At 42.6% G+C, this 72,089-nt stretch overlaps 2 protein-coding genes across 2 annotated transcripts in view; both read right to left on the bottom strand.

The window, feature by feature from the left end:
* The window catches only part of LOC111966570 (V-set and transmembrane domain-containing protein 2-like protein), a 33,270-nt gene extending 14,126 nt beyond the window's left edge, over positions 1-19,144 (bottom strand). The window contains exon 1 of the mRNA XM_023991323.2: positions 18,796-19,144. Coding sequence (XP_023847091.1) covers positions 18,796-18,913 — 118 coding nt within the window. The 5' untranslated portion in view covers positions 18,914-19,144. The remainder of the gene's footprint in view (positions 1-18,795) is intronic.
* Positions 19,145-22,228: 3,084 nt separating this feature from the next.
* LOC111966569 (beta-catenin-like protein 1) lies at positions 22,229-57,732 on the bottom strand. Its single transcript, XM_023991322.2, has 16 exons — positions 57,548-57,732; positions 56,805-56,987; positions 56,561-56,667; positions 56,240-56,379; positions 56,010-56,107; positions 55,506-55,599; positions 54,903-54,994; positions 54,623-54,695; positions 54,040-54,098; positions 49,793-49,941; positions 47,709-47,890; positions 35,450-35,547; positions 34,975-35,055; positions 26,911-27,048; positions 26,656-26,728; positions 22,229-22,400 (listed from the first exon to the last, which is right to left on the bottom strand). Exons 1-16 carry the CDS (start codon positions 57,575-57,577, stop codon positions 22,312-22,314), a joined length of 1,686 nt encoding a protein of 561 aa, XP_023847090.1. The 5' UTR covers positions 57,578-57,732; the 3' UTR covers positions 22,229-22,311.
* Positions 57,733-72,089: the final 14,357 nt, after the last annotated feature.

The raw sequence follows: 72,089 nt of genomic DNA, 5'->3' as shown, positions 1-72,089 counted from the left end.
ATTCCCTTTCTTCAAATTTCTATCTAACTTTCTTTGTAATCCACCGCTCCCAAGTCTTAGTTTAATAGCCTCTCTAAATATCTGGACTAAATGTGCACACCGAGAACACAATGTCTCCCACTCCGGAAAGCTACAAGCCCTCAGTCATATCTCACTTGTAAATTGATCAAACCCCTTTGTATTTTTCATTTGCCAGACACAAAACACACTTTGCATTGATTCAGCATTACATGGTGGGAAGTGGAGAAGCAGCAGGCGAAGGGCTCTATTCAATCAGATTGGCTTTAGTCAACATCTGCATAGCAGTTGTTTTGGAGGTGGAACTGTGTTAGAGTCCACAAGCGGCTACTGGTATTATACCTAAAGCGGACATTGCCATTAAGAGAAATCCCATGTAGCCTTGCTTACAAGTTCGAACACTGGAATGTGAGATGTAATCTACACTTCAATTAGGCTAATAGAAATCCTCATTGTTTAGTTTGATGATTTTCAATTTGAGGGTCATTATTTCTATATAGCCTACACTTTGTCATTGTGAACTTGTAACAGGAGTGGGACGGGTGTGGCTTTGTGACAATGATCAAGAGCAGCTGTTCACCGATTTGACAGCTCCAAAATAGTTACACCTCAAACACTGCAAAAACATTAAGCCATGTGGGTGTCGGCTATGGGCGGTTAACGCTTGATCTGATTCAATTTAGGCCTAAAGCTTTCTTGTATTCAAAGCAGTGATGTAAACTGTCATTAAATGGATAGGCTCTCTGTAGTGGTTGTTGATCACATTTCTGTATGAATCGGGATGACACATTTGTATGACATGCCACATATGGGTTTAGAGGGAAAATGTGTGAATGATTGACAATACAACAGTCTGTATATTTATTTGATCAAAGCCTACATGAATGACGACATTGATTTGGAAACAATGCTAATTCAAAGATGGCGTGTCTAATAATCAACACCCTATCTGCACATTTTAATTAGAGGCCTCAATGGACTTTAGAAGTTAGATCTGAAATGCCTGGAGTAATAGAATAAAAAATCACTTCAATAATTGCTGGAAAAACTGCAACAGAAAGACAGACATGACAGATGAAGGAGAGAAGGATAAGATAGAGAGGAATCTTTTAGGCTTGAGAAATCCTGGGAGGACTCCTGTCTTCATCTTCCTTTGAAATGTGGAGTTAGTTTATTGTACGTTGATCAAAGCTAGCTGGAGGTGGCTCATCGTGGTATTGTCTTAATGCAGAATACCTCAACACTTGAACTTTGTTTTGTAAGATATCACTAATGGGAGACACAAATAGAGATTCACCACTTTCTCACTGCATGTAACCTTTTCTTAAATCTTAGTATTTTCTTTGTGGTATCTTGAGAAAATGGCCTAAAGGAAGGGGATTGCAGCCCACACTGTACTGTAAGTGGAGAGATGGATATCTATTTGATTGGACAGTATGAAAAATGACTAAGCATGGCTGGGATGGGAAATAAACCATTTATATCATCTATTCCCTTGAGATCTAATGAGCGAGGCGAGCTGTGTGGTAACTTGCTTATTGGAATCTACAGCAGCAGCTTATTTGAACTCAGGTGGAGGAATTCCGCTCAAGGCTCCAAATAACAAATAATTCCAAGTTGCAGTCTGATAGTCACACTGCACAGCACAGCCCAAAATCAAGCCATTACACAACACAAACATCATTTGCATTTTCCTATTCTGATCCATATTCTGGGCTGGAAGTTGCTGTACCACAACAACTCATCCAAATTCCACTCTCACCCCCATGAAATTCCATCACAACAGTCTTCCCCTTTCACTCTCTTGCTTTTTAAATATCTCATAACACTGCAACCAGTCACTAGGTCCACCTCTGAATATAAATGCTTCTATTCTGTGACATGGTTATGAGTTTGAAAGTTTTGAAATGATCTTTCCCTTGTTTTGGTGGTTAGACAACAGTTGGTAGACAACAATTGATAGACAACATTTGCTGGGATGGTGGCCAGATGAGGACTGTGTGTTCGTTGTTGGTTCTCCCCAGTAGCAGAGAGCAAGAGAGAGAGTGAAAGAAGTCCCACTGGCTTTGAACAACCGATTATGGAGCAATAATTCTGATGCCAAAACTTCAGCGCCGTTTCTCATTACACCCAGCAGTACCATCCACATCCTTGACTTGGGCTTCTCCTAGATACAGTGCATTCGGAAAGTATTCAGAGCCCTTTACTTTTTTCACATTTTGTTACGTTACAGCCTTATTCTAAAATTGATTAAATAGTTTTTTCCCCCTCATTAATCTACACACAGTACCCCATAATGACAAAAAAAACATGTTTTTTAATACATTTTTGCAAATTTATTACAAATACAAAATGGAAATATCACATTAATACAAGTATTCAGACCCTTTACTCAGTACTTTGTTGAAGCATCTTTGGCAGCGATTACAGCCTTGAGTCTTCTTGGGTATATTGCTACAAGCTTGGCACACCTGTATTTGTGGAGTTTCTCTCATTCTTCACGCACCGCACATACACAGACAAGGGGAGTTATCCATTTTAGAATAAGGCTGTAACGTAAAAAAATGGGGTCTGAATACTTTCTGAATGCACTGTATGTACATATAACTAGGAATAAAAGTAACAGATAGTAAACAGTAGCAGGAGCGTATGTGAGGCTGCCAAAAAAGTTTGTGCAAAAAAGGGTCAATGCAGGTAGTCCGGGTAGCTATTTGGTTAACTATTGATCAGTCTTATGGCTTGGGGGTAGAAGTTGTTCAGGGTCTTGTTGGTTCCAGACTTGGTGCATCAGCACCTCTTGCCATGAGGTAGCAGAGAGAGCAGTCTATGACTTGGGTGGCTGGATTCTTTGACAATTTTTAGGGCCTTCCTCTGAAACCGCTTGGTATAGAGGTCCTTGATGTCAGGGAGCATCAATTGTACAGCTGTAGAACTTTTTGAGAATCTGAGGGCCTATGCCAAATCTTTTCAGCCTTCTCAGGGGAAGAGGACTTGTCGTGCCCTATTCAGGACTGTGTTGGTGTCTTTGGACCATGATAGAGCCTTAGTGGTGTGGACATCGAGGAACTTGAAGCTCTCGACCCACTCCACTACAGCCATGTCAATGTGAATGGGGGCGTTTCCTGTAGTCCACAATCAGCTCCTTTGTCTTGCTGACGTAGAGGGAGAGGTTGTCAGGCCTACCACCATCGTGCTGTCGGCAAACTTAATGATGGTGTTGGAGTTGTGAGCGGCCACACAGTCGTGGGTGAACAGGGAGTACAGGAAGGGACTAAGCACACACCCCTGAGGGGTCCCCGTGTTGAGGGTCAGAGTGGTGGATGTATTGTTGCCTACCCTCACCACCTGGGGGCGTCCTGTCAGGAAGAGCTTTGTACGTGGAGGTAATTTAGAGGTTTTTCCGTCTRTATTTGCACAGAGGAGCTGCTGGTAGCAATGAGGTGAAACGGATTTCAGTTTTCCTGCATTAAAATCACTGGCCACTAAGAGTGCCGCCTCTGGATGAGCTTTTCRTGTTTGRTTTTGGCRCTAWACAGCTCATTGAGTGRGYTCTACAAGTGCCAGCATCGGTTTGTGGTGGTAAATAGACAGCTATGAAAAATCTAGATGAAAAKTCTCTTGGTAAGTAGTATGTTCTACTTATCATGAAGTATTCTAACTCATCYGAGCAGAACCTCGAGACTTCCTTAAAAGCTGTTGTTAACAAAGACACACCCATCCACCTTGAGCATAACCGACGCTGCCGTTCTGTCCTGCCAATGCATATAGAAACCAGTTACATTATATATGTATTATCCATGTCCTTATTCAGCCAAGTTTCCGAGAAACATAGGATATTACAGTTCTTAATTTCGTCACCGGCGTAGCTTCATTAAGGTGCCTGCACGCCCGCCTCTATATCGCCGTCTCRTTCTCTTCCGAGTCTCGGGGATTAGGGCCTTGTCCGGGGTGAGCAGTGCTGTATGCCCTGTGCATTCGACTAGTTGAAGTAGAAATCTTCATCCAAATAGAGGTTAGTGATRGCTGTTCTGATGTCCAGAAGCTCTTTTCGGTCATAGGAAACGATGGCGGAAACATTATGTCCAAAAAAAGTTAGGATTAGCGAAAGAAAACACAAAATAGCAGGAGGCCGCAATACATTCCAACGCCATTCTATAACATTGGGCAATGGATTTTGCGTGTAGTAACCCTGTATTTCCAGTGTGCATCAGCAAGAGGCAGTTTTTTTGCAGTATTTTTGTAGCTAACATGTGATGATAAATACCCACTGGATTGATGTAAACAATCATGATATCATTCTGCCAGGTAAGCATAGGCTACTTTGTAATTAACATTTAATTGAGAAGGTTTTTGGGAATGCGTTTTCATCTACCAGAAGACTTTTCATTAGTATCATCGCTAACGTCTACACAAAGTGGTAGATGCACATACACAGACAATGGGAGTCCTCGTTGCCTCTTCAGAAAGTTGCAGGAAATACGAATCACTGATACATTCTGTTCAATATATTTAGTTGATTCCCTACTGTTCAATGTATTTTTTTATTTTGTTAAATTCCGATTTAATATCTGGATTTCGACCGCGTTCTTTGTATCGTAGATTTTATAGGGCCTTAAAATATCTGTTGTTTCAGCTATCATCCACAGGGCTGAGGATTGTTGAATGTTGTATCACTAACAGTGACAGGTACATGTAAAACCCCAGCTCTCAGAGCCGTGATGATCCATGCTGGGGGTCTGCCTCTACCACTTAGAGCTTCTGCTACTGTAAGATGAAGTATGATGATAGTGTTCCTTACAGCACAGCCTGTCTGGTATCTATAAAGCAATCGAGTGATGTGAGTCATGCCATCATCAGGCCTCCACATAAGATGTCAGTGTTCTACATTACACGGGGGGAGCTCTAATGAACTACACATTTCTACTGATCTGGAGCCAGAAACTCAGGGATTGTACATGACACTTTGGAAAATAGAATGTAGGTGCGGGGAACGGAAGCGAGGGTGAATAGAGAGAAGGTGTGTGYGATGACAGAGAGATCACAAAGGGAGCGAGAGACGGAGAGAAACACACCAGGGGTGAAGATGGTGTCAGGAGAGAGAAAGAGAAAAGTGAAAAGAAAAGGAACAGTTAAATGAAAAAAAGGATCTGGAGATGGTGGAGAACAGTGACATTTAAAAAGACGGCATTGCACTCAGGTACCACATTCAGGGCCCTGGGAATATAAATGAACTTACAAAGAATGCAGAACGCTCTGTACACACAAACTAGCACATTGCGTTTATAATCTTGATACTTTTAACTAAACAATACTCATCCAAATGACAGTATCTACACACAAAAATAACTAGGCAGTAAATTCAGCTTTAAACCCTGGATAAAAAAATAGCAGGAAAAACACGTTATGAGAGTGATGTGCTTTGATACTCTCTCCCTCCCTAGATGATAGCTGGCCTAGCAGATTCATTAACCTCTGTAGTTGCCCACACAGACCCAGGCAGAGAGAGGCTTGTCTCCGAGCTCAGCCTCTGCCTTTGATTTCTCACTTATCACCGGCAGGCCAGCTAGCCAGCTCCATCCACTCCACTAAAATAATTGCCTCTTCTAACGATGCTCTCTTAAAATAATGTAAATAGCAGTGTCCATGTTTCAAAGACACCTGTAAGCTTCTTGAAGACACAGTAAATAGACAGCGACTGACTATCCAAAGGTAATTTAATGTATATTCCCCATTCTGAAATTAATCTTTCCTGAATGTCTTTTGCTTTCATTCTTTTCAGCTGAAATGCTATGTAGATATTTCTGTTTTTAATAAATAGCCTACAAGTTTAGGCCTAGTCACTTTCCAGGGAAAAGGTATTGTACATCTTTTGGAGAACAGTGGAAACCGGGATAAGTAAAATCAAAATATGATTACATTTCCAATGAACAATTTTGACACAAGACAGAGTTTGGATTTATGCAACTGATTACAAAAAGTCAACCGTTATTGTACATAAACCAGCTTCATGAGGTAGTCACCTGGAATGCATTTCAATTAACAGGCGTGCCTTGTTCCTCCTTAATGTGTTTGAGCCAATCAGTTGTGTTGTGACAAGGTAGTATACAGAAGATAGCCCCATTTGGTAAAAGTCCATATTATGGCAAGAACAGCTCAAATAAGCAAAGAGAAATGACAGTCCATCATTACTTTAAGACATAAAGGTCAGTCAATACYGAATATATCAGAGTTACCAGCCTCAGAAACTGCAGCCCAAATAAATGCCTCACAGAGTTCAAGTAACAGGCACATCTCAACATCAACTGTTCAGAGGAGAATCAGGCCTTCGTGGTCAATTTGCTGCAAAGAAACCACTACTAAAGGACACCAATAAGAAGAATAAGATACTTTCTTGGGCCAAGAAACACAAGCAATGGACATTAGACCGGTGGAAATCTGTCCTTTGGTCTGGAGTCCAAATTGGATATTTTTGGTTACAACCGCCGTGTCTTTGTGAGATGTGGTGTGGGTAAACGGATGATCTCCACATGTGTATTTCCCACCGTAAAGCATGAAGGAGGAGGTGTTATGGTGTGGGGGTGCTTTGCTGGTGACACTGACTTATTTTGAATTCAATGCACACTTAATCAGCATGGCTACCACCACATTCTGCAGCGATATGCCATCCCATCTGTTTTGGGCTTAGTGGGACTATCATTTGTTTTTCAACAGGACAATGAATGACCCAACACACCTCCAGGCTGTGTATGGGCTATTTTACCAAGAAGGAGAGTGATGGAGTGCTGCATCAGATGACCTGGCCTCCACAATCCCCCAACCTCAACCCAATTGAGATGGTTTGGGATGAGTCAGACCGCAGAGTGAAGGAAAAGCAGCCAGCAAGTGTTCAGCATATGTGGGAACTCCATCAAGACAGTTGGAAAAGCATTCCCGGTGGAGCTGATTGAGAGAATGCCAAGAGTGTGCAAAGCTGTCTTCAAGGCAAAGGGAGGCTATTTGAAGAATCTCAAATATAAAATATATTTTGATTTGTTTAACACTTTTTTGGTTACTACATGATTCCATATGTGTTATTTCATAGTTTTGATGTCTTCACTAAAAATAAAGAAAAACCCTTTGAATGAGTAGGTGTTCTAAAACTTTTGACCGGTAGTGTAGGCCTATATAACACATGAGAGATGTGTAATATATTTTATAGACCTTTTTAAAGCATGGATTTGGGTCACAGCCAGTTACTATAACAAGCACAAGCAACTAAAATCTAAATGGTTATAAAACAGTGATTAATGGGCTGGGATGGTTAAAATGATCTAGTAAAAATGCCAATGCTTTATAATCCAGTCATTGATAGTAAAAATAGCTACTTACAACATATCTAACAGTCAAAATAGTGATATTCAGAATGATCACATGATAATTCCACGAGACTATTCACTTCAGTAATTTACTGTGAGGTGTTKATTGGTTATTGTTGTGCATACAAAGTACTTTTCTTGTTACAGCACTTGGGAGAAATTGGTTAAAATACCATCATACCTAAATGGATTAAAAACCAACACTGCTAAAATTATCCAATGGGAGAATATGTTAAATACTTTGTCACCGTTTCATGGAATGTCTGAGCTAAAAGGACAGAAAAATACAAAGCATTTTCAACTTGGCTAAACACAAATGAGTGGGATGAATATAGGTAGTATAAAAAAAATATTCACATGACAGACACACACTGAGCCCCATGCTGTGCTGCCTGCATAACAATAAGCAGTATGCTTTGAGACATGTAGGGCTCTGGGGGCTTTTGAGTCCATTGACATATGCAAGTCGTGTCTCCCCCATTGTACAGTTCCAACTGTGTTTCAGCCGTCACGGAGGAGAGCAATTAAATAGCCTCCCCACAACAATCAATGAATTCAGAGGCAAATACCTCACCTCAGAGATAGGACAATCAATAATCACAACAGTAGTGCCTAGGGAAGGCATCCAGAAGCTCTATCAGGACTCATTAAACATGGATTCAAAAAGCATGTATAACAATACATCCACACACAACAGCCTACACAGCTAGTTAAAGTTGTGAAATCCACTGACATCTTATGAAAACTAAAAATGAAAACCAAAATGAACATCCTCTTTAAATCTCCCCAGCCAGCTAGCGAGCCAGCAGCCAGCCAAGCCAGGTCTCTGGGGCCAGATACAAATGGTGTGATGCAGCGCTACGAGAGATATCAGCGTTTGGTATCTAATCTCCTCGCCCTCCTAATGCACCCAGGAGTCTCTCTCTCCAGCAGCTGAGACAGAGAGGGGAGCTGACAGTTCAGAGAGCCAGCCAGGGCCAGGAGAGGAGAGGAGCTGAATGTGTACCCGACAGTGATGCTGAAATTCACCTCCACCTAAATCTGCTTCTCCTCCGTTCCCAAAGGGATTCTCATTGGGCGGCCTGACACCAAAAATAAGAAATAAACGGCCTTCTTGGATAACATGTAGTCAAGGGGAATCAACAAAACAGCTCTCTCTTTTTCTTCTCCATCCATTTGTGGTGACTTTGATGAATGATGTAGCTCACTGCTTATGTTTAGAGCTCATCTGAAATGAATGGAATCAGACAGGAGCAAGCTGGCGCACTGCAGATACCGAGTCAGAAGTCCTATATAGACAGGAAAGTCTTGTTGGAACATTCCAGGTTATCTAATACAATAGCAAACAGTGTGATTTGCTGTTTCCGAAAGGTAAAAACAAGATAGGGAGAGATTTTGTTAAATGTGTACTTTTGTTACACATTTTCAACATGATTATAAATATGACTTAAAAGTACAGTTAATACCTGGATTTTCTTTTTACATTTCACTGTTATTCTTATACTCAGTCCTAGCATACTATGAGCTCCATCCTTGATGAGCTAGCCTGTTTAATGACTGCAGAATACCAGTCAATATCCTTCACAAGAAGAGAAAGACAGATAAATAAAAGACACCTGTCCTACTTTTTCATTCCATCTATTTAAAATAAAACACTTCTGCGAACTCTGAGACAGAGACTTTCTCTCTGTCCTTGAAAAGCACAGAACACCATCAGGCTTTTCAAGAGTCTCTCTCGATGCCACATCAGTGGAGCCTTTGACAGTGTGGCTGTAGAGAGAGCGCAGCGATGAGTTTGACGTGCCATATTAAAAAGAATAACAGCCATGAAAAGTGTCACATTTGATAGGCCGAAAGACATCAACCGTCTGCAGAAAAGTCCCCAGACAGCCTGAGAGGGTGAATATGACGTCCTGATAATAATTTATCTGCAGCAGGATGTATACTATCTGCAGCAGGATGTATACTATCTTGTAGCTAAATGTATTTTCCTTCTAAACATTGTCCTCCAGTGATGAAAAAGCCTGGCCAGCTAAAGTGATGACAAGTTCAATCACATCTAACAACTGGGGGGATAAGCTAGCTATTAACTGTTCATCACAGCAGTGCACTGCACTCCAAATAAGCCTACATGAATCTAAACTTGTGTGTCACTGCACCGAGTAACCCTATGGTCATTATCTTTTAATATCACACCAACATCTCTCTCTCCCCTCCCTCCCACTCTCCCTCCGCTCCAGCTTATTCATTTGAGGAGCTGTCAGGTTGTTTTCCAGTCTGACAGTTCAAGACGAGCGTGAACTTTACCACTGACACAGGACAGCTTTGCACCTGTCACAGCTTGTCTTGTTGAGGGGGAGCAGGTGCCTCTACTGGTTATGGCAGACACAGAGATCTCTATGGAGTCTACTTTAAAAACCCTATAAAACCTCTTAGCACCTCCCCAAGACCCCACAGCTAGTCAGACGGGGGTTTATGGATCTCACAGACTAGAGATGCATAGGGAAATGTTGATTTGTTTCAGATGATAGATGCTCATGTTTCCCTGGTTTAGAATGACAAATACCCCACAAGCATAAAATATGCCTTAATGTCATGGTATTGTATAATTGTGTATGATATGATAGCCAGATGGCGATCTAATTACATGTAGCAAAATCCCTATTTGGTGTAATGAACATATCATTATGATACGGTCTGTCCTTGGCTAAAGCACCCATCTAATAACAAAGTAACTGGATAGAGACAGCACCCCTGCCGAAGGGAGATGTGAGGCAGGCATTAGCTCTGAGCTGCAGGAGGTGTGTGCAGTCAAGCAATACAAAACCACCCAAAAATGTAATTTACCATTCTACATTACTGATAGGTGCAAGCCATCCAGCCCAGCAGCCTTTTGAAATACCAAGTAGCCCCTCAAAGGTTTCTGACAGCAATTAGAGGGACTGGTGAAAGACAGACACACTGAATATGAAAGACAGGAGCACTGCATCGCTGGCAGGCAGCAGAAATAACACTACTGATTGGTATTCAAATGATGCTGTGAATAACATGCAACATGCGTGCATATATCAATTCCCTGTATTAATGCTTAGTCGTCAAATAGCCTGTCCTACTAAACTGCTTCACAGTTATTCCAACGTTTCTACACGTTTATCTGCTCTTGTTGTGTAAAATACAGCCTTGTAGATCATTAAAACTATGAAAATATGATAACACCATGAGACACATTGTAAATACACAGAGAAACAGAAACAGAGTGAGTCTCCTATGTATTCCCATCTCCCCCTCTGGGTGAGTCAGTCCACTCCCAGAATGAGATGATTGAACAGCATTGCTGGCTCTCCATTCACCCACTGTGCATGAACTAGCCGCTCCACAGCAGCACAATTAGGGCTGGTCACTTCACAGAAATAGAGACATTATAATGGATGTCCCTGTCTCAACATGGCCCCAGGCCAGCCTTCTAATTGAGCCAGGCCTCTGATATGATGTATGGGAACATGGTGAATGGTTAACGTTGTATTTCCACCATGATAACATCGTTTTTTTTAACACCACTGTGTAGGCTACCAGACTGAATAATACTGGAAACTAGCGTACATACTTGCAATAGCTACATACTGTAAGCCTATTGCAAAGCAGTTACATGAATATGGATCTATATTGTTTGTACTGATGTGACCCAAATCCATCTCAATGTGTTTTTCTTCAAACCCTTGAATGTTGTCTAATGCTGATAATGGGAGTAATAATTTGTTGGTGCCCATCAGTCATGTGATACTGATGTCAAAACCTATGAATCATCAAGAGTGGGCAAAGTAGTTTCCATGATGGTGAAGTGTCCAACTCAGTGCATATGACTGTTATTTAATGATGACTTCAGACCTAATACTGACAAAAAAGGAAGAGCTTGTGACCTTATAAAAGCTATTTATCACACTCAAAAAACATTTTATGTGTGGCTTGTCCTTATAAACAAAAGAGATATTATACTTAAAAAGGAGGAGCTTCAGACCTCACAAAAGCTATTTATCACACTCAAAAAACATACACATATGTATATATATATATATATATACATATACAGTTCAAGTCGTAAGTTTACATACACCTTTGCCAAATAGATTTAAACTCAGTTTTTCCCAATTCCTGACAATTAATCCTAGTAAACATTCCCTGTCTTAGGTCAGTTAGGATCCCCAATTTATTTTAAGAATGTGAAATGTCAGAATAATAGTAGAGAGAATTATTTATTTCAGCTTATATTTCTTTCATCACACTCCCAGTGGGTCAGAAGTTTACATACACTCAATTAGTATATGGTAGCATTGCCTTTAAATTGTTTAACTTGGGTCAAATGTTTCGGGCAGCCTTCCACAAGCTTCCCACAATAAGTTGGGTGAATTTTGGCCCATTCCTCCTGACAGAGCTGGTGTAACTGAGTCAGGTTTGTAGGCCTTCTTGCTCACACACGCTTTTTCAGTTCTGCCCACAAATTTTCAATAGGATTGAGGTCAGGGCTTTGTGATGGCCACTCCAATACCTTGACTTTATTGTCCTTAAGCCATTTTGCCACAACTTTGGAAGTATGCTTGAGGTCATTGTCCATTTGAAACCCATTTGCGACCAAGCTTTAACTTTCTGACTGATGTCTTGAGATGTTGCTTCATATATCCACATAATTTTCCATCCTCATGATGCATCTATTTTGTGAAGTGCACCAGTCCTTCCGCAGCAAAGCACACCCCAACATGATGCTGCACCCCCTGCTTCACGGTTGGGATGGTGTTCTTCGGCTTGCAAGCATCCCCCTTTTTCCTCCAAACATAAGGATGGTCATTATGGCCAAACAGTTCTATTTTTGTTTCATCAGACCAGAGGACATTTGTACGATTTTTGTCCCCATGTGCAACTGCAAACCGTAGTCTGGCTTTTTTTATGGCGGTTTTAGAGCAGTGGCTTTTTCCTTGCTGAGCAGCCTTTCAGGTTATGTCGATATAGGACTCGTTTACCTGTGGATATAGATACTTTTGTACCTGTTTCCTCCAGCATCTTCACATGGTCCTTTGCTGTTGTTCTGGGATTGATTTGCACTTTTCGCACCAAAGTACATAATCTCTAGGAGACAGAAGGCGTCTCCTTACTGAGAGGTATGACGCTGCGGGGTACCATGGTGTTTATACTTGCGTACTATTGTTTGTACAGAACGCGGTACCTTCAGGCATTTGGAAATTGCTTCCAAGGATGAACCAGACTTGTGGAGATCTACAATTTGTTTCTGAGGTCTTGGTTGATTTCTTTTGATTTCCTCATGATGTCAAGCAAAGAGGCACTGAGTTTGAAGGTAGGCCTTGAAATACATCCACAGGTACATCTCCAATTGACTCAAATTATGTCAATTAGCCTATCAGAAACTTCTAAAGCCATGACATCATTTTCGGAATTTTCCAAGCTGTTAAAGCACAGTCAACTTAGTGTATGTAAACTTCGACCCACTGGAATTGTGATACAGTGAATTATAAGTGAAATAACTTGTCTGTAAACAATTGTTGGAAAAATTACTTGTGTCATGCACAAAGTAGATATCCTAACCAACTTGCCAAAAGTATAGTTGTTAACAAGCATTTGTGGAGTGGTGAGAAAATGAGTTTTAATGACTCCAACCTAAGTAAACTTCCGACTTCAACTGTATAATATACAGTGGGAGAACAAGTATTTGATACACTGCCGATTTTGCAGGTTTTCCTACTTACAAAGCATGTAGAGGTCTGTAATTTTATCTAGGTACACTCAACTGTGAGAGACGGAATCTAAACAAAAATCCAGAAAATCACATTGTATGATTTTTAAGTAATTAATTTGCATTTTATTGCATGACATAAGTATTTGATCACCTACCAACCAGTAAGAATTCCGGCTCTCACAGACCTGTTAGTTTTTCTTTAAGAAGCCCTCCTGTTCTCCACTCATTACCTGTATTAACTGCACCTGTTTGAACTCGTTACCTGTATAAAAGACACCTGTCCACACGTCAATCAAACAGACTCCAACCTCTCCACAATGGCCAAGACCAGAGAGCTGTGTAAGGACATCAGGGATAAAATTGTAGACCTGCACAAGGCTGGGACGAGCTACAGGACAATAGGCAAGCAGCTTGGTGAGGCAACAACTGTTGGCGCAATTATTAGAAAATGGAAGAAGTTCAAGATGACGGTCAATCACCCTCGGACTGGGCTCCATGCAAGATATCACCCGTGGGCATCAATGATCATGAGGAAGGTGAGGGATCAGCCCAGAACTACACGGCAGGACCTGGTCAATGACCTGAGAGAGCTGGGACCACAGTCTCAAAGAAAACCATTAGTAACACACTACGCCGTCATGGATTAAAATCCTGCAGCGCACGCAAGGTCCCCCTGCTCAAGCCAGCGCATGTCCAGGCCCGTCTGAAGTTTGCCAATGACCATCTGGATGATCCAGAGGAGGAATGGGAGAAGGTCATGTGGTCTGATGAGACAAAAATAAACTTTTGGTCTAAACTCCACTCGCTGTGTTTGGAGGAAGAAGAAGGATGAGTACAACCCCAAGCCATCCCAACGTGAAGCATGGGAGTGGAAACATCATTCTTTGGGGCTGCTTTTCTGCAAAGGGGACAGGACGACTGCACCGTATTGAGGGGGGATGGATGGGGCCATGTATCGCGAGATCTTGGCCAAAAACCTCCTTCCCTCAGTAAGAGCATTGAAGATGGGCGGGCTGGGTCTTCCAGCATGACAATGACCCGAAACACACAGCAGGGCAACTAAGGAGTGGCTCCGTAAGAAGCATCTCAAGGTCCTGGAGTGTCTAGCCAGTCTCCAGACCTGAACCCAATAGAAAATCTTGAGGGAGCTGAAATTCCGTATTGCCCAGCGACAGCCCGAAACCTGAAGGATCTGGAGAAGGTCTGTATGGAGGAGTGGGGCCAAAATCCCTGCTGCAGTGTGTGCAAACCTGGTCAAGAACTACAGGAAATGTATGATCTCTGTAATTGCAAACAAAGGTTTCTGTACCAAATATTAAGTTCTGCTTTCTGATGTATCAAATACTATGTCATGCAATAAAATGCAAAGGAATTACTTAAAAATCACACAATGTGATTTTCTGGATTTTTGTTTTAGATTCCGTCTCTCACAGTTGAAGTGTACCTATGATAAAAATGACAGACCTCTACATGCTTTGTAAGTAGGAAAACCTGCAAAATCGGCAGTGTATCAAATACTTGTTCTCCCCACTGTATATATATATATATTATATATATAAAATAAAATAAGTCAAGCTGCTGTCTTCATCGGTTTGTTTTGGGACACCCATAGGTGTAAGCAAGCTATTTGGAGAAGCAAATATCAGCTGGACTCCACTAAAGCAAATCAACACYACTCCACTCCTCATGCTGACGGCCAACAGATGAGCACAGCCAAGCCCTCCCCAGGAGGTCTGCAATGGCCACCGCAGCAGTCATGTGTTTAATGTGAGACAAGATTGCTCACTCTTCCAACCAGAGCCCAGAAAGTTCCCTCTATCCACTCATCTTATTATCAAGGCTGGAGGAAATATGGTTCTGCTCCCTGTGGGGAGAGCCAGGGAGTCGGTGACTCCCAGAGACACTGGCATGAAAGGGACATAAGAGAGACTCTCTGACTCCGTATCGCCAGTTGAAAGGCAAATAGTTTCTTCTCCAAGGTGCTTTGGGGATATGTTTGGCCAGAGACATAAGGACATGAAAGGGAAATGACGGGGAAAATATCTGTTCACTTTGAGGCGCTTACAATCCACAATAACCATCAGAACTGAATACTCAGAGAGAAAACACATTGAATGACTGTTGGCTGTCCCTACAGTTTGTACTGGGCTGTGTTTGAAGTGGGCAATCTGGAGAGAGAGGAAAGGAAAAAGAAGAAAGAGAGAAATGGTTGTATCAGGAAGACTGTAATAGGGGCCCTGCTCATTCAAGTACTTTGTGCTCCTTATGCTGCTGGACATTATGGTCAACCCACTGCTACTGTAGGATAAATGGTGGTAGGCTATATAGAACCAAAAAGAGTTCAATGGTTCGCTTCATATAAGGCCCTCAAAATACACACACAAAGCAGTTGTTGTTTTTTTGTTGTGTAATTACTTTACATCTAAACGTCTAATATATATCCTCCCACTCAAATAACAGAGTGGATAGGAGGTGTGTCATTCGGAGCAGCTTATACAGACTGGTCTCAGGGTAACCTGGTCAGGCTGTGGCCTCCGTCCCCTTCCCAGCAGAGGGACATCTGTCCCAGGAGGATTCGTCCTAGCTGGGCCTGGCAGGGAGAGGAGAAGTGTTGATGCCAGCCCAGCCCAGTCCAGCCAGGGCCCCACCGCTGAGAGCAGGTCAGAGACCAGCCTGTCAGCCTCTCCTTCTCAGCGTGAGCCTGGCTAATGAATAGTCAACACAAACTGCTGAGACTAAAGCAGAAGTTAGTTGAGGGCTAGAGCAAAGAGCAAAGAGAGGACATAGACGTTTGGTGGCTGTTTGTTTGTTTTATAGCAGCCCTAACTATTGTTGAAGAGGACATTCCATTTATTCAGTGGCCTATTGGGTTGAAATAATGTTACTGTTATATTCCTGATCTGTATACACTGTTGGCTCTCAGTATCTCAGTCTCTACGTGGTTGTTTTCTTTCCTCTTTAGCACTTCATTGATTAATGTCATTGATTGGCTAGATAAAACCCACTCTGGATATTCCTGGCCTAAATTAGGATTTAATTGAAAAGTAACAACCAAAACAGTTGTTGATGCAGACTGCATAATTCAGAAAATCTGTAGTGAATGACAAATATTTTTACTTTCACTATCTGATTTTCGGCTTTGGGAAATGCTAACCGACTCTCTATCAACAGCAGGGGCACTATAATACTTAACCCACCTTGGAGCCCTCCAGGTCTAGTGTGCCCCACCCCTGCTTTATGCTAAGTCCCTGTCACCTTTAGGTAAGAGGCAGTGGGAGAGTCATGCACCTGTAGAGGTGTTGGCAAGCTGTGGATGGACACAGCTGGCTGTCTAACAGCGTGACCTGTCAGCCTGGTTTGTCTGGGTCCAGCCCACTGGCCAGAGGTTGACCCACACACCCTGGAGGAGCAGGTAATGAGCTTCTCACACCCTGATGAGGGGCTGAACTTTTTTTCTACACATTCATTTTGGACACCAAGATGCTTCCCGTTTTTAAACTGGTTTACCCAATGATGAGTTTTACCAGGGCAACATATTCCATGGTGGAAAAACATCAGGCAGTTTTCCTCCCTCTGCTTTTCCTTAGATTAAAAGTTAATGAATCACAGGGGGATCTAACTTCTGTCACTGATCACACAACCCAATCAGAGAAATGATACCATGCATGTTATCATACTAGTATCTGCTAGTAATACCAGTGGGCACAATGGTGATGGTAGAAGAAGATTTGGCAGAAGTAAGCCTCTGATGTTCACTTTGTTATAGGGGATCATCAGTATCTTGCTCAAGGGCATGGAGGCACTTAGCCCCACACGCAATCTTCTCTTCTCGACAGTCCATTTTTCTACCCATGCCAAACGTCTGCCCGACATCTGCTGAGCTGACAGCCAAGCAGTTGGGATCCCAAACACAAGATGATGAAGCCAGACAATACACATTTAGCTGAATGATGCAATTGTAAAATAGACAAGAGGAAGCCAGATACAGTGTTGGTGCATCATCAGAGTATGAGTCTCCAGCACAGATGTTTTTGCCCTCCAGCTAAGTAAGTCTTTTGACCATTGTAGCTTATTATTGGATTACCCAATGTTCAAATGTCCCTTGTTATCCACTCAATTGTGAAAAGTTGAGTATTGTGCCAGAATATAGGCTTGATGTATTATTAAAACTACCACCTGCAGCGGTTCTTTCAACAGTTAGGCTAATTTTCATAAGCTGATAATTATATTGTTGTAGCTATTTAATTATGAGGCCAAGATCAAAGTAACAAAACTGACATAGTTTAGTTGAAACAAATAGAAAACTTTCACAACCATTTTTTTTATAGACTTAATACAGTTGTTTCATATGAATATTATGATATTCCTTAAAAAAATGATTTATTGAATGTAGCCATGCATTTCTTTATAAAATTAATTGTTTATGTATTGGATACATTTTATTTAATGCACAATATAGAGAGTTACTGCACCAGCAGTATATTCATCATAATACACTACATGACTAAAAGTATGTGGACACCTGCTCGTCAAACATTCCAAAATCATGGTTATTAATATGGAGTTGGTCCCCCCTTTGCTGCTATAACACTCTTCTGGGAAGGCTTTCCACTAGATGTTGGAACATTGTTGCGGGGATTTGCTTCCATTCAGCCACAAGAGCATTTGTGAGGTCGGGCACTGATGTTGGGCGATTAGGCCTGGCTCGCAGTTGGCGTTCTAATTCATCCAAAAGGTGTTCGATGGGGTTGAGGTCAGGTCTCTGTGCAGGCCAGTTAAGTTCTTCTACATCGATCTCGACAAACCATTTCTTTATGGACCTCGCTTTGTGCACGGGGGCATTGTCATGATGAAACAGGAAAGGGCCTTCCCCAAACCGTTGCCACAAAGTTGGAAGCACAGAATTGTCTAGAATGTCATTGTACGCTGTAGCGTTAAGATTACCCTTCACTGGAACGAACGAAGGGGCCTCCTCCACCAAACTTAAGTTGGCACTATGCATTCGGGCAGGTAGCGTTCTCCTGGCATCCGCCAAACCCAGATTCTGTCAGACTGCCAGATGGCGAAGCGTGATTCATCACTCCAGAGAAAGTGTTTCCACTGCTCCAGAGTCCAAAGGCGGCAAGCTTTACACCACTCCAGCCGACACTTGACATTTTGCATGGTGACCTTAGGCTTGGGTGCGGCTGTTTGTCTATGGAGATTGCATGGCTGTGTGCTCGATTTTATGCACGTCAGCAACGGGTGTGGCTGAAATAGCCGAATCGACTAATTTGGGGTGTCCACATACTTTTGTAGATACAGTGTATTTCTGCTTCCACTCTTGTACTGCCATGAGCATTGTCAGTGTACTAAGTATGAACTATTATTTGACAGAAAACGGTAGGCTATGTAGATTTGACCATAACAAAATGTAGTTCAATAACTGTGCATATATAGAACATGAATTAACCCAAGGCGCTTAACTGATATTAATGTACAAAATACATAGCTCATCCTTCTACCTCAGGTGTTCCCTTATAAAGAAAAACACCTTCGCATCAGTTGCCTCCACTCTGAACCCACTCACTCCCTCTATACCAGCAGCATCTTCCTAGTGTTTACGGTTTGCTTTGTGAATTTTGCTCACTCATATCATTACAATTGAACCAAATAAAACATTAGAGCGTAGAAACATACCGTTCCCGGAGATGTGGTTCACTAACTCTGCGTGTCCACCTTGCCTTGTGGAGGCAGTAAGTTGGATGTAGAGTCCCATGTAATGTAAAGTCCCTACTATCACCCCAAAGGCACCCATCTCTTTTGTCTGAGATTCCAGTATTCTTTGCCACTCTCTCACATTAGGTGTAGTAAGTTTACAAAATGAAATCCAGTTAACGTGTTGTAACGGTTTGAGACTAAAGCACAGGTCGCTGATATGAAGCTGTGTGATGGTGCAGCCGCCCGCTAGTTCAAGTCGCTGATATGTCTCTTCAGCTTGGTCGGCTTTGGATGCGACTGAGGGAGATTTTCCTTCACACAAAAAGGGGAGTGCCTCGGCTTGCATTGGGGAATATCAATTAGACGGAATGATCTGAGCGAGTGATTTATTGAATAAACTTTTACAAGACTGTAATTCTTAGAGCTGTAGAACCATCCATCATTGACAAACTATCCGTCTGAACTGCATAAGCATAAAGACACACGATGCAAAGCGAAAAAACAAATTATGACAATTGATGCAACAAAAGTACTTGGTCAATTAACCCTGTTGGATATCAACAGGTGGACGATTAATTAATGTRWTTGCCTTCATCAGCGACATGTTGCTAATCTCAATTCGAAGGCAAGTTTTAATGCGATTCAAAAATAATGTTATGACTGGTGTATTTAGGTTTTGCAGGTCTGACTGCATGCTGTGTGGTATTGCGCTCATATTATCCCCTAAAGCGAGTGACAGAAACATCCTATCACTGCTTTGCTATCATCAAACATGCCATGCGCCGCAAAACTCAAGCAGAGTTAATGTAGGCAGCTCCGCATGACAGTTAATATGGAATTTGAGAAAGAGCTATACTGAGGGCAATTTATAGTTTTGGGAGGAAATATTTTCCTGATCGTCAAGCCTAACATAGGCTATTGTCTCCGGTTTGGTCGTAAAAGCACACAAAGGCATCAATGCCATTTCAGCACCATGGACAGCACCAAATGAACAGGATGAGCCCTGCACCCCGAATGCAGCTGCACACAGCACATACAGTGAACAGACTATGGGATAGCATAGCACCATTGGGAATGGAATTGCTTCAATTATCTTCTCCATAGAAGTAACACACTATGTAAATATTCTATGTTGCAGCCAGGAACATTGAACATGTATTCCTTCTCATTAACTTTGTCTTATCACGTTCAGAGATAGTGTTATATATTTTGTTTTAATAGCCATTCAAGGCAAACGGTCTAGAATAAGAATCTGTAAACCAGGATTGAAGAACACTGCTACAGAATTTAACTAAAGATCATTTGGTTAATAATGGTAATTCAGTATCCATTCCATGAGATAGCTCCTTTACCATGAAAAGTGTAATGATTTAAGGGTCTTACATTGAATCTTCCACCAGAACCCAATATATTAAATAACATTCAAGATACAGTTTGTCTTCCCACCATGTACACTAAGGAAGCAGGGACAAAATCACAGCACAGTTATATTCAATCACTTGTAAAACACAATTATTCTACCTCCTSTCAGCTGTGAAACTGCTGTACAGCAACTGTTAACACGGTGGCGTCATAATCACTGATAAGAGATACATAGGATGTGTTCCTGACAATACAATATGCAAATGACCATTCTCTCGTTATAAGCAATATTAGAGCGTAGGTTGCAGAGCAGCTGTTACGCTGTTGGAGAATGGCCTCCTCCCCGTCGTGACGACGCCACAGCAACCCGAGACATGAGTGATTGGCATGGCAAGATTGCTCCCACATGCTCTTGACAAACATCACTATGGTGATGTCCTTGAGTCTCTGCGTGAGCCTGGGCCGGTGGCTCGCTCTCATTTGCATGTAAAGTTCGATGCTATGGCAAAGAGAGCATCAATAAAAATACACTCCCTCGTATGACACCCCTGATCACATATGGCCTCTTCTAACGCATCACACACACAAACAGGATTTATTAAAACTACTTTAAGATTCTAGTTACCAGGGAGACGGCAGTAATTGAGTGTGAAAAGTGTTGGGAGATCTTGGAAATCCATGACCTATTGCACCAGCAGAGCATTAGACTGAACAGCTGTGAGCAATATGAAGCATTCCATTTCTAAAACGGAATGTTTTATGTAAACATCTATGCTGAGGAAAGTGGCATTAGGGGTGCATGGGGCATAAGCACTGAAAAGTAAACAAAGACATGGGACAGAAAGCTGTACTATTGAAGAATATGCATAATAATGTTCTGCATCACATTAGCCAAGAGGGAGATGTTTTGTATGAAAATGCTCTGCAGGCCTGGAGTTTGAGAGAATGGTCTGTGCCCAATGTAGCTGTGTGTGCTTAGCTATTCTGCTTCCTTCAATAACGTCAGAATTGCATGAAATCCCTCGTTACTCTCCCAAGGACAGTGCAGACAAGGTAGTGTGGGTTGACAAGGATTTTCACACATTTGCACATGATCAAACCACAGAGCCCACATATAGGAATGTTTTCCAAGCACATTTCATTTCTATTTTAAACCAAAAATGTTACTTTTGTTTTCTTTTAATAAGATGTGCGAACAAAGCCAACCCGGCCTATTCCACTGGGATTCACTGGGAAATAATATGAAAAGACATGGTGCAGTATGATACCGGGGCATTTATGCCATCATGGGAATCCCAGGCATCAGACCACATTACCACTCTATGTGCAGGATATATCCCCCTGTGACTTCACAATCCAACTGCGGCAGTCCTTCTGTGTAGAAGAGGCATATATTCAGACATCATTCTCCCTTGAAGTGGAGATACAGCAAATGCCATGTTTAAAAACATTACATGTGTATACTTGAAATAATACCATTCTAGTCTTACCAGTTGATGGCAGAAGGCCTGAGAGTGGATGGATAATAATACCATTCTAGTCTTACCAGTTGATGGCAGAAGGCCTGAGAGTGGATGGATAATAATACCATTCTAGTCTTACCAGTTGATGGCAAAAGGCCTGAGAGTGGATGGCTAGGCATCTTCTCAGGTTGTATGTCATCATGCCCCTGGCCTACACTGGTCTTTCCTCAACCTCACTTACTGCAAACACAACCCTGCCAATAGTAACAAAAGTTGCCATGCCATGTAAACAGAAATCTTTCTACCTTATAACTTAAGTCTTTATCTCAAAATAATAACTGAAATGAGGTGTAAATGAGGGTTTTGTTTTCACACAAAAAAACATCTTATCCAGATAGGATTTTATTACCAAATGTTTATTATAAAATACACAAATCAAAACGCCACAAACACGTGAGTCTGAAATAGTTGCAGCTTAAGACTGTGTATCTTTGTTAATATATTTTTAGTCACTATGGTCCATCACATGTTCCAGCACAGAGAGAGCAATCAATACACCTTCTCTGCACTTGCTGGACCCTGGTATCTTCTGTCTGAGTGTGTGGAGACCCCCGTCCATATCGAAGCTCTGACCACTGGTCAGGTCACTCCCCCCAGTGGTTGATTAGGGTTAGAAGTTCTCCAGCAGGTCCATGATCCTCTTCTGCTCGCTCTCTTTGAACTCCTCACTCTTCCCGTCACCAATGTTTTCAGCATACTCTGGAAAAAGACACACCCCCAAGTTGAGTTTGGCTGACTATGAGCTCTTCATGCAGTCTTCTTTTTAATCAAACCTCTCCATGGGCATGGATCCTGTAATCCACACACATCAAGGGAACTCAACCCTAGGAGGATGTTCCTGAATTACAATGACACAACTCCCACTCTTTTCCTATCTCTCACATCCAACCCCAGCATTCGTGCGTGAACACAGAGCACACACCCAGTTCTCCATACGTGACTAAAATAACCCAGGGTACCAAGACCAGACTACAAAAAGGACAGATTTGGAAAAGGCTGCAGTCTGGAAACCTAGAGAAATAATTGGTGGTATACCTTTTTTTATTTACTGAAACTGTATCTCCAACCCGATGCTCTAGCCTGTCGATCCAGTGTTATCAGTGCAGTATACTGAATGTTTATTGCTATATCCCCGGACTTACACCTCGTCTCTCAGGGGTACATAACTTCAGCCTATATCCCCTGACTTACACCTTGTCTCTCAGGGGTACATAACTTCAGCCTATATCCCCTGACTTACACCTCGTCTCTCAGGGGTACATAACTTCAGCCTATATCCCCTGACTTACNGTCTCTCAGGGGTACATAACTTCAGCCTATATCCCCTGACTTACACCTCGTCTCTCAGGGGTACATAACTTCAGCCTATATCCCCTGACTTACTCCTCGTCTCTCAGGGGTACATAACTTCAGCCTATATCCCCTGACTTACACCTCGTCTCTCAGGGGTACATAACTTCAGCCTAAGTTCCCTGCCAACTCACACTACACTAGACACTTCTCTGACTGAGGCAAACTCACTGTGGAAATCCCGTCACACAGGCGTAGCCTCAAAGCAGCAGTCTATTTGTGAGTAATGTGAAGGAGAGTTTGCAGAGGCCAAGAGTAGGTAGCTCCCACTTGCAAGATTACCAGTTAAGCCCTGGGACCTTGAGAGAGGATTGCCCCCAAAAACTTTATTTTAAAATGCCAGAAAATAAAGAATAAATTCATTTTTCTGACAATGGCCTGGGGCAAGAGGAAAAACATGCCTCCAATAAAAMTCTGGGGTGAATCACAAAAAGTCTGCACACAGAGAAGACTAATCTCCTCATGAGTTTCACTGTCCACAGCCACGACCATGAGCAGAAATTCAACACCATACACAGTGGTATCAAGCAGTAACAAAAAAAAGGATTTCAAATTGTTTCTTGAAGTCCAACAGTCTACATCGTACCTTGCTCATTCAGCCCAAATYTGTGTGTGAGTCAGCAGGGTTCCTTAAGTCACCCACACAATCSCAACATCCCCTGGAATTAGCCTCAAGAAGACAGACTCACTCTCCAGAACCACTGGCTGGCATTCTGAGGCACTCCTCCTGTCACCGCGGCAACCAGGCTGAGGGGAATATGGCGTGACAAACGCTGCCATTTGCCGGGTCACCAACTAGGGCTTCCTGCTCGGTCGCAAATGTCGCACTTCATTTTCGTGCAAGTCTCACTGTCGACAAGTAGGTTAATCATCCAAGGATCTCTTGCAGAATGGAGAAAACTTTGAAAATGAATGACTGACAATTTCATCTGACTTCTGACACTTTCAACTGTCACCTCTGATGTGTCACTGATGAGGTTACAAGCTGAAGAGGGAGTGCAGACTGTGCAGTGCTTGTCAAGACACTGAAGAACTGCAATGTTACATTTCCACCAAGAACAACACGTTTAAATCTGTAGTTAGTAGTCTGGAAGACAGAGGACATGACAGTCACACACAACATGACCATGGGATCATTAAGATTCTGGATGGCACCGTCCACCACACAGACTTCACAGGTTGGGCCCTTTTACTGAGCAGCTGTCGATCTGAGCTAGTCTATGAGGCCACAGCTGGTGCTGGGTAACTTGAGAAAGCTACATTCTTAATTCCCCAACACAGTTTCATTGATACCTTGCTTTCACAGAACCTCCCACACTGAGCTGAGGGCCAAAAAGCCACATCCGGTGGGAGCGAGTCAGACAACAAGGTAATTTGACCCGGCATGGCCACTGGGGCTGTTGGACAATAGAGGCCTGGACATGCAGTGCCTTCGGAAAGTATTCAGACCCATTGACCCCCCCCCCCCCCAAAAAAAAATAACATTACAGCCTAATCTAAAATTGATTTACATTGTTTTTTATCCTCAGAAATTTACACACAATACTCCACAATGAGAAAGCAAACAGGTTTTTAGACATTTTTTGAAAATGCAAAAACCAAGCCATGGTGTTGAAGGAATTGTTTTTAGAGCTCTGAGACAGAATTGTGTTGAGACACAGATTTGGGGAAGGGTACCAAAAAAAATGTCTGCTGCATTGAAGGTCCCCAAAAACACCATCATTCTTAAATGGAAGAAGTTTGGAACCACCAAGACCCTTCCTAGAGCTGGCTGCCCGGCCAAATTGAGCAATCGGGGGAGAAGGGCCTTGGTCAGGGATGTGACCAAGAACCCGATGGTCACTCTGACAGAGCTCTAGAGTTCCTCTGTGGAGTTCATCTGTGGAGAACATTCCAGAAGGACAACCATCTCTGCAGAACTCCACTAATCAGGCCTTTATGGTAGAGTGGCCCGACGGAAGCCTCTCCTCAGTAAAAGGCACGACAGCCGCTCGGGAGTTTGCCAAAAGGCCCTTAAAGTCTCTCAGACCATGAGAAACAAGATTCTCTGGTCTGATGAAAGCCAGATTGAACTATTTGGCCTGAATGCCAAGCATCACGTCTGGAGGAAACTTGGCACCAGCCCTACAGTGAAGCATGGTGGTGGCAGCATCATGCTGTGGGGATGTTTTTCAGCGGCAGGGACTGGGAGACTAGTCTGGATCAAGGCAAAGATGAATGGAGCAAAGTACAGAGATCCTTGATGAAAACCTGCTCCAGAGTGCTCAGGACCTCAGACTGGGGCGAAGCTTCACCTTCCAACAGGACAACAACCCTAAGCACACAGCCAAGACAACGCAGGAGTCTCAATGTCCTTGACTGGCCAAGCCAGAGCCCGGACTAAATGTAATATTGTAAATGTGATATTTCACTTATTTTTTTTATATATTAGCACCAAAAAATATATATACTGTTTTTGCTTTGTCATTATGGGGCATTGTGTGTAGATTTATGAGGGAAAATAACTATTATTTCAATTTTAAAATAAGGCTGTAACCTAACAAAATGTGGAAAAGTCAAGGGGTCTGAATACTTTCCGAAGGCACTGTATATCCTGCATCATCTGGAGCAGACAGAATGTAATATGCCTAGGGTTTCCCAAACTTGGTCCCCGGGACCCCAATGGGTGCATGTTTTGTTTTTTCCCCAAGCACTACACAGCAGATTCAAATAATCAACTAATCCTAAAGCTTTGAACATTTGAATCAGCTGTGCAGTGTTAGGACAAAAACCAAAACGTGCACCTCTTGGGATCCTGAGGACCGAGTTTGGCAAACGCTGGCCTAGTGTATAATTGAATAAAAGTGATTACATAAGTATTAATTAATAGAATCGGTGTGAGATATTAGGCAGCAATAAAAACATATATTTGGTCATCATGAGCGGTCATCATCACGGGCCACTCCACCAAAAAGCTATTTTCTTTTCATTACAAAAGATCAGGGTTAAATTCAGAGCCATTGACGTCCTCGCTGCATCTATTTAACCTTTTCATGCTGCCATTTCCAATGCAGGAGTCAGCCTTTTAATTGTGGAGGTCAGGGATGAGCATCCCACTCTGTGGGCGCACACACACACACACACACACACACACACACACACACACACACACACACACACACACACACACACACACACACACACACANACACACACACACACACACATCTGAGCATGAATATAAAGTGTCTCTCGAGGGACAGGAGACCGGGGATGAGGGGCTAGTGCTGCAGATCAACATGACATTCGCTACCCTGTCCAAACTGTGACACATGACGGATGGCTCCATTTACACTACTACATGTCACCAGGGCTGAAAGAGCCATGCAGTCCACAGCTTCCTGGTATTAGTTAGTTGACAATGACATACAAGTCAATAAATAACTGAAAATACAATAACATGAATATATCAACTAAAACCAGAGAGGACAGATGTATTTATGACCTTTAGGTGAAGAAGGAAGGAGTGAGGCTGGTAAATAGGCTAGGTGTTGTATGGCTTTGGAGTAAATCCATGTCAGTGCTAGTCTCTCTGCCTCTAGCAGGGTGGGGCGTGGACTCTCACCTCTCATGATGTGCCGCACCACTTTGACAGAGCCTCCCCTCAGATTGAGGATCTGATGCACCCTCTGCTGCAGCTGAGAGGAAAAAAGGAAAGACAGGGTCATGACTTTCACTGAATCCCTGATAACGGTAGCGGACTGTACACTGTGACGTACAGTTACACTATTTCACTCAGAGGTTTAGCTAAGAAGATACCTAGAAGGTACCAGAAGAAGGAGCTGAARCTCCATATACATTGTGCATACAGACATCCTACCTGGGATATCCCAGAGTTGCTGATCTCCACCATGATATAACAGAGCAGCTGGAGGACAAATAGTCCAGCATCCAGCCTCCGTAGGTAGAACTCATCCTCCATCACATCATCCAGAATCTCACCACGTTTAACCATGTCCTGTCACACACACACACACAAACACACACACAAAAGGGAGGGATAAAAAATGGAAGGAATGATTAATTCAAGTGTTGTTTCTCAACCTTTGCACATCCAATTTCTTTATTGATCATGTCAACCTGCAAATCAATTGATTAAAGAGTTAAGTGGCTAGAGGGTCTGCTCTGTTGGCATGCACACCTACACAGTTATCAATCTTAACAAATCGGTCCATATGCCAATAATGTATGGCTGTCAATGCACAACGGCCACATGAATCATCATTCTGAGCCATTGAAACAGACTGAGGAGAAGGGGCTTCTAACATGTGGTGCCTAACTCCTAACCATGACGACTTGACAGTGAAGAACTTCAACAGAACTCTGATGTGCATGTTAGCCCTTACCCTGCTTCCAGCCCAGGTGGGGAACTTGACAGTTGGCATTCTTTAATGGATATAATCACACTGCTGGACATTGGCCTCCTCCCTCAGGACTAAATCTCCTTTCAAGGGATATTCTGGCATCAGAACCCCTTGGAGAGGGAGTCATATTTCTGGCATGCACACAGCAGCAAAAGTGTGCTTTAGCAGACGAACAAAGGGCATCTAACAGGAAAATGAAATCGACGCTCTATATATGCGCAAACAAATAGAGGATCCTTTAAAGAGGTTTGTGTTTGTGATGAAAACAAATTGCTCTTCAAATGAGGAGCCAAAGGGTAATACTGTGTGCTTGACATTTAGATTCAAATACTGAAGCCGGTCTGTCTGTTGGTTTGAATTTGAAAGCATTACAACTTTTAAGGGCTTCATCTCTTCAAATAAATCATATCAAGACACATTCAAGCTAGGAAAATGTATAACGTTAATCTTAAAATATCTCTAGTCTGTTTTACAGTATAAATCCAGATAACTATTTTGGGAACTTGCAAGAATTTGCAACTGTAGCCTGTTTAGACGTAAAACAATAGGCCTGCCCATGATTTAAAAAACTATCCTTAAAAAAAACATTGAAATGGAGGAAAACTTTTCCTCTGGGGAGAAGGCTGGTGCAGCTTTCAGAACAAAACGCCTGCTTGTTACAAGGCGGTCCTCTCATGCAGGCTTGCTACTGCATCAGACCCAGTGGATAAAAATGGCTGTATATGCTAATGTATAGCAAACCCTTGGGACAAGGGGACTAGCAAACATACCAGTTAGTCCGTCCTCATTACACAGAAAAACATTTTCAAAGGAAGCCTGGATGACTCAATTAAAGGCATAAAGTTCTGACAACCAACTGCCAAGGAGAAAGTAATAAGGACAGATTCTTATTCTTTTCCCTTTCCACATCCTATTCCAGCACAGGTGTTAATATGACAACAGCAAAATGGAACGAACGCTGGCTCTATGCTTTTCCTCTGGTGGGATGCAAAGACTGAATTAATGTGACTTCCTTGTCAGCACCTTCTTTGAGCTTACTGTAGCCGTCTGTACTCTGTAGGGCTTACTGAATCCTTTCACTTGTGTTGTGTAAGAGTAGCTGAGGTAAAGGGAGAGAACTTGCTAAGAAGGAGAGAGATGCTGATTTTCCCTTTTGATAATCGCACAGATGACCATTTAAGTCAGGGATCATCAACTAGATTTCTTTCTGGAGTGGATGGTCAGGAGGCCGGAACATAATTACAAATCATTTGTAGACTGCAAATTGACCGCAAGAAGCCCAAACAGATATCATATTTGACTAAAACAATCATTTTAAATCTTGCTTAGATTTGTATACAATAACATATTATGCAGGGGAATACTTTGGAACACATTTCCAAAATTAAAATCTCTTGGAGCTGATTTGATGGTATTTTTACAGTCTTTAATGCCCAACAAATCAAATAAAAACATTGGGGGCCAAATAAAGTCAACGGCCTGCATCGCCAGTTGGGAATCCCTGATTTAGGCCTTTCACAAATCAAATGGCATTTTCCTCTAATTTGATCTAACCTAGGTAATAGAGTCCCAGAAATACAGGCAACCACCCACAAACAAACATAGCTGTCTACACACACACACACACTTTAAGCAATCACAAAGCTCAATAAGACTCTAGCAGTTGGCTGGGAGATGAGTCAGCGCTATAGGACCTTTCCAGGCCTGATCCCTACCCAGCTCCCATCAATCCCTCAGCACACAGCCAAAGCCCTCCTGCACACAGAGGCTGAGGTAATGGATGTCTGAGCTACAGCTCCATTCCCTTAATGAGGCAGGAGCAGGTCAGGAAGACAGGAAGCAGGGAGAGAGAAGAGCAAAAATAGCCAATGCATTGAAAACCAACCACGTACACTAAAAATTGGAAGAAAGGTATGGTAGGCTATAGGCAAGGTGGGGGAAGGCGAAAGCAAGTTGCATTTCTGGATCCTTTGAAATCCTTTCTCCTTTGAAATCCTTTCAGCATTGAAACACCCAGTTATGAATGTAGTTTGCAAGCCGAATGTGCATGTCTACATCTATAGCATGATCATTAGGATAGTGTGGCTGACTACTAGAGGAGCTAGTGGTAGTTACGACTACTCCTAGGTCCCTGCCTGCAGTCAGCAGAGACCTGACTAACCCGACAGTGGCTGCAGCAGGGTTTCTGTTAGGAAAATGTGTCGCCAGACATTTGACCGGCAGCATTTTATTTTACTGGACATTTGAGAAATTTAACAGACCTATAACATTGCGTGTGTAACCTAATTAGGCCGTTCACCCACGGTGCTCAGAATGACAGAAACCACATTTAGGTTATTTTAATTCATATTAATATGCAAGTCGAGGATGCAACAATGTGCGGTCCTTCTTGTTTACTTTAAAGATGTTAGAACAACTGACCACATTTACTTTTCCTCAGCCAACAAGACGAGTAACGAACAGCAACATCACTATCCTATTTCAATCTACTATCCCCCATAGTTGAACATTTGACCTATTCTATTGGTCAGTTTGTCAAGAAAGAAATAGCCTATTCCAAACAGACACTTGGACAGATTATACACTAAGTATACAAAACATTAGGGACACCTTCCTAATATTGAGGTGCACCCCCACCTTTTTGCCCTCAGAACAGTCTCAATTCGTCGAGGCATGGACTCTACAAGGTGTCGAAAGCATTCCACAGGGATGCTGGCCKATGTTGACTCCAATGCTTRCCACAGTTGTGTCAAGTTGGCTGGATGTCCTTTGGATGGGAGACCATTCTTGATACACACAGGAAAATGTTGAGCGTTAAAAACCCTGAAGTGTTGCTTTTCTTGACACACTCAAACCGATACACCTGGCACCTACTACCAGACCCCGTTCACAGGCACTTCAATCTTTTGCCTTGCACATTCACCCTCTGAACGGCACACATACACAATCCATGTTTCAATTGGCTCAAGGATTAAAAATCCTTCTTTAACCTGTCTCCTCCCCTTCATCTACACTGACTGAAGTGGATTTAATTTAACAATTGACACCAATAAGGGATCATAYCTTTCACCTGGTCAGTCTATGTCATGGAAACAGCAGGTGTCCTAACGCAGTAGGCTACGCATGAAAGTTTGTTCCATAATGCAATTAGCTGGGAAACCACATTGTCAAAAGCACACCGCACACAGGAGAGGTTTCATGTGACAGGGATGAAAATATCCATTAGATATTTAGAAAGAGGGGAGCTCTAATATGCAACAACTAACCTGAGCTGCTAATATGACTAGGATTGTGCCTTTGGCTACTGGACAATGAAAAAAAGTTGATATAAAATAATTCCACGGATAAGGTATGATTTTGGCTAGGCTACTTTAAAGCAAGGTAAGATATGCATCATAATATGTAGTAAAGCGTTCAGGTTTCAAACATATATATGTTTTCAAAATGCATACGGCCTCCAGCTCATTGCGGAGTGGTGTGTGACGCGCTGATGAAGCCTGCCTTGTGGTGCCTACGCTGTGTGACGCGCTGATGAAGCCTGCCTTGTGTTGCCTACGCTGTGTGACGCGCTGATGAAGCCTGCCTTGTGGTGCCTACGCTGTGTGACGCGCTGATGAAGCCTGCCTTTGTGGTGCCTGTGGTGCCTACGCTGTGTGACGCGCTGATGAAGCCTGCCTTGTGGTTGCCTACGCTGTGTACGCGCTGATGAAGCCTGCCTTGTGGTGCCTACGCTGTGTGACGCGCTGATGAAGCCTGCCTTGTGTTGCCTACGCTGTGTGACGCTGCTGATGAAGCCTGCCTTGTTGGCCTACACGTGTGTGACGCGCTGATGAAGCCTGCCTTGTGTTGCCTACGCTGTGTGACGCGCTGATGAAGCCTGCCTTGTGGTGCCTACGCTGTGTGACGCGCTGATGAAGCATGCCTTGTGTTGCCTACGCTGATGAAGCCTGCCTTGTGTTGCCTACGCTGTGTGACACGCTGATGAAGCCTGCCTTGTGTTGCCTACGCTGTGTGACGCGCTAATGAAGCCTGCCTTGTGTTGCCTACGCTGTGTGAGGCGCTNATGAAGCCTGCCTTGTGTTGCCTACGCTGTGTGACGCGCTGATGAAGCCTGCCTTGTGTTGCCTACGCTGTGTAACGCGCTGATGAAGCCTGCCTTGTGTTGCCTACGCTGTGTGACGTGCTGATGAAGCCTGCCTTGTGTTGCCTACGCATGCTGTTTGAGATGCTGTAGCAGCAGCTCCCGCGCTGTCTGACAGATTTTACACTCAAAAGGTTCCGTATCTTTATGTTGTACGTGTGTGATTAAGATACTGAACAAAATATACTGTATACACACGCCAATTAAATTCCACTAAATTAACCTATAGACCGATAAGCATAACCAGTCAAATGTATTTCCATCGACTGGTATTTCCACCAATGAAACAGGATTTTTTCTTCCTCTCCCGGACAATTGGCCTGGGCCTATTTTATTTATTGGCTTTTCTAATAAATAAAAAACTGCCAAAAGCTAGCTATTACTGGCTAACAGAAACCCTGGGCTGCAGCAGTAATTACTTGTCAGCGCCAATCAATTTCACAGCAACTTAGCACTTTCTGTCTGCCTCCCTCTGCCTACCTGCCTTGCAATAAGACATGAGAGAGAGGGGGGCGGACGACAACGTGGGGACTAATTCCAATTCACAGTGCCTTTCTTAACACAACCATTAAATAGAAGATGAGATGAGTTTAATTTAATGCAAACAACAGACCTTTCTGGGTTCTCAATACCGCACWAAGGAATTTTGCTCTTTCCYTGACAGATTGACRAGGTAAATCCAGGTGAAAGCTATGATCCCTTATTGACGTCACTTGTTAAATCCACTTCAAATCAGTGTAGATAAAAGGGGAGGAGACTCAATAGTAGGAAGGTGTTCCCAATGTTTTGTACACTCAGAGTTTACCAATTGATTCTTGAAGAATAGAACTTTAAGTGCCTCATGAGCTTAGTTCAACTGCCATACCCCATCAGAACCCAAAATATAAGCTTGTTCTTACAGCAATGTTAAAAACAATGTTAATGTAAACAAACGCTGTATAGCTTCAAAACATGGTTAAAACTATAATTTTGATAGCATGGACGGTCAGCCATTGCATCCATAGCTCGGTCTATACATTTGAGAGTGGTCACATTTCTCCAGATTCCATCCTTCAGGTTTTTGCCAAAACAGAGGCGGGGTGTCAACTTTGTTATTGTTTGAATTAGGGACTCTAGTTTTAAATCGCTCTCAAAGAGCATCCTTACTGTTACCACCACCAAGAAAAAGCGAGCCTGGCGGAATAAGGAGCTTATTAAATCCAGTCCTCAGATGCTGAGAAGTATACTCCTGTGGAATATCTGCTCATAATATGTTGCAGAGAGGAAAATATTTAGCTTACCACCCCAAAATAACATCCTAACGAAAGTGGAGTGATAAAAACAGAACTGCTGATGGCAGCCAGTTGTACAAAACAAAGGAAGTGGAGGAGGGAGATCAGGACACAGCAGGAAATGTCATCTTTATAGATACACCATATATACAAATGTATGTGGACACCCCTTCAAATTAGTGGATTGGGTTATTGCAGCCACACCCGTAGCTGACAGGTGTATACATCGAGCACACAGTCATGCAATCTCCATAGACTAACATTGGCAGTAGAATGGCCWTACTGAAGAGCTCAGAGACTTTCAAAGTGGCACCGTCATAGGATGCCACTTTTCCAACAAGTCAGTTCATCAAATTTCGGCCCTGCTAAAGCTGCCCCGGTCAACTGTAAGTGCTGTTATTGTGGAGTGGAAACGTCTAGGAGCAACAATGGCTCAGCCACAAAGTGGTAGGCCACAAAAGCTCACAGAACGGGACAGCCGAGTGGTGAAGCAACAGCTCACTACGAGTTCCAAACTGCATCTGAAAGCAGCGTCAGAACAATAACTGTTCGTCGGGAGCTTCATGAAACAGGTTTCCATGGACGAGCAGCCTCACACAAGCCTAAGATCACCATGCACAATGCCAAGCGTCGGCTGGAGTGGTGTAAAGCTCGCCGCCATTGGACTCTGGAAGAGTGGAAAGACGTTCTCTGGAGTGATGAATCACGCTTCACCATCTGGCAGTCCGATGGACGAATCTGGGTTTGGCGGATGCCAGGAGAACGTACCTGCCCCAATAAATAGTGCAAACTGTAAAGTCTGGTGGAGGAGGAATAACAGTCTGGGGCTGTTTTTCATGGTTCGGGCTAGGCCCCTTCGTTCCAGTTAAGGGAAATATTAACAGTACAGCATACAATGACATTTTAGACGATTCTGTGCTTCCAACTTTGTGGCAACAGTTTTGGGAAGGCCCTTTCCTGTTTCAGCATGACAATGCCCCCATGCACAAAGCGAGGTCCATACAGAAATAGTTTGTCGAGATCGGTGTGGYAGAACTTYACTGGCCTMCACAGAGCCCTGACCTCAACCCCATCGAACACCTTGGGGATGAATTAGAATGCCGACTGCGAGCCAGGCCTAAATCGGCCAACATCAGTGCCCGACCTCACTAATGCTCGTGGCTGAATGGAAGCAAGTCCCCGCAAAAATGTTCCAACCTCTATTGGAAAGCCTTCCCAGAAGAGTGGAGGCTGTTATAGCAGCAAAGGCGAGACCAACTCCATATTAATGCCAATGATTTTGGAATGAGATGTTTGACAAGCAGGTGTCCACATACTTTTAGCCATGTAGCGTACAAGACAACATCCTAGCCAGGACTGAAACAAGATACTCAAAGAAATTGTTACTAGTTTCTTCAACCTATAACTAAACATTTGTACAATGAAATAGGGGTATCCATGCGCATCAAGATAGTGAAGACAGAAAATCGTCTCTTTGGTTATTACTTGTTTATACTTGCACTCAAATGAATGTCAAGCCGTGTCAAGCTGTCCCGCTTTTTTTTGCAAAGAATTAATCTCTCATCAGATATGAATCTGAAAGCCATCTCCCTCTTAAAACTCTACTACCTTCTCCTGCCCTCTCTCTCCTGCTGGAGAAGAGACTCCTCATCTCTTATCTCGCTCCTTTCACCTGTCTGAGTGAGCACAGCCTACAGACTAATCTGGACCTCACACATTCTCTGGGACCACAGGGCATCAAACTGAAACACTGCCTTGTTTAGCTGAGGCTGATCGGATCTTATTGGCAATCTCTGTCTAACAATGGAGAGGGATTCTAGCGACAACAAAGAGACATCACCCACTCACACCGCAGCATATTCTGAGTGGGTCCATGCAGTAAGAGGTGAAGAGCTTCTTAATGTAGACAATGACTTAAGGCACTGGATTTGAACCAAGGATTCCAGCCCCTCTCCAAGCTAGCCTCTAGTCCTGAAGTTGTGACAATTACAAGCCTCTCTAAAAGGACTTCTTATCTAGACACTTGGAGCTGCTCTTATTTCAGAGATATTGCCAGTCAAGGTTAGAATGCAAGCTGTTGARAGCAGGGGGAGGGGTAGGACTCCTACGTGTTTCTCTCCTTCGATCCTCTTGTCAGCCAACTGAACAGCTTCCAGGTACTTAAAATGCAGCTCCATCAGTCTATCAACCTGTAGGACAGAGGGAGAAGACATCAGACACCAATGCAAGGCGCTATGCATACAAAATCCCCATGGAGGGAGAAAATAGGATTCAGACAGCCAGAGGCTAGCATGTAGTATGTCTATGACCATGTATGTGTGTGTCTGTAGCACCATTCAAGTAGCAGAGGGACTGTTGTCTCTATCACTGGTGGTGAAGTTAATAACTCTTTCCACCACAGGATCAATATTTTAGTCATTAACAGTGACCAGTCACAGGCTGATCAATACATACTCACACCTGTACAAGGGGATCTCAGTCAGGGAAGTGAATATGTAAAACCTGATTTTTCCTGATTTGCTTTTTAAGAAATATTGCTGTGAAAATGTTCTGCAAACAGTGGTGGATCAGTGAAGATCTCACCTTCTCACAYTCGTTCTCAGTGAACTTGCTAAGGAGCCTCGTCCTCTGCTGGGCTTTCAGGTTCCGCAGGCAGGAAGCTATGATGGAACACACGTGTTCTGCAAGGGAGGAGAACAAAATCAGTGCCACTGAGGCTTCATCAAGGTAGCTCAGCTTCATCTTCATGAGGGGTTAGAAGTAGCCTAGTGTTACTGAACCCACAGTGATGGGAGCTAATATTATACTGTATGTGAAAATATTATGCATTTTCAGAATTCATAGGAGTAATAGACTATTGTAAAATGTATATGCCAAGATCAGGTTATCATCTGACAGTGGCAGGAATGGAAAAATATAATGATTACAACTGATGATAATTTGCTAATACTTTGCAGAGAAAAGCATGGAGAATATTAACAGGGGGATTTTTTTTTAAAGAAATTATGACATGTAAAAATCTATTTTCATTAAAGGCTGTAATGCTCCAAAACTGTTATTCTTGTCATCGAATTGAATTTCTGGTGATAAAAAAGCCTTCTGTAGAGGATGTGTGGCCATTTAATGAGCTCGGGCTCCAAAACCTCTGGTTAACTGACAAAATTACTAACAAAGAGGCAGTTGGTCCTAGAAGTACTCTTGTTAACCTAATACACGCAACACAGAACATTTACTCTACCCCAGAGACACATCCATGTTGTTATAGCTTACACTTGCATCTGACATTTAGGGCCAAATCTGACTAAATAATAAATAAAGAAAATATGGAGTAATAACAGTCACATGTTGGTATTAATTAGAGGTCAATTTTTAAGTTCAACTCATCTTGGAAGTTGCTAAGCAACAAGCAAAAGACTTGATTCTTGATTTTAAAACTTGTCTTCACCAAGGTGCTCAATACTGCTCTTCCATGTGCCTTTCATTAAAACACACACAAAGCAAGCTCACACCTCTATTCATTAGTGTTATCATTTACTGTTTGTGTTCATTATGAGAGTTAACTACCATTGTAATGTCACCATGTGGACAGCCCCTCTACTGTGTGCACATAATGAGAGGAATGCAACTTCCAGGGACACTAATTTGTCAACATAACCCGAGTGGCAATTGTAGTCAGCACCTTGACACCACTGTGGGAAGTTACTGATTGCTACAGGGCACCCTCCACATACAGAACACGGTTTCCAGAAAATTTGGGGCTGTCTGACGTTTGTTGCTCAAGATCGATGCTGATTAAGACACTCTTGTCATCTGGTGAGGGTGGAGTTAGACWACCGATGGCATGAGAGGAGCTGCCGTCACCTCTCAAGCTTTAGGAGCTCAACTATGCTGACAAGAAATGAGAAGAAACAAATAGCCTTTCTATGAAAACGAACAGCCAAATAATTAAGCAAGACAAGTATACAGGACCAAACAAATATATTTCAAAGGAAACATATCAGCCATCCTCTTACTAATTATAAACCCATCTTTTGGCAGTCACAGTGATAAGCCTGTACAATCAGAGGGATTTCTAATTCAGGAAGTACACAAACAGAGCAACAGCATGTTCATCAAACAGCACCACAGAGAGGAAGTGCCGTCTCAGCTCTTGCTCTCCTGCCCTCCAGAGGACCAGTGTCACATGGGCACAGTGGGGGTGTGGTGGCGGGCCGTCTGGATAATTTAGGAAATTATTAGAGGCTGAATAAATAGTGTTTCTGCTGAAGGATTGGGACCGCTGCTAAAACTCTCCCTGGGCTGGAGCATGCTGTGGGAGACGAGCTGGACCGGAGAGTGGCAGCTCATCTCTGAGATAGTCTACTACTGTATGTAAGACTCAGGGCAGAGTCTATGCCCTGGGCTTCACTGTAGGCCAGGCCTGCTCCTCTCTGTTACGAGGGTAAAAGGATAGGGTGTGTGAATGAGTTAGCTCACTAAAGTGCCACCAGACCACGGCACGCTCCAGAGCCCCTCAATGAGAAAAGCCATTAGCAACAGGGTCATGGTTGCAGTGTGACTTTCCACAGCCTGATGACATCCCAAGTGTGATAGAAGGCTTCAGCTTCAACACCTAGTGCAGTAATCATGGCTCCATTACATACATGTATGTATGTATGTATGTATGTTTCTAACTCAGTCACAATATTATGAATTGCTGCCTGTTGCAGGTTGTTGGCCTACATACCACATTTAATACTATGTGTGACCTGTTTGGTTTGAAGGGTTGAGGTTGAGACATGTTCCTGTTAAAGTCATTTCTATACCCAAACTTGGTTGGTTCAACATGTTTGGTCCAACTTTGAGGGGTTATGTTAGGCTAAATGTGGTCACAAAGATGATAAAGCTCCAATGTAATTATTGTAGGAATAGGTGAATGTGCTAAATTAGTGAAATATGGTTGATTAAATGTATCGTCAATGATTTATCCAATTCTCTCCTTATCACAAATCTATAAAACATCAGGCAGATCAATGCCATTTCAATCAGTGAGTCAAATACAGCTCCCTGTGCTCACTAACAAACCGGTAGGCAAACAAAATGGCTGTCAGTTCACTTAAATACAGATTAATTTGTGTTAATGGAATCATGCAACTGGTAAAGAAAATGGCTGACAAAGATTGATGGCACCAGCGCAGGAGATGTAAGTAAATTACCCCATTACCCTCGCTTTTACTCAACCAACAACAAGCAAACCACCAAGAACAATAAGCAGCAAAAACAGAATGGTATATCAAATACAGGCACGGTGCATACCTAAGGCACACATAATAACGACGGTTTAACCCCATTCGCTCAATACAGGAAGGCTGCATTGGCCAACTGTTCATTAGATGTGACCTAGAAAAATGATGCAGTTCTATTACCCTTATCAAAGGCACATCACAATTAGATATAGCATAGACTGCAATATTAGTCTTAGGTCTCCCAACTGATAGAGGACCAGCATGGTTGATGCTGCTGGTTTCTCAGAGAGTAGCTCAATGCTGCAGTGTGCTTTTACAAGCTCTAACGGCATCCTCTCCTCCCTGGTGAATGATAGGAGGATATGCATGTAGCACATTGCTGGTAGAACTCATCATGAGCTCAGAKAACACATAGGCTACGCCACCACCCTGCTCCCTCTACCACAATCCCTATTTCCCCTCTTCCATAAGTCAGCAGCAGCAGAGACTGAGAAAACAATGCTTTCCGTATCACAGCCACTGCAGCACAGAGTGAGGGACAAGTGAAAAACATTAAATGAGGAAATAATACCAGTCTCTGGGAGAGCTAGGGTAGCGCCTGTGGTGAATAGTCTCTCTTAAATATCTAGATAACCAAAAGAGAGAAAAAAAACTTAACCTGACCAAACCATTCTCCTCCTGCTGGCTTTCGCAGATTCTGCCATTACTCTCCTGAAGTTGCCAGTAATAGGCTACATGAGTCAACAACCTTTCTCATGTGGAATGCCAATTTATCTTACCATTTCTACCGATCAGCGTGCCAATTACAGTTTTCATATGCACATTTTCGTGAAACAGTTTAATTTAATTTATAATAACGTCTCCATATCTCAAACTCATTGTCATGTGGTTAATGAAAATTCTATCCAAATCTAAATGAAAATGATACCAACCTAAAAAGTAACTTCTATTGCCAACTACGTGAAAATAGCCCACAAAGCCAACAAATAAAAACATTGCAGCCAGCAGGTAGAAAATATCCTAATAAAAACAGATTTCCTATGAATCACATTGCCTACACATGGCCTGTCTGCAATGAACTTGAAACATTGTATCAACTATTAACTTGGGTCAGGCCAGAAGCTAGTGCTACCGAACTTGCAACATTGTATAAAATATTCTAGGCCCTCAGAGTTTCGTGCACCAGTGAGCTCGGGACAGACACAGCTGTAGGCTATTTGCGAAAGGGATAAAAAGCTGTGCTTGACTTGGGCAGGAGTTCACCAGAACTGAGTACCTGCACCTCAAATGTTCTACTGCTTGAGCTCCTGTTCCACTTGTAGAATATTAGCTCAAAAGTATTGTGGCGCTCCTGCACCTAAATATAAAACAGTACGAGCACCCAAATTGAGTACCGGACCCTATTTAAATCCTAGTCGAGCACTGATAAAAAGCCTATTTTATGGTGTTTTCACTGGATCAGAGCATGACATTTTTCTCTTTCACACTGAGTGATTATCGAAAGTGAGAGTGCTGGAAAGGTTTTTCAAATACATTGAGGAACTATTGTAATTCTCAATGGATGTAAAAAAAATACTCATATTTGCTTGCTGTTTGAGATGAAGAAAACATTACTTTGATAAGCTTGACAGGTGGTGGTGCGTTAAGCCAATCAGAAATAATATCAGAGACCTTCTAGAGCAGCAGCGCCCCCTCAAGATTCTGAGCCTGCCTGGCAGGGTTGGCCCTGCAAAGCCAGAGCCCCCTGATGGGAGAGCATAATATACAAGGAAATTCTCAAAGCTGCTAATGAGATCCTTGACGACCTTGTACCTAGCCGGTGGGGATTCCGGTGGGGTGCCCCAACCCAGGCAGTGGCAGAGCTGGCAACACTAGCTGCAGTAACCCATGGGGGGGGGGTCACACTCGGACATTCACAGTGGTACAAAATCAAAGGTCTGACTGCTTGGGAATACGGTCACTACGGGGGACCATGTTGTAGGTGTTTCAGGGGTATATTTGACCTCCATCAAGAAAGTGAAAATGGTTAATAAAAATCTCCCCATTTCTGGCTCAGTTTTGCAGGCCTTCTCATACAGCTGCAACTGTAWATGCATTCGTAAATCAAGACCTTTATTGAGTTGGGCTCTGGGATGGTGCAACAGCTGAGAATCTGAGTATATGGTTGTTGTGGGGGAAAGGGGTTGAGTGTGTGTATCCCACAACTGTTGCGAGGGAGTAAAAGATGTTAGGGACAATATAGGATGAATCACAATAATTGTTTGCTAACATAATAATTGCTTGCATTAATGTAATTTTGTTAATGGCGAGAGGTAAAAATACTTTGCATAAACTGCCTACATTACTACAAATATGAATTGCTAATTATGGGGGGAAAAAAGATAAACAGGATTTAAAAAAATATATATATATATACAGTTGGGGAGACAAGTATTTGATACACTGCCGATTTTGCAGGTTTTCCTACTTACAAAGCATGTAGAGGTCTGTAATTTTTATCATAGGTACACTTCAACTGCTGGAGAGACGGAATCTAAAACAAAAATCCCGAAAATCACATTGATGATTTTTAAGTATTAATTAGCATTTTATTGCATGACATAAGTATTTGATACATCAGAAAAGCAGAACTTAATATTTGGTACTGAATCCTTTGTTTGCAATTACAGAGATCATACGTTTCCTGTAGTTCTTGACCAGGTTGCACACACTGCAGCAGGGATTTTGGCCCACTCCTCCATACAGACCTTCTCCAGATCCTTCAGGTTTCGGGGCTGTCGCTGGGCAATACGGACTTTCAGCTCCCTCCAAAGATTTTTTATTGGGTTCAGGTCTGGAGACTGGCTAGGCCACTCCAGGACCTTGAGATACTTCTTACGAGGCCACTCCTTAGTTGCCCTGGCTGTGTGTTTCGGGTCGTTGTCATGCTGGAAGACCCAGCCACGACCCATCTTCAATGCTCTTACTGAGGGAAGGAGGTTGTTGGCTAAGATCTCGCAATACATGGCCCCATCCATCCTCCCCTCATACGTGCAGTGCGTCCTGTCCCCTTTGCAGAAAAGCATCCCCAAAGAATGAATTTCCACCTCCATCTGCTTCACGGTTGGGATGGTGTTCTTGGGGTTGTACTCATCCTTCTTCTTCCTCCAAACACGGCGAGTGGAGTTTAGACCAAAAAGCTCTATTTTTGAATCATCAGACCACATGAACTTCTCCCATTCCTCCTCTGGATCATCCAGATGGTCATTGGCAAACTTCAGACAGGCCTGGACATGCGCCTGCTTGAGCAGGGGGACCTTGTGTGCGCTGCAGGATTTTAATCCATGACGGCGTAGTTGTGTACTAATGGTTTTCTTTGAGACTGTGGTCCCAGCTCTCTTCAGGTCATTACCAGTCCTGCCGTGTAGTTCTGGGCTGATCCCTCACCTTCCTCGTGATCATTGATGCCCCACGAGGTGAGATCTTGCATGGAGCCCCAGACCGAGGGTGATTGACCACATCTTGAACTTCTTCTATTTTCTTCTATTTTCTAATAATTGCGCCAACAGTTGTTGCCTTCTCACCAAGCTGCTTGCCTATGTCCTGTAGCCCATCCCAGCCTTGTGCAGGTCTACAATTGTATCCTTGATGTCCTTACACAGCTCTCTGGTCTTGGCCATTGTGGAGAGGTTGGAGTCTGTTTGATTGAGTGTGGGACAGGTGTCTTTATACAGGTAACGAGTTCAAACAGTGCAGTTATACAGGTAATGAGTGGAGAACAGGAGGGCTTCTTAAGAAAAACTAACAGGTCTGTGAGAGCCGGAATTCTTACTGGTTGGTAGGTGATCAAATACTATGTCATGCAATAAATGCGAAATTACTTAAAAATCATACAATGTGATTTTCTGGATTTTTGTTTTAGATTCGCGTCTCTCACAGTTGAAGTGTACCTATGATAAAAATGACAGACCTCTACATGCTTTGTAAGTAGGAAAACCTGCAAAATCGGCAGTGTATCAAATACTTGTTCTCCCCACTGTATATGTCTGCTGCAGAGGGACAAGAGGGAGCCATGAGAAAATAAGTTTTCATCAGTCATTTAAAATTAGGGCTGGGCGATATGGCCAAAACACCAAATCACGGGGATTTAAAAAAGTTGGACGGTATGACGGTATTTTTAGTTTTTGAAAAATACAAGTTCCACTTTTGCTTTATGAGTAGTGAGTGATCCTAGGGTGGCAACACATACATTCTGAGTGATTTCAATGAGTCTTTCTTCATTCTGATTGTTTTATACTGTTCAATTAAAATTTCAACACTTTTATCATTTCTGCATTTCCTGCATTCAATTGCAGTGGTGGAAAAAGTATCCAATTGTCATACTTGAGTAAAAGTAAAGATACGTTAATAAAAAATTACTGAAGTAAACGTAAAAGTCACCCAGTAAAATACGACTTGAGTAAAAGTCTAAAGGTATTTGGTTTTAAATATACTTAAGTATTAAAAGTAAAAGTATAAATAATTTCAAATTCCTTATATTAAGCAAACCAGATGGCACCATTTTCTTGTTTTTTTTTAATTTACAGATAGCCAGGGGCACACTCCAACACAATTTACAAACCAAGCAATTGTGTTTAGTGAGTCCTCCAGATCAGAGGCAGTAGATAGCCAGGGATGTTCTCTTGACCACAGTGTGAATTGGACCATTTTCCTGTCCTGCTAAGCATTCAAAATGTAAGTACTTTTAGGTGTCAGAGAAAATGTATGGAGTAAAAAGTACAGTATTTTCTTTAGGAAATGTAGTGAAGTAAAAGTAAAAGTTGTCAAATAAAAATAGTAAAGTACAGATACCAAAAAACAACAAGTAGTACATGAAAGTATTTTTACTTAAGTACTTTACACCACTGCTCAATTGAGATCATTTCCGCACTGCCAAGTAGGGCTCCACGATATGGGCAAATAATCTAGGATTTATCCTTAACCAAATGTTGCAATTGTGATTTGACTCGCAAATCTGAGCAAAACTGTTGGAATCGTGGATATATAATTACTATTATATAGTTAGAATATAATAAAGATAAGGTTACTTATCTTGGAATTGTTATATGCAAGGATGAAAAAAAGGAGTGAATTGAACTTTAACCCCATTATTGAGAAAACAAAGAAGAAATTGAACCTCTGGTTGATGAGAGATATTTCGTTATACGGTCGGGGTTTATTCTCCAAAGCTGAAGGGATATCCAGATCGGTTTATGTCTCGTTATCACTTGACTTACCCCCTAAAATTGTAAAGGACTTAGATAAGATTCATAATTTTATTTGGAGGAACAAGCCTCACTATCTACGAAAAGATATCCTCACTAACACCGAAGAACAAGGAGGTCTCGAGGTTTTAGATTTCAATATTCTAAATAATACTTTTAAAATAAATTGGATTCTGAAGTTGGTGGTTTCGAATTTTTTGTTGATAAAATCCCAGTAAAGTTGGCCAAATTCCATAAGCAGGCAATTTTAGCTTGTACTTGTTAGCGTATAAACACAATTTTTCCCCTCACAGATACATTTTATGGAACAACAAAGAAATACGATTTTAAAATAACTATTTTCTTCATAACTGGTTTGAGAATAAAATTATTTTGGTTGGTCAGTTACTGAATAATGATGGATATCTACTCTCATATGGGGAATTTCTTGATAAGTTTAAAATTCCAATAACCCCGAAAGAATATGCAATTGTTTTTGATGCGATTCCAAGGGGGGTTGTATCTCTTTTAAATTCCTCTGTGGTTGATGTAAGTAACATAGATTTACATGAATATATATTCATTGGCAATATTAACATCAAAGATAAATGTAGTAATAAACAGATTAGGAATATTGTTTGTGATACAAGCCGAAGAACACCATCCCAACCGTGAAGCACGGGGGTGGCAGTATCATGTTGTGGGGGTGCTTTGCTGCAGTAGGGACTGGTGCACTTCACAAAATAGATGGCATCATGAGGATGGAAAATTATGTGGATATATTGAAGCAACATCTCAAGACAGCAGTCAGGAAGTTAAAGCTTGGTCGCAAATGGGTCTTCCAAATGGACAATGACCCCAAGCATACCTCCAAAATTGTGACAAAATGGCTTAAGGACAACAAAGTCAAGATATTGGAGTGACCATCACAAAGCCCTGACCTCAATCCTATAGAAAATGTGGGCAGAACTGAAAAAGCGTTTGCGAACAAGGAGGTCTACAAACCTGACTCAGTTACACCAGCTCTGTCAGGAGGAATGGGCCAAAATTCACCCAATTTATTGTGCTGAAATAAATAAAAGCTGAAATAAATAATTCTCTCAACTTTTATTCTGACATTTCACATTCTTAAAATAAAGTGGTGATCCTAACTGAACTAACACAGGGGATTTTTACTAGGATTAAATGTCAGGAATTGTGAAAAACTGAGTTTTATTGTATTTGGCTATGGTATATGTAAACTTCTGACTTCAACTGTATATACATAAATTATATGTATTTATTACTGCTCGACTAAAACAATCTCGGTTGACCAACAGCCTAACAACCAAACAATCGACCAGCCCTAACTTTTTTACACCCCTATTCGTTTTTACACCCCTATTTCTCCTTTGCCAAGATAATCCATCCACCCGACAGGTGTGGCATATCATTAAGCTGATTAAACAGCATGCTCACTACACAGGTGCACCTTGTGCTGGGGACAATAAAAAAGGCTGCAAAGATTGTGCAGTTTTGTCACACACAGATGTCTCAAGTTGAGGGAGCATGGAATTGACATGCTGACTGCAGGAATGTACACCAAAGCTGTTGACAGAGAATTGAATGTTAATTTCTTTACCATAAACGGCCTCCGTAATTTTAGAGAATTTGCCAGTACATCCAAATGTCCTCACAACCGCAGACCATGTATAACCACGCCAACCCAGAACCCCCACATCCGGCTTCTTCATCTGCGGGATCATCTGAGGGGGTGCTGAGGAGTGTTTCTGTTTGTAATAACCTGGAACAGCCATCAAGTTAACATGCAAAGAGGGCCACGAGGCAGGCAATTGAGCTTGGAGGAGGAGGAGCAGTAGAGGAGGTTGACAGTGGCAGGTCCTGACAGTTCTCTGCTGGGGACAGATTGAACCTGAACCAGCCGTGTCCTGAGGAAAGCAATCAACCGAGCCCGGCCAGACCAAAGGCACCCCTGCAGGGTACGAGCTCTCGTCCGCACTGTCTGAGGCAAACTTCCACCATACCTGACTAGAATAGTCATGGGGAAGAAATCACTGACATGGCTGGGCTGCGTTTCATAAGCTATTTTGATTGTTGACAATCATGTGATGGCTTCATTATGGCTCCTGTCATTTCTGGGTATCAGCAACATCAAAATGGACTGACCAAGTTCCAAACCAATTCAAAGATATATGTATGCAGGTATGGATGAGTTCCCATTATCAAATTCCCTCATTGACAACACCGGAGACTATGAACAGGGCTCTAATACAGCAACTAATCATCCAGTTTGAGTTAAAAGGAATGAGACTACTGGTAGATTGGCCAGCAGCTGGCTTGCCTCTGAAGCTAAGCAGGGTTGGTCCTGGTCTGTCCCTAGATGGGAGACCAGATACTGCTGGCAGTGGTGTCAGAGGGCTAGTAGGAGGCACTCTTTCCTCTGGTCAAAGAAAATACCCCAGGGCAGTGGTTGACACTGCCCAGCGTAAGGTGCCTTCTTTCAGATGGGACATTAAACAGTGGTCCTGACACTCTGTGGGCACTAAAGATCACAAGGCACTTATTGTAAGAGTAGAGGTGTTTACACCAGTGTCCTTGCTAAATTCCCAATCTGGCCACCTAATCATCCCCAGCTTCCAATTGGCTCATTCATCTCCCCTGTAACTATTCCTCAGGTCATTGCTGTAAATGAGAATGTGTTCTCAGTCAACTTTCCTGGTAAAAAAAGACTCAAATTAGTGCAGTATTTTGCACTGATCACAATATCTGTTAAATTAGGCCTATTATCTGAAACAAAGTTATAAAAATAAATCATATTGCACTGCAGCTCCTATTCTTCTAATGTAGTTTTAGTATCATGTGAAAACAAGAAAAGAGATATTAAAGCACTCAGCAGCGTTAGCTCGACATCCAAGGAAAACAAAACAAACTACAAAGGGCTACAGTGCAGTCAGAACTAATGTAAATTAGGTGTTTACTTCTGTTCCATCACACTGTGTGTGCATCATTAGCCTGCTAAATATAGTCTGCCAGAATCTCACTCTATCTATGCAAAACATTAGGACATGGAAATGAATACAGACCTTAAAAAGGTACGCTATTGTGAGTCATCACATTCTGCAAAGATCCTCTGCAATATTTTTTCTCAAAACCACTGTATGCAAATGTGGTCCGACAATTCACAGCCACTGGGCCTCAGTATATTTTCAGAGGTGATTTAATGGAGATCAATCTCTTTTTATGATGGAGAGGGGTTTGGAGTGCTTTACCTATTAATTACTTAAACTCTCATTTGTGTAGCCCCTGATAGATTAATTAATTATGACTGCATTGTGTTATTTTTGAGAACCACTTTCTTCTCTGTTTAAAAAAAATCACTACAGCAGAGGAGACACTCTATAAGTCTAATTACTGTCAAAAACCATGACAAATCATGCACCCTCAAAACAATATCAAATTAATTGTAAAACATTGCTGCTATGAAAAAAGCTGTGACTTTCAAAAAGTTGAAAAAGTGGCAAATAAAGCTTACACTAAATAATTGGTCACAATTATTGGTCACATCACTCACAATAATAAATAAAATGCAAACGATGTAAGAACAAACATAACTAATGCTTAGTATCACCGTCATTTAGTAAACAGGCCTATCTCAGTCAAGAAATTATGCAATGCATTAGGGTCATGCCTAGCAATATTATAGTCCAAAAGTATGTTACGAGCTGTAGTCCACTGCTCTATAGCTTAGATGCCCTCCGGCCTCAGCCCACAATTATTGTGAGCATTCAAAGCTGCACACAGCACAGCAGCGTAACCACACTCCATGGCAGTTTGGCTTAGCTGTGACTTGTAGGAGGTCCATCAGTGGGAGCACCTGGGGGATAAGCTTTAGCGGGCCCTGTTATGTCTGGCTTCCTACTCGGAGGTTTAGGCAGGTCTCAGGTTAATTAATTCTGTCCCCCAGATGAAGGAGACAGACAAAGGAAGCCAATTTATTCACCAAGGGTGGGCTGTCCGGACGTATGAGATATAATTAAAAGACAGAGAAGGCAGTGTTTCCCCTATTTTCATTTAGCAGTGGCGCCGCTGCTAAATCGGGGCAGCCACTGCAAAAACCAAAAGGGGGGGAAGGGAGGGGTGACTGATAAGCGCTGATGCTTTCATTTTCATATTTCACAACTCAAGAGTGGATTCTGAGAGGAACAGGAGAAAAATCAATCAAGGTTAGATTGATAACTTAAATCGACAGACGAAAAAGCCATTAGACAAACCTGATTAGATCTCCTGCCTTGTTAAATTGTGTTGGACAACTGTAAGCAATTGCCCTAAACTCAGACAAGCAAAATTATTTCATTGTTTATAAAGGAAATTTGGAGAGTATAAACATTTGCAAACCTTCATGTTCTTTGTCTGCGGCCCCAGCTTTCCTCATCTTCTTGGGGGTCTTCATGAACAGGGGGAAAATGGTCCTCAAGCCCAGGATGTCCACAAACTTGTGGCAGTTATCAGAACCCTCTGGGCCAATCATGCCGTGGTCTAAGACCCTCAGAGCACTGGTCCGAGACATTTTCTTTTCCCTGGAAAGAGGCCGTGCAAAAATAATAAAACATTATAATAACTATAAGGGCTCAATTATCTCAGGCACAACAGCAGCAAGGTCATGATTGTCTTTTGCCAAGCACAGACTCCACTATATATACAAAAGTATGTGGACACCCCTTCAAATTAGTGGATTCGGCTACTTCAGTCACATCCGTTGCTGACAAGTGTAGAAAATCAAGCACACCGCCATGAAATCTCCATAGACAAACATTGGTTGTAGAATGGACTTACTGAAGAGCTCAGTGACTTTCAACATGGTACTGTCATAGGATGCCACCTTTCCAACAAGTCAGTTCGTCACACTTCTGCCCTGTTAGAGCTGCCCCGGTCAAGTGTAAGTACTGTTATTGTGAAGTGGACAAGTTTAGGAGCAACAACGGCTCAGCCGCGAAGTGGTAGGTCACACAAACTCACAGAATGGGACCACCGAGTGCTGAAGCGGGTAAAAATCGTCTGTCCTCAGTTGCAACACTCACTACCGAGTTCCAAACTGCTTCTGGAAGCAACGCCAGCACAAGATCTGTTCGTCAGGGGCTTCATGAAATGGATTTCCATGGCGGAGCAGGCACACACAAGCCTAAGATCACCATGCGCAATGCCAAGTGTCAGCTGGAGTGTGTAAAGCTCGCCGCCATTGGACTCTGGAGCAGTGGAAACCCATTCTCTGGAGTGATGAATCACGATTCACCATCTGGCTGTCAAGACAGACTAATCTGGGTTTGGTGGATGCAAGGAGAACGCTAACTGTCTTAATGCATAGAGCAAACTGTAAAGTTTGGTGGAGGAGGAATAATGATCTAGGGCGTTTTTCATGGTTGCACAGAGCCCTGCCTCAACCACATCAATTTGGGATTAATTGGAATGTCGATTGTGAGCCAGGAAGGAGCCCAGAAGAGTGGAGGCTGTTATAGCAGCAAAGGGGGGACCAACTCCATATTAATTCCCATGATTTTGGAATGAGATGTTTGACGAGCAGGTGTCCACATACCTTTGGTAATGTAGTGTACTGTATGTAACCTAGCTACAAGGAGTCCCTTGCAACTTGCAGTCCTTTAAGAAGCTTATGAGGAAGTATTTGTTTTGACTAAGTTAAACAGTTGTAAGAATTCAGACAGAGGCAATTATAAAGATGCCTTCAACCGTGTTCCTAAGCTCATATTGCAAACCCCTTGATGAATCCTAACCTCTACAAAAATAGAGAAAACTATTGAAGCAGAGGTGCAGAACTTATGATTCTGTGAATCTCATGAGAAGTAAAAAGAGAGTTACGTGTTGCTCTCTAGATAACCTATTCTGAGAGCCTTCTGTGAATGATTTAAAAGCGGGTTTTGCATCGCTAGAATTAGATATCGATTTTGGTTTTAAATCGGTCTGTCTGCCAGGCGTCGTCGTGATGATGATTAGAGCTTGGGCATGGAGGGTTTCATAAATACATGTAATGTCTCTTTATTGCTCTTTAAGGTCCCGTCGTGGTGCTGCAGCACTCTGTCGGCTGATTGATTGGACTGGCAGCTGAGCAGAGCCAGAGACATGCTGTGCGAAAACAAAGACATCACTCAACCCTGCCACTCACTGGGGTTCATGGTGCGCCCTCTGACAGCCTTAACAGCAAACAAAAGTTGAGTTCAAAGATGTCAATTTACGTGATATCAGATCACCAGTGACCTGTGTGAATTGAACAGAGGTTTGAAATTAAAAAAGGACTACAGCCAAGCCAGGGAACTGTCCATCTCTACATTAGGCCTCCATTGAGGAGGTACTTGGATGAAGATTTGTTTTAGCTCAAAAGCTCAGGACATTAAATTATTGAAACATTAAAACTAAGCTGTGTGTGGAGACTCATTTCTTCAGGAGGTGTTAAACATCTGCGTCTTTACCTAAGCATGAGGTTCATGAGCTGCAGACCCTCTCCCCTGAGGAAGCGATCCCGGTTGGATGCCAGCATCAGACAGGAGCACAGGGCATCAAATAGGTTCTCCATCATCTCCTGCTCCTCCGCCGTGGCTGGGTTGTGGCGTTTGAACACCTGAAGGAGAATGACACCCACACTTCTGTCTATCAACTGTGATGCTGGTAAATTCCGTTTAAATGATGAGCATGTTTGGCTCATTAGCAGAGTTTCAACAATGTAACTGGAAATCATTTTGGGGTGTGTATGAAACACCTCATGTAACAGTATAACTTTAGACCGTCCCCTCTCCCCGACACGGGCGCGAACCAGGGACCCTCTGCACACATCAACAACAGTCACCCACGAAGCGCCGTTACCCATCGCTCCACAAAGGCCGTGGCCCTTGCAGAGCAAGGGGAACAACTACTTCAGGTCTCAGAGCGAGTGACGTAACCGATTGAAACGCTATTAGCGCGCACCACCGCTAACTAGCTAGCCATTTCACATCCGTTACACTCACATAGATAGACCAGTATTCAACCAAATGCATTTTAGGTGCAATGCAGTGTAGAACTAAGACACACTGAAAGCTTGCAACCAGCATCACCAACAGAGTGAAGAGACTTACAGCAGAAGCACAGCAGAAAATCTGTCTAACATAAAGTTACACTTCTAAGTCGTATTCATTTGCGTCAGACATCATTATTTCTGCAGGCCTTGAATATATCAAATAGTATAATAATTAGCCAAAAGGCTAATTGACCGACGTCTTTTCAATTACTTGAATTACATTTAGTTCGGGTTTTTGTGAGCCCAACACACCGTGTCTCTAGAGAGAAATCAAGTCAAGAACTATGTGGGATGCTGGGCTGAAGGGAGTTGTAGTTTTGATCAAGCAAATATTCCTAGAAGTTCAGGGCATAAATGTTGTAATTAACCACAATGACCATAATCCATTGCGCCTGTTCTTTCCGGCTAGGACAGAGATGGATATACTTTTACACCTGCTACGTTAGGTTAGATAAACACAGACCACATAAGAGAGGAATGTACACAACAACGAAAGAGACGGATAGAGACTGTTCATGAAAGTATGCCTCATGTACTTTGATGAACTAGTCAAATGATTTTACCAGACAGCTCTGCAGAATACTTAAGCGGTCAGCAAGCTTTAGTTCGGCTGGCGCCTAACTCGCATACTCCCTTACAAGTCATCTCTCGTTGAATGACAACAAAGACTATAATTAAGAATCCGTACTGACCAATCACCGACAAAGGGGCGTAGACTTCGGCTACCGACTTCAGCTTGCCTCAAGGGGGAAAAAATTGTTTCCCGAACAGCCAAAAACGCCCTTACCGAAGTCCAAAACGTCACAAAAATGTCATAATATGTGCACAAACGGACGCCTCTAGACAGGCTAGCTTAGCTAGATAGGATGACTAAAGACAGTACAGTACGGGGAGCACAGAGATAACGTTGTCTGGCTGGCTGCTACTGCCTGAGCAGAGATGAGATGACGACTTTAAGGAATGAAAAATAAACTCATAAATTAAAAACTAAGTAATATACACAACTGAAATAGTGCATTATTTCATAATAATTTCCTGTATTTCTATTGATGTCTACTCAATGTGGACTTGACAGATTTTTCCCCCAATGTTTTGGCAATTGGATGTTCATTATTTTTGGCTTTGGAATTTCCATTAAAAAGCTCTAAAGTATTTTTTTTTATGTCATTATTTCATAATACATTTAACGCAATTATATTTTAAATAATCAAACCAATCCCGAACCGACCTCAAATAGCACTAATCGCTCAGCACGATGTGAGGAAGAAGGACATACAGTCGTGACCAAAAGTTTTGAGAATGACACAAATATAAATTTTCAAAGTCTGCTGCCTCAGTTTGTATGATGGAAATTTGCATATACTCCAGAATGTTATGAAGAGTGATCAGACGAATTGCAATTAATTGCAAAGTCCCTCTTTGCCATGCAAATGAACTGATTCCCCAAAAAACATCTCCACTGCATTTCTGCCCTGCCACAAAAGGACCAGCTGACATCATGTCAGTGATTCTCTCGTTAACACAGGTGTGAGTGTTGAGGAGGACAAGGCTGGAGATCACTCTGTCATGCTGATTGAGTTCGAATAACAGACTGGAAGATTCAAAAGGAGGGTGGTGCTTGGAATTATTGATCTTTCTCTGTCAACTATGGTTACCTGCAAGGAAACACATGCTGTCATCATTGCTTTGCATAAAAAGGGCTTCACATGCAAGGATATTGTTGCCAGTAAGATTGCACCTAAATCAACCATTTATTGGATCATCAAGAACTTCAAGGAGAGCGGTTCAACTGTTATGAAGAAGGCTTCAGGGCGCCCAAGAAAGTCCAGCAAGCGCCAGGYCCATCTCCTAAAGTTGATTCAGCTGCGGGATCGGGGCACCACCAGTACAGAGCTTGCTCAGGAATGGCAGCAGGCAGGTYTGAGTGCATCTGCACGCACAGTTAGGCGAAGACTTTTGGAGGATGGCCTGGTGTCAAGAAGAGCAGCAAAGCAGCCACTTCTCTCCAGGAAAAACATCAGGGACAGACTGATATTCTGCAAAAGGTACAGGGATTGGACTGCTGAGGACTGGGGTAAAGTCATTTTCTCTGATGAATCCCCTTTCCAATTGTTTGGGGCATCTGGAAAAAAGCTTGTCCGGAGAAGACAAGGTGAGCGCTACCATCAGTCCTGTGTCATGCCAACAGTAAAGCATCCTGAGTCCATTCATGTGTGGGGTTGCTTCTCAGCCAAGGGAGTGGGCTCACTCACAATTTTGCCTAAGAACACAGCCATGAATATAGAATGGCACCAACACATCCTCTGAGAGCAACTTCTCCCAACCATCCAGGAACAGTTTGGTGACGAACAATGCCTTTTCCAGCATGATGGTGCACCTTGCCATAAGGCAAAAGTGATAACTAAGTGGCTCGGGGAAAAAAACATCAATATTTTGAGTCCATGGCCAGGAAACTCCCCAGACCTTAATCCCATTGAGAACTTGTGGTCAATCCTCAAGAGGCAGGTAGACAAACACAACCCCACAAATTCTGACAAACTCCAAGCATTGATTATGCAAGAATGGGCTGCCATCAGTCAGGATGTGGCCCAGAAGTTAATTGACAGCATGCCATGGCGGATTGCAGAGGTCTTGAAAGAAGGGTCAACACTGCAAATATTGACTCTTTGCATCAACTTCATGTAATTGTCAATAAAAGCCTTTGACACTTATGAAATGCTTGTAATTATGCTTCATCATTCCATAGTAACATCTTACAAAAATATCTAAAGACATTGAAGCAGCAAACTTTGTGGAAATTAATATTTGTGTCATTCTCAAAACTTTTGGCCACAACTGTACAGTTCTTATGATCTGCTGAAACTTCAACAGTGTGAGGTGAGTTTGAGACATAGATGAATCAGAGAGAGAGAGGAGGATCTAGGGTTGGGCGGTATGGAAATTCCTGGAAGTTCCTGTACCATACCGGGGGATATGGTWTTACCGGCACTATTTCTACCAAACATTTTTTTTTGTATGTTAGAAGATATTGCGGATGCTAGCTAAATGCTAACAAGCAAACATTAACTAAATGCAAAGTCAGACAACCCAGCTCATGAAATTAAACAACTAGCTATCTCAAAAGACTACTCACACTTAATCCAGGAGGAGATTGATTGTCTCTGCTGTAACCAAGAAGCTTAATCATGCAAGCTAGCCACCTATAGCTAGCACTATTGGTTAGAACCTGTAAGTAAGCATTTCACTGTAACGTCTACACCTGTTGTATTCGGCACACGTGACAAATAAACTTTGATTTGAAGTTAGTAAACCAAATGCATAGCTGGAACACTGAGCTGGAGAAAATGTATTTGGCACATCTTAGTTAGTTAACTTATAGAGTTATAATATGTTTAGCTGGCAAACAGTAGTGAACTTTCATCTCTTTTGTGCTCCTCAACATTGGATTGTCACATTACGTTTGCTCCATGTGCTCTTTGAAAAACAAACATACCATGTGACATGCTCAAATTAATTTTGTTAATACAATTTTTATAAATAATAATACTTTTTGGGGGGACAAGGTATTGAAAATCATACCGTCGGTATTTCAAAATACTCTGGTATAGGGTATATTGCACAAGCCTAGGAGAAGCAGTAGAACATGTGAAAAGACAAGCTTACAGAGAGCTGCTGCAGTAACACGTCAATTCCATCCAGCTCCCCCAAGAGCTCCCTGGTGCCTGGAAGTAGAGTGAGAGAGAAGAGGTGGGAGGAGAGGAAAAAACAGAAGGGGAGGATGCAGGGAGTGGAAAGGAGAGAGAGAGAGAGAAAGGGAAGGAGAGAGAGAGAGACAAACTGTTAAAGGAGTATGGCGCATAAACATCGAAAAACATGGTGATAAAAACCAAGGGAGAAGATGAATCGATCCAGCTCTTGAGCTGCTATATGCAACACAGCACAACCAACCCAGGTAGCTAAACTCACTCAGAGGGGAACAGAGAGGAAAATGAGATTGATATTCTTTTTTAGTTCTATGTTGCCCAGTCCATTACTGATCTGGACATGGTGCCTGTCTGTTGTTCTGCAGCATTCCAAGGTCTTCTGGACCCAGCCACTCGAGACAAATAGTATACTTTAACCAGTCATGATACTCTACTATTTTGGTCCACAGCCACAACAATCACCTCTACGGCTGACTACATTAGACAAAAAACTTTTTTAMCACATTGTACAGCAACTACAGAGAAAAGGGCTGGAAACGTACTGTCATTGTTTTGAAGCAAGATAGCCAAGACTTCACTGCAGTACAGCTTGTTAGCATCGAAAGGAATCTTTGCCTGAAAGAGAGAAATGGAGGGGCAAAATCAGTGATAACATGACACAATCTGTGACAGCATGAGCAATTGAAAGCCTACATACACCATACTGTAGGTATAGTTCTACAACAGACACATTTCAACCAGACATATCGACGCAGACTGCAAAAATCTCTACATACGGCATCAATAACCAATGGAATGTGTCATCTTCAGTTATAGCCTGACCTTGATTCTTTTTAGCAACCACTGCATGAGTCCTTGCTGAGCTGCTTCTGTGCACAGGCCAGGCCTGAACTCTGCCATGTTCTCAATGATGGCTGATGGAGAGAGATGGGAGAGAAGAGAGAGGTGAATATGGGACTATCAAATTATGACAGCACCTCCTGAGAAGTATAGAGGTCTCAGATACCTTTGCTAATATTTGCATTATAAAGCCGTCTGAGACACCTTATATCTCACTCATTCAGCAGAAGGGCGGCAAAACCTCAACGGAAAAAAGAGCGAGAGAGGGAGAGAGAGAAAGAGGAGAGACAAGTAGTGGGAGAGATGGAGAGAGAATGAGTCAATGAGTGAGAGACACACAGAGAGGCCTGCTGGAGGAGAAGGAAGCCTTTATCACTTATTCCAACTGAACAGACACCATCCTGGAGGACATGAGCCTGTAAGCCCCAACCAGGAAGCAGACAAAATACTTATTCAAGCCTGGAGAGCTGCCTTGATAAGACGCCATCAAAACACAAGTACTGAGCCCAAATTACATTTTACGAAGGAAGATAAATAATCCCCATATTTTGTCCAATCATGTACACATTGTGCAGTGCGTCTTACCTAACGTGTTGTAGACTCCATCAGCTTCCTCCTTCACCTGCTCATCCAGCCTCTCCATGTTCTGCACCAGAAGGGCCACAACCTGTCCCTCCAGCTACAGTTAGAAAAGGAGACAGGTTGTCATCACAGGATTATGGGATACTGTGTCGTGTGTGACAACATTAAAGGCTCATGCCTCATTTCCGCTGCTAATTTATAAGTCGTGTAAGACCAGAGCGATTTCACCTTTGCCTCCATGGTCTTTTTTAAATGTCAGCAGACTTTATGACGGGGCACTCAACCTTTCCCAGAAAATGGCCAATGACTTTGCTGCTGTCAAAGTGAGTGCAAAGGGAGGGCTAAAATAGACAATTTTAACTATGGCCATTAGCTGGGATTGAATGTGCTTTTTCTATTGAGTTCATTATCATCAGCATCAGTATGGTTGTGGATGCATGAGAAATAACAAGAAAATGCCAGAACCTAAATGCATGCATTGATTGTATACAAACAAACTGGACTCACCAAAGAGTCTATGAGTACTTCAGCCCCCTCCTCACTTTCATGAAGTGTGTCGATGTCTGTCAGCTCTTGTAACAAATCAACCACTGCAATGGCGATATGTAGGAAAGGCTAAGGATTTTATCAGTTTATCCTGGGTTCAGTCAAATGCATAGAATAACATAAGTACAGGTAAATTAACTGAATTAAAGAGTGAAGCATGCTTAGTAAGCCATCTTTGAAGGAAAGGATATCTGTGTTCTCATGGCTGAGTAAGCCCAGCAGGGAATGGACAGCATTGAGCTCCACCAACAGGTGGTAGAGATCAGGCATGGTGGCTATGACATGCATCTCCTGGATGATGTCATTCAAATCCAGCTCTGTTTCCATGAACCTGGACAGCGGAATAATAAAATATGTTGTACATGGAAAATAAGTCCTGACTTGTTGAATACATTGTCATGTTATTGAAGCAGCAAGTCAATTTACCCTTACCATAGATTGATAACTTCTTAAGCAATAATATTTCATGTATAGCTGAACTCAGGAGGAACGTTTCCCTCTCATTAACTTACCTCCCTGGGGTGTCTGGGAACTTTATCCTCAGCTCTTGGTTCTTGTAGGACCTTTTTTCAAAGGTCAAGATCATTTTCTTCACTGAACTCTCATCCACTGGTTCACCCTGTATAATTACAACAACAACAAAAAGAGTGCCCTTTAGTGAAAAGTGTTACCAAGACAACAAAATTATTTTAGGAACAAGATCAGCARATTAAGCTATGTATGCATGCGTTATCATGTCACTTAAACGTTTCCCACCTCTTGGTCATCTGCATCCTCATCATCATCCATGAGTTTCTCCAGTATTCTCTTCCTATCACCACTCGGGTCTTCACTGTCCTCTCTCTCCAGGTGTCTGGCCAGTTCTCTGCCGGCCTTTTTGTTTCTGGGGTCATCATCATCATCATCACCAGCCCGTAGACGTTTTGCCCCCCTGTCAGGCTACAATGAACATTAACACATGTTAAGCAGATACATCAAAACAGCAAGGTCATAAGGCTTTGCAATGTGTGTAATGCATCCAAGCAACGAGTTGGCCAAACAAAAAGTAAACAACGGAGAAAATTAACATGCATTCATCGTCAAATGTAAATAGTACTTGATTCCTATAACATAATGTTAGTTTTTATATTTGATGCTCAAATTACATTCCATGAGAGGGACACTGCTTTAGCTAGCTAGCTAATACAGCTGAACTAGGCAAGAGTTTATCACAAACTAGTTACAACAGAAGAGTTAGCTAGCTAACGTTAGTTAACTAACTAGCAAAGTAGCAAGTCTAACTTGCCATCTGATAGCCATCTCTTTCATCTGTCACATCCTTAACTAACTTAGTTAGTGAACTTGGTTTATTAGCTAACTAGCAATCATGTTAGCCTGTTCGCTAGCAAATGTGGCTAGCTAGCTATGGTCAAAGACAATGGCGGTGGTTTAAACATTTATTTTGCTAGCTAGTCAACAGTTGCAGCAAACACTAAGGATGTCTCACTAATGAACGTTACCTGATAATTCAGTAGCTCGCCTACATCCATGATAAAGGGTTATCCAAAATCTGGAAAAAATAAACCATTAAATGTTAAGTTATCGGCAACAGTTAGCAAGCTCCAGCTATCCACAATGAATACAGGCTAACTTGCTAGTCGCGCAATTTTCCGCTATCAACTCAAAACAGAAAAATCTGTCGTAAAGAACTTCGTTGTCGTGATATTCTGAGGAGAAGGCTTGCTTTGGAGTCATGGGAAACTGCAAACGTGAGTATCTGGAAGTGGGTGTGTCAACAGAAGTGGGAGGGTGAACAGAAGTTGGTGTATGGAAAGCGAATCAGCTAATTGGACAGATTTGTTGCCGCTCAAAACCGTTTTGAGTGGCTGCTGTGTGTTTTCAAGCTTTCGGAGTGTGGTCTTGGTCGGCAGAAATTATAGTAAGAAATGTCAGTTAGGCTATTATTTTGCCATGCACTTTGAGCTGTGTCTTTGGTGTAGCTACCTAAGTTCTTCGTAGATGTATACAAGCTAGCTTTTTATTGCTGCATAACATTAATGTGACTATAATCTACCAACCTAGCCTGTTAAAGTACACTGAACAAAAATATGAATGCAACATGCAACAATTTCAAAGATTTTACAGAGTTACAATTCATATAAGGAAATCAGTCGATTGAAAAAATTTCATTAGGCCCAAATCTATGTATTTCAGGTGATTGGGAATACAGTTATGCATCAGTTGGTCACAGATACCTAAAAAAAAGTAGGGGTGTGGATCAGAAAACCAGTCAGTATCTGGTGTGACCACCATTTGCCTCATACAGCACCACACATCTCCTTCGCATAGAGTTGATCAGGCTGTTGATTGTGACCTGTGGAATATTGTTCCTCTCCTCTTCAATGGCTGTGCGAAGTTGCTGGATATTGGCGGGAACTGGGACACGCTGTCGTACACTTTGATCCAGAGCATCCCAAACATGCTCAATGGGTGACATGTCTGGTGAGTATGCAGGCCATGGATGAACTGGGACATGTTCAGCTTCCAGGAATTGTGTACAGATCCTTGTGACATGGGGCCTTACACTATCATGCTGAAACATGAGGTGATGGCGGCGGATGAAGGGCACGACACTGGGCCGCAGGATCTCGTCACGGTATCTCTGTGCATTCAAATTGCCATGCAATTTGTGTTCGTTGTCCGTAGCTTATGCCTGCCCATACCACAACCCCACTGCCACCATGGGGCACTCAGTACACAACGTTGACATCAGCAAACCCGCTCGCCCTCACGACACATTACACACTATCTGCCATATGCCAGTACAGTTGAAACCGGAATTAATCCATGAAGATCACACTTCTCCAGCGTGCCAGTGGCCATAGAAGATGAGTATATGCCCACTGAAGTTGGTTACGATACAGAACTGCAGTCAGATCAAGACCCTGGTGAGGACGACGTGCACGCAGATGAGCATCCCTGAGAAGGTTTCTGACAGTTTGTGCAGAAATTCTTCAGGTTGTGCTAACCCACTGTTTCATCAGCTGTCCGGGTGGCTGGTCTCAGACGATCCCGCAGGTGAAGAAGCCGGATGTGGAGGTCCTAGGCTGGTGTGGTTACACATGGTCTGCGGTTGTGATGATGTTGGAGGTGGCTTATGGTAGAGAAATGAACATTCAATTCTCTGGCAACAGCTCTGGTGGACATTCATGCAGTCGGCATGCCAATTGCACACTACCTCAACTTGAGACATCTGTGGCATTGTGTTGTGTGACAAAACTGCACATTTTAGAGTGGCCTTTTATTGTCCCCAGCACAAGGTGCACCTGTGTAATGATCATGCTTTTTAATCAACTTCTTGATATGCCACACCTGTCAGTTGGATGGATTGTGCACAACATTTGAGAGAAATAAGCTTTTTGTGCATTTGGAACATTTCTGGSATCTTTTATTTCAGTTCATGAAACATGGGACCAACACATTATATATTGTTTATATTTTTGTTCAGTGTAGTTATCATCACCAAGAGTCCTGTTTGCGGTTAGCGACTGTTAGTTAACGTTATCAGCTCATCTCACTAACTATACATGACCAAATGTATGTGGACACCTGCTCGTCGAACATCTCATTCCAAAATCATGAGCGTTAAACCTTGTGTGGTGTTCGGGTCTGTGGGACCCATTTTCAATGTTTACGAAAATAAGAATGATACAATTAATAATGTTTTCAAACTGAGACTCATTGGCCTTGGCAAATGCTCTATGTAGAACATGTAAAAGAACACATTTTCATTGAGTGCACACTGTGCACCCCCCTACACATTTATATTACAACTGTGGTGTTCAGGTCCACTGGACCCGAGGGTAATAAAAATGTGGGAAAGTGTGTCTGTAGGTGAAAACAGGTAAAAATGAGAGAAAAAAAGTTTGCTGTGTCCCTTTACTCTGTCTTCCTCCTCCCTGGGCCTGCTGTTTTAACATAGCACCAATAACCTGTCTACCTGTCTCCTGCTTTTCTCACACTCTTTACCCTTTGTAGTGTGTGAAATTACACAATGTCTTGTGCGAACCTGCACAATGTTATTACAATACATTATTTCGATACATTTTTTAAAATTTCAGTATTTTCCCACACTCTACTCCAGCTAGGTGCAAATTGGGGGAGAGACAACAAATAAATAGCTTTGCATGTGTGGCTCCMTACCACAATCAGTCAGTATGGAAAAAATAATCTCTGCTCAGAGGGCCTTAGAAATCATTTCTGCAGAGAGAGAAGCTGGTGTGGAAGGAGCATCTTCCACTTTGGAAGATGAAGAATTTTCCAAATATGAGGATCATGTCTCTGTCAATTCGGAGTTTGACAGTGAGATGGAAGAAGAGGATGAGATTGACACTCGGCCAGCCCCAGGACAAGCCCGTCAGCAGCTAGCTCATCAGTAGCCTGCAGGAGGAGAAATATTTGATGTAAAAGAAAAAAATTGAAATTGAATGGTCTTCTTGCAGAGGAATGAGCCACCAGGCATGGCTGCCAACGTGATAAGGATGCAACCAGGGCCAACGCGGATGGCGGTTACTCATGTGCAGGACATAGTTTTCTTTTGAACTGTTCATCCCAGACACCATCCCAAAAATCATTCTGCACTGCTCTAATTTGGAGGGAAGGTGTGTTTTTGGAGACAGATGGAAGGAGATGGTCCAAACTCATTTACATGCATACTTTGGGGTTCTTGTCCTTGCTGGTGTTTTCAGATTCAGTGGGGAATCCACAGAATCCCTGTGGGATGCAGAAACTGGCAGAGAACTTTTCAGTGCAACAATGTCTCTGGAAAACTTCCACATTATTTCCAGGATTATCCTCTTCGATAACCGAGACACCAGCTCGGCAGCAGAGACCAGCTAGCTGCAATCAGGTCAGTGTGGGACAAGTGGGTGGACTGCCTTCCCCTTTATTACAACCCTGGCCCCAACGTTACTGTTGATGAGCAGCTTATGCCATTTAGACAGTACATTCTGTCTAAACCTGCAAAATATGTAATCAAGATCTGGGCTGCCTGTGATGCTGCTTCATCATATGCGTGGAACTTGCAAGTGTATACGGGGAAGCGAGATGGAGGAGCCCTTGAGAAGAACCAAAGGATGCAGGTTATCCTGGATGCGACACAGGGACTCCGTGGCCACAACATCACATGCAATAACRTTTTTACTTAGCACAAGCTGGGACAGAAGCTCCTCAAGAGGAAGCTGATGATGGTAGGAAGAGTACGAAAAAACAAGCCAGAGCTCACACCTCAGCTGTTAAATACACGGAACAGGCTTATCAATTCCTCTAAGTTTGTGTTCACGGCCGACACGTCCCTAGTGTCCTATGTGCAAAGAAAGGCAAAAATGTGGTACTCGTGAGTACACTGCATAGGGATGGGAGAATCTGTGGCCAGGAACATCAAAAACCAGAAATCATAATGGATTACAATGCCACAAAAGGAGCGGTGGACAATTTAGACAAGCTGGTGACTGGCTACAGCTGCAAAAGAAGGAAAACCCTGCACTGGCCATTTGTGATATTCTTCAACATCTTGGACATCTCGGCGTACAACGCGTTTGTCATCTGGAAGGCGTTGAACCCAGTTTGGAACAGAGGGAAGCTCCAGAGGAAACATCTCTTTCTCGAGGAGCTGGGCAAGGCATTGGTAAGACCTCAAATCCAAAGGAGGCAACATATCCCAAGGACCCCAGCTTCTGCAGCCATCGTGAGGAGGATTCAGGAGGAGGATACTGGTGCCCCATCCACCCGACCCACAGAACCAACAACTCCAATACCAGAAGTAAGTGTGAGTGATGTTGTTGCATGTGTGTCAGACTCTCCTACCTTGGCCTGCTGTAACTATATATGTGAGTGAGATGTTAGTAAAATTCCTGAACTAAGTGTTTTAATTATTCTGGATTGCAGCCGGTAGCAACAAGAAGAAGCGCTGCGATGTGTGTGGGCCTAAGAAGGACAGGAAGACACAGTACACATTCATCAAGTGTACTCGGCTTGTATTTCACAGATGTCGGTGAGAGTTTGAACATCTAGCCTGTAACGTTCTGACCATAGTTCTTGTGTGTTTTGCTTGTTTTAGTGTTGGTCAGGACGTGAGCTGGGTGGGCATTCTATGTTGTGTGTCTAGTTTGTCTGTTTCTATGTTTGGCCTAATATGGTTCTCAATCAGAGGCAGGTGTTTTATGTTGTCTCTGATTGYGAATCATATATAGGTGGCTTGTTTTGTGTTGGGGTTTGTGGGTGGTTGTTTCCTGTCTTTGTGTTTTCTCTGCACCAGATAGGGCTGTATCGGTTTGCCACATTTGTTATTTTGTATTCGTTGTAAGTGTTCACTGTTTTTATCGTTTTATTAAACATGTTGAGCACTGGCTACGCTGCGTGTTGGTCCGATCCCTGCTACACCTTCTCTTCTCTTGAAGAGGAGGAAGGCTGCCGTTACAGAACCACCCACCAATCTCGGACCAAGCAGCGTAGCAACGGGCAGCAGCAGCAGCAGCGAGTTCAGGAGTGGACATGGGAGGATGAGCTGGACGGAAAAGGACCCTGGGCAGAGCCAGAGGAATGTCGCCGCCCTAAAGCAGAGCTGGAGGCAGCAAAAGCAGAGAGGCGGCATTATGAGGCGCTAGCAAGGCAGAGCGGCTGGAAGCCCGAGAGGCTCCCCCAAAAATTTCTTGGGGGGAGGCTAAAGGGGTGTGTAGCTGGGTCAAGTAGGAGACTTGAGCCAACTCCCCCTGCTTACCGTAAGGAGCCAAGGATGGAACCAGAGCCAGTGAGGACGGTATTGGAGGTGAGCGAAGTAGAGACTGTGAAGGATCTAATGGGGAAATTGGAGGAGAGAGAAATGAGGGATTTGCTGGTTTGGTGCATGAGGCACGACATCRGCCCGACGGAACATGTRGGGGATTTGATGTCACCTGAGTCAGCTCTCCATACTCGTCCTGAGGTGCGGGCTAGCCGTCTGGTGAAGACTGTGCCAGCCTCACGCACCAGGCCTCCTGTGCGCCTTCCTAGCCCTGCACGTCCTGTGCCAGCTCAGCGCACCAGCTCTCCTGTGGCAGCCCCATGCACCAGCTCTCCGGTGCCGGCGCCACGTACCAGGCCTCCAGTTCCAGCACCCCGCACTCTCCTTGAAGTGCGTGCCCTCAGCCCAGTACCATCGGTGCCAACACCTCTTCTCTTGAAGAGGAGGAAGGCTGCCGTTACATAGCCCTTCTTTCTGCCTCACGTCATCTCGCCATCGGCCATCTTGCACCCTCTCTGGGAGATTGTGTTAACGTGACTCTGTGTCCGTGTTCCCAGTTCTTCCATAGATTCTAAGGGCCTTAGCTGTAGGTCTCCATAAATTCAGAGGCAACAAGTTTGCACAGATACCATAGAGTGACATTGAATTTAGATGTTATATGGTAATTATACAGGTGATCACTTTTACAGGACTMAGTCATTTGATTTTCATTATTTGTTTCCTGCCCGTATCTGCAATTTTAGGCATTGTAATTACATAATCATAATACGGTTATTAATTATAAAATAATTACAGAGCAATTATGGCATGATGCGACTTACACACACACACATACACACACTGTGCAGCCTTGACAGTCCTCTAATCGATGCTCCACCAGTGTCTGTTTACAAAATTTCTAAATAAAGATTCAGCGCAGGGCCGCATGTGAGACAAGCAGAAAATCACCTTTTCAATCTGCGTCATTCAGGATTTATGAGTGTTGTCTGGCAGGGGCCTCCATCTTGTCGCCCTTCACTGTGACCAGCGATCTGTGACAGTAGTGCAATAGCAACAACATCCAAACAGGAGGCCATTGTAAACCAGTCAAGCTTGAGATCCCATCAACAGCCAACGTGATCTCAGGGCAATTTGTATTTGTCTGTAAGTAAATGTGTGACACTCCATTTAGTATATGTTACGTTACGTTAGGTTACATTATAAAAGGAATAGCGGTCGTACAATATCATATGAATTAGAGGACGTATAGTATCATACCTCTTACCCGGTTGTACAATAACACACGAATTGGATAATGTAACTTATCATACATCTTGGAGGATAGTATTGCACGTCTTTATCTGAGACACCAAAGGATAATTAGGGGAGAATTTACCTTGGTTATGTGAATTTATGTAGCAGGTTAGGTGAATTGGGTTAAGTTTAGAGTAAGGGTTACGGGAAGGGTTAACTACAATGCTACAGTTGTCCCCGACGCGACTAGAAACATGCAACATTTGGATTGCTAGACTGTCACAGATTACGCCCACCCATCCTCCTCGACCAACCTCCCTACTTTCGTTTCTGTCTCATTTAACTAGACCATTAGTACTGCAAGTATTGTACGTCTTGGAGGTGCTCAGAAATATGTAAAGTATATTTCGTATGGCTCTGAGGCCAGGCTGCAGCAACACAGGGGGAAAAAGAGAAGGAGACGGGGGCAGTAAAATCCTAATATACTGTACATTGAAAGCACAAGCAGTTTGGCAAAGCGAAATATACACACTTCATGGTGCTGTAATTGATGAAAAATATGTTTGTTCTTACCAATCCAGTGAAGATAACCCTACTGTATAAAAGCAGGGTATTGATAAACATTTGTCGAAAAGGAGAAAAGTGTGAATGGCTCTCGTAACTGGTCAGCAGTGTCTCCCTGCTATATATGTAGTTAAAATCTGTCTTAACTCACACTCCACATGGAAAATATACCATAAGGTCTCTAAGAAACACTGCTGGAGGTGATATCTCTCATCACCATGGCAACTGTAAATGGTTGGCTACTGAGAATTACTCCTTTTTGCTGTAAATAGTGTGTGTGGTAATTCTAAATTAAATGTAGCTATTTCTTTTTCATGGGGTGCACAATTGTTATTTTAATGTGCTTCATGTCTATATTACTTTAGTCTGTCTGGATTCTTTGCTTGATTAAAAGTTTCCTGCGAAGACATGAGAGAATAACTGTAGATCTACTGTGAACGCTTGAAGTTAGAGAAAGAACCCAGTTGATGAATGGTACAGCATTACAAACCAGGCCCAAGACATATTTTGAATGAAACCATTGGAACATCTATTAAATATGTCAAATGAATCTTTGGCTGAAAATACATTATCCAGAGACCTAATTAGCAACAACTGTTATGGTTCTATGGTTGTTATAGTTTTTCTATTACCTCCCTCCTAAAGCAATAAAACAAGGCCTGATACTACGGTGCTATTATTTCCTCTACCCACCTCCAGATGTATAACTTGATTAACTGCAGGTAAAACTTTGTTTAATCTTTAATACACAGATACAACATCAACTATTGTTTTAAAGAAGTTAACCTGGTCCTTAACTTAAAGATGGTCAAGGGAACCGTATAAGCCTACAACTGCACTCTATTATGTTAATAAACATGTGATGTGGTTACTGATTACCGTTTCCTCCATTTTGTCCTTGTGGCATTCAAATCAACATGCAGGAGCATATTCCGAATAGTGGCTCGGCTCTGACAACAATGTTAATCAACAACCAACTGCAAAGGGGATCCCCTGACAGAAGGAAAGCCAGAACTTGATGTAGTTTGCTTCAAAATTAGTTTATATTCAGCTCCTCAGGTTCCCACACTAAATCGTCCTGCAGAAGGACATGACACACATTGATCTAAAAACGTGAAAAACAAGTAGACCTACTGTATGTAGGGATATTATACTAACGGTAAAACATTTGAACCTTGTCAGTGCCATAAGGCATGCATGCCTGAGGAGACAGAGTCAGTGAAAGTCAGGTACTGTAAAACATAAAACAGGAGATATCACAGAGGACAGGGTTTCTCCTGTATCTACAGCTGTAGTACAGTCATCATGTGAGCAATGAATTTCAAGGACCATTTGGCAAAAACGAATAAAAAAGAAAACCTTGAAATCAATCCACTCTTGTTTCCTCCTGCTGAACCACAAAGCCACCATTAATAACCCCTGTTCAACAGAATGATTAACTTGTACCATGATCCCTGAAGATGTTGGGTCTTTTTATGCGGAGTCTTCTGGCTGTGTTAATAACATCTCTTCCCCCCAATGTATTTGGGCTGTGCCGCTGGATCATTTCCATAGAATAATTTCCATTGAATGATCCATCCTTCCAAACGGAACAATATAATTTCACACAAGCTGTGAGAGCTGATTACCCTAATCCGCGGAGGTCACCAGTGATTGCATCACAGCAGAGCAGATACGCTGTGTGCACCCGAATCCACACTGTGACTCCATTATTTAACATCAGGGTGATCTGGTGGCCTGAATTAGTCAACTACAAAGCATTGTTTGACTCCACATTTCACCCTGAGATACAGTGCATTCGGAAAGTATTCAGACCCCTTAACTTTTTCCACATTTTGTTACGTTACAGCCTTATTCTAAAATGTCTTTAAAAAATAATTAAATCCTCATCTACACACAATACTCCATAATGACAAAGGAAAAAACATATTTTTAGTAATGTTTGCAAATTTATAAAAAATAAAAAACAGAAATACCTTGTTTCAATAAGTATTTAGACCTTGTGCTACGAGACTCAAAATTGAGCTCAGGTGCATCCTGTTTCCATTGATTATCCTTGAGATGTTTCTACAACTTGATTGGAGTTCACCTGTGGTAAATTCAATTGATTGGACATTATTTGGAAAGGCACGCGCCTGTCTAAGGTTCCACAGTTGACAGCGCATGTCATAGCAAAAACCAAGCCATGAGGTCAAAGGAATTGTCCGTAGAATTCCTAGACAGGATTGTGTTGAGGCACAGATCTTGGGAAGGGTACCACAAAATGTCTGCGGCATTGAAGGTCCCAAGAACACAGTGGCATCCATCATTCTTAAATGGAAGAAGTTTGGAACCACCAAGAATCTTCCTAGAGCTGGCCACCTGGCCAAACTGAGCAATCGGGGGAGAAGGGCCTTGGTCAGGGAAGTGAACAAAAACCTGTTGGTCACTSTGACAGAGCTCCAGAGTTTCTCTGTGGAGATGGGAGCACCTTCCAGAAGGACAACCATCTCTGCAGCACTCCACCAATCAGGCCTTTATGATAGAGTGGCACCGACGGAAGCCACTCCTCAGTAAAAGGCACATCACAGCCCGCTGGGAGTTTGCCAAAAGGCACTTAAAGGACTCTCAGACCATGAGAAACAAGATTCTCTGGTCTGATGAAACCAAGATTTAACTATTTGGCCTGAATGCCAAGCGTCATGTCTGGAGGAAACCTGGCACCATCCCTACAGTGAAGCATGGTGGTGGCAGCATCATGCTATGGGAATGTTTTTCAGAGGCAGGGACTGAGAGTCTTGCCAGGTTCGAGGCAAAGATGAACGGAACAAAGTACAGAGAGATTCTTGATGAAAACTTGCTCCAGAGCGCTCAGGACCTCAGACTGGGGCAAAGGTTCACCTTCCAACAGGACAACGACCCTAAACACACAGCCAAGACAACGCAGGAGTGGCTTCGGGACAAGTCTCTGAATGTCCTTGAGTGGCCCAGCCAGAGCCCGGACTTGAACCCAATCGAACATCTCTTGAGAGACTTGAAAATAACTTGGCAGCGATGCTCCCCATCCAACCTGACTGAGAAGAATGGGAGAAACTTCCCAAGTACAGGTATGCCAAGCTTGTAGCGTCATACCCAAGAAGAGTCGAGGCTGTAATCGCTTCCAAAAGTGCTTTAACAAAGTACTGACTAAAGGGTCTAAATACTTATGAAAAAACAAAACAGTCATTATGGGGTATTATGTTTATTTTTTACCTTTATTTAACTAGGCAAGTCAGTTAAGAACAAATTCTTATTTTCAATGACAGCCTAGGAACAGTGGGTTAACTGCCTGTTCAGGGGCAGAACAGCAGATTTGTACCTTGTCAGCTCGGGGATTTGAACTTGCAACCTTTCGGTTACTAGCTCTAACCACTAGGCTACCCTGCCGCCCCAGGTTGATGAGGGAAAAAAACGATTCAGTCAATTTTAGAATAACGCTGTAACGTAACAAAATGTGGAAAAAGTCAAGGGGTAAGAATACTTTCCAAATACAATGTATGTCCACCTTCCTCTTGCATGCTATTCCTCCCCAAAACAATTTACGTTCAATTGTTTCAGGCCTATACCTGTAAGTGTGTGACAGCTGTCAGGGTGTGTCAATTAAGGAGTCAAATGGTTCCCACTAGATAACACAACCACAAAGTCAAAATGGGTATTAATCGTAAAAAATAAATATGAAAACAAAAATGTGCTTTTTAATCCTATAATTTAAGGATATGATTAGGCCTAAGGATAGCAGTATGTTTCAGGATATGGTTTCCATTTTTTTGTGTACATAAGTATATTTAAAACCAAATATTTTTAGACTTTTACTCAAGTAGTATTTTACTGGGTGACTTTCACTTTTACTTGAGTAATTTTCTATTATGTATCTTTACTTTAACTAAAGTATGACAGTTGAGTGCTTTTTCCACCACTGACTGTAAACATACGGAGGAGGAATGGTTGAGTGGGGTGTTTAGGGATAGAGGGTTTGCCTGAATATAAAAGATTGTATTCTGGAGCCTATAAATGTAGCAATCACTTAACTCGATTGTTACAGAAAGGCTGAAATAAACCTACATTTTAAACCCATATACTGTAAACAAGTTAAACTTGCCGTCCATACAGGCCATTGTTTTTCAAGAACATGGATGAATAGGATCCCACTGGGCACAGACATCAGTTCAATGTTTAGTTTTGATTTACATTTGGTTGAGTTGTCAACTAACGTGAAATCAACAAAACATTTCACCATGTCATTGGATTTAGGTTAAGAGAGAGAGAGAGACTGAATTTTATCTTGGTCATGAATATGTTCACTACGGCCTGTGCTTTGGAGGACGGCTAGAGGACCAGGTGCTGTGCTTGAGGCAACAAATCTGCATACACACACACACAAAGTCACAGACACAGAGACATGCACAGACTTTTATTTGTTTTTATTTATCCTTTATTTAACTAGGCAAGTCAGTTAAGAACAAATTCTTATTTACAATGACAACCTACCCCGGCCAAACCCTAACCCGGACGATGCTGGGCCAATTGTGCGCCGCCCTATGGGACCCCCAATCACGGCCGGTTGTGATACAGCCTGGAATCGAACCAGGGCCTGTAGTGACGCCAATAGCACTGAGGTGCATTTCCTACAGTTTAGAAAAACCAGAGGGTAAAACAATCTCAGATCCTTTTGCACAGACACACATACACACTTCAGTTTCTGGCAAATCCTTGCTGTGTCTATCACCTCCACTCTTGCTGTGGGGTAATTTAAGCCACAAGTGATGCTTATAAATCTAATTTCCATAAGCTTCTATATTTTCTATGAATAATTTACACTTGAAGAATCCAAACCAGTGCCAGACATGAGATGTGGCCAGACATGAGAGGTGGTCTCTGAATCTATTACTGCCCCTCAAAACAAGAACATGCATACCTCGCTATAGCATTTGATAGACAGATACAGTGGCAAGAAAAAGTATGTGAACCCTTTGGAATTACCTGGATTTCTGCATAAATTGGTCATAAAATTTGAGCTGATCTTCATCTAAGTCACAACAACAGACAAATTATTGTATTTTTCTTGTCTATATTGAATACAGCATTTAAACATTCACAGTGTAGGTTGGAAAAAGTTAATTGGAGTCAGGAGTCAGCTAACCTGGAGTCCAATCAATGAGACCAGATTGAAGATGTTGGTTGGAGCTGCCTTGCCCTATAAAAAACTCACAAAATTTGAGTTTGCTATTCACAAGAAGCATTGCCTGATGTGAACCATGCCTCGAACAAAAGAGATCTCAGAAGACCTAAAATTAAGAATTGTTGACTTGCATAAAGCTGGAAAGGGTTACAAAAGTATCTCTAAAAGCCTTGATGTTCATCGGTTCACGCTAAGACAAATTGTCTATAAATGGAGAAAGTTCAGCACTGTTGCTACTCTCCCTAGGAATGTCTGTCCTGTGAAGATGACTGCAAGAGCACAGCGCAGAATGCTCAAAGAGGTTAAGAAGAATCCTAGAGTGTCAGCTAAAGGCTTACAGAAATCTCTGGAAGATGCTAACATCTCTGTTGGCGAGTCTACGATACGTAAAACACTAAACAAGAATGGTGTTCATGGGAGGACACCACTGCTGTCCAAAAAAAACATTGCTGCATGTTTGAAGTTCACTAAAGAGTACCTGATTGTTCCACAGCACTACTGCCAAAATATTCTGTGGACAGATTAAACTACAGTTGAGGTGTTTGGAAGGAACACACAACACTATGTGTGGAGGAAAAAAGGCACAGCACACCAACATCAAAACCTCATCCCAACTGTAAAGTATGGTGAAGGGAGCATCATGGTTTGGGGCTGCTTTGCTGCCTCGGGGCCTGGACAGCTTGCTATCATCGACGGAAAAATTAATTCCCAAGTTTATCAAGACATTTTGCAGGAGAATGTTAGGCTGTCTGTCAATTGAAACTCAATAGAAGTTGGGTGATGCAACAGGACAACGACCCAAAACACAGAAGTAAATCAACAACGGAATGGCTTCAACAGAAGAAAATACGCCTTCTGGAGTGGCCCAGTCAGAGTCCTGACCTCAACCCGATTGAGATGCTGTGACATGACCTCAAGAGAGCGGTTCACACCAGACATCCCAAGAATATTGCTGAACTGAAACAGTTTTGTTAAGACGAATGGTCCAAAATTCCTCCCGACCGTTGCGCAGAAAACTACAGAAAACGTTTGGTTGAGGTTATTGCTGCTAAAGGAGGGTCAACCAGTTATTAAATCCAAGGGTTCACATACTTTTCCTACCCTGCAATGTGAATGTTTGCACATTGTGTTCAACAAAGACATGAAAACGCATAATTGTTTGTGAGTTGTTAGTTTAAGCAGACTGTTGGTCTACTGTTGTGACTTAGATGAAGATCAGATCAAATTTTATGACCAATTTATGCAGAAATCCAGGTAATTCCAAAGGGTTCACATACTTTTTCTTGCCACTGTACATATACGTACTGTAACATGCTGTTAAAAAGCTGAACCTTCACTTCTAATCAGGGGTTGGAACCGGTTCAGGGAATTAAACCGGAAAATAACAAACATTTTCAAGGAACAGAAACAGAACCGGTAATGAAAGTGATCCATTTTTCATACAGAAAGTGATCCATACAGAACCGTTATTTTAAAAGCATGGGAACCGGTTAATAATGTTATTTTACATTCCAGGCAATTTTTTTCTAGTCCAACAAAAAAACGCAACAAAGTGCCTATGCAAAGCCCTCTCTGTCACTCAAAAACTTGCCAGCGTGTGTATATGTTTAACCTACCTGCCCCTCCCCCCTCCGAAGGATAAGCTACTGTACTGACGTTAGAAGCATGATACAGAAGATTGGCTAGAGAAGAATGGATTCACTTTTTGAATGCTAATTAAGGATACTATAGGCCTAGTTATCACATTTCACATGACCATTTCACAAAATGACCTGCCCTTTTTTATCCCAATTTTGATCTTGTCTCATTGCTGCAACTCCCCAACGGGCTCGGGAGAGGCGAAGGTGGAGTCATGCGTCCTCCGAAACATGACCCGCCTAACCACGCTCCTTAACTTCTCTAGGATAGGAGGCAGCATTTTCACGTTTGGATGAAAAGCATACCCAAATTCAACTGCCAGCTACTCATCCCCAGAAGATAAGATATGCATATTATTAGTATATTTGGATAGAAAACACTCTGAAGTTTCTAAAACTGTTTGAATCATGTCTGTGAGTATAACAAAACTTATTTAGCAAGCGAAACCCTGAGGACAAACCATTCAGATTTTGTTTTTGAGGTCACTCTCTTTTCAATGGATTTTCATTGGGAATCCAGATTTCTAATTGACATTCTTGCAGTTCCTACCGCTTCCACTGGATGTCAACAGTCTTTAGAAATTGGTTGAGGTTTTTTCCTTTGTGTAATGAAGAAGTACGGCCATCTTGAACGAGGGTCACTTGAAGTG

The sequence above is a fragment of the Salvelinus sp. IW2-2015 genome, linkage group LG7, assembly GCF_002910315.2.
Source record: "Salvelinus sp. IW2-2015 linkage group LG7, ASM291031v2, whole genome shotgun sequence".
Taxonomy (NCBI): domain Eukaryota; kingdom Metazoa; phylum Chordata; class Actinopteri; order Salmoniformes; family Salmonidae; genus Salvelinus; species Salvelinus sp. IW2-2015.
This window is presented reverse-complemented; position numbering and strand designations above follow the sequence as displayed.